Source organism: Amblyomma americanum, chromosome 2 (genome assembly GCF_052857255.1).
Source record: "Amblyomma americanum isolate KBUSLIRL-KWMA chromosome 2, ASM5285725v1, whole genome shotgun sequence".
NCBI classification, from domain to species: domain Eukaryota; kingdom Metazoa; phylum Arthropoda; class Arachnida; order Ixodida; family Ixodidae; genus Amblyomma; species Amblyomma americanum.
Genome location: NC_135498.1, coordinates 65,527,777 through 65,599,865, shown reverse-complemented (window position 1 = coordinate 65,599,865; position 72,089 = coordinate 65,527,777). Strand labels below are relative to the sequence as shown.

The following is a 72,089-nucleotide window of genomic DNA, read 5'->3' as shown; positions in this document are numbered from 1 at the left end:
GTCACTGCTCTATATAAGGGAGTAAGGATTGCATTTCTTGAGATTCCTCGACAATTGAGAGAGAGAGTTGCGACTTCTAAAAGGGTACATACGTTCACTTGTCGAGAAATTACAGAGATGTTTGTACAATACTTTTTGGGCTGCCATTTGTGTAGCTAACATAAAACAGTTCACAGCAGATTGTTCATTCGATGTGCCGGGACAGTGCTCGAGCAATGATATTCACACACGGGGCAAAGATACGCACTTGCATTAATGAGTAAGGCAAGCTGTTTGTAGAGATTGCTTCCCACGTCCAACATTCTAGGACAAAAATTTTGAAAATTTAAAAATTGTATGATACTCTTATGGAATTGAAGTTAATGGTCCATTTTTCTGACATACAGCAAAATATTTCTTTTAACGTGTTTCCATCAATCGCACATAACAGTTAAGAGTCCCATAGAAAAGCAATAGGGAACGCTTTTGACGATAGCAAAAATGTTAGTAGAAAAAAAATTCCAAGACTGCCATCAGGCGACATGCGGATATATTGATTGTTGTAGTGAAATCTTACATTATATGAAACAATTGATGTTTATAAACTCTTCCCTGTTCAAAAATGCTTTTGTCCAGAACTGTTGGGTATGGTTGCACCTAAAAAAAACGTCTACAGAAATATCGCGTCGATAGCACTGCCGTTGTATCGTTGACCGTTAAGGGGGGACGCAGCAATTAATCCTATTTTAGCAATTGTGCATGGAGTGTAGCCAAATTTGGCGCTAATATGGAACTGCTTATGTTGATTTCAGAACAGCAATTTATTTTAGCACATATTGTGCAGTTGTTGAGTAATTACACCTAACACTCCATAAAGTCATCCCCGGGGCGTTAAATATCTTATGTTCGAAAAGCTCCGTTGTGTGCAGTAGAGTTGCGCGTAGGTCTGCCATATTTCTACGAAGGATCCAAATTAACACGGAAAGCTGCAACTCTTGTATGCAGGAAGCAGACTTGATGCAGCGGTTAGAGCGAGTGAGCGCTCAATCCGTTTCGTTTTGTCCGCGGAACTTGCTTTATATTCGAGATACAATACTGTTTCAGATTGGCACAGCTTGCAAGTAATGCGTCAGCTGCACGAAGACCTACTTCAACGAGTTACGAACGAAATTCTCCGCATTTGGATGGGTAGCACCATCTGCTTTCAAGGCGACAAGTCCACAAGATGTGTAATCGGAGAAGTTCCCTCGCGTGCCGCGGGGCGGCGCTGTGCTCAAATTAAGAGAAGAGTAAAATTTCATGTCATGGCTAGGTGGCTTGAGCCACCGCCCGATTTAAAGGGTTCAGCCGTATCCATCCATCCATCCATGCCATCCATGTATGGCACATGCTTGGAGAAGCGCATACATCGGAGGGTGCACGTGTACAATCTGGCGTCAGCTTTGCTCTAAAATGTGTTGACAGCCAGAGGAAACCGCAAGGAAATCAAGGTACGTCTCTGTATATCCTGAAATCAGGTTTACACAGTGCACGTTGTTTTTTGTAGCATAATACGACCGAGACGCAGCTAAGGCTGCGGTGATGCATGGCTTGATGTGCCGCATTGCACGTGTCTTGAAATATCTATTCTGGCGAGTGAGCTGCCACTGTGCCTAAACGCTGCCCCTACAACGCTCGTCTTCCTTTCTTTTTATCTCTCTTTTCCCTTGACAAAAAACAAAACAAACAAACATTACTGTTTCCGAGCTTTCTTTTCAACGTGGCTCCTGACCGTCTTCTGGGTCTGCCTTTTAAAGCACATTTTCTCTAGCCTCGTGCTGAACAAATTGTATACGCGGGCCCTTCCACGCATGACTTTTTTTACATTGTGTAGCTTCAAGCGAACTTGACTGGTGTTGGGAGTAGGCTTCCTAGCCCTCAAGTGTTGCTGATGAAGGAGCTATGCTACTATCACCCGTGTGTTATCTATTATCGCGTTGTTCGAGTCATTTCGATTCAGACAAAACATTATTTTGATAATCAGGGACTTTGACCTCATGGATAATTTCCTGTATTTTCAGGAACATGCCACATTGCTGCGTGCCATGCTGCAAATCCAGCACAGAAAAAAGCTTGGCTTAAGCTTCCACGAATTCCCAGCTGATGAAACTCTCCGGCACGCATGGCTGAAAGCTACATCGAGGAAAGATTTTACTCCGAATGATAATTCCGCCAGCAGTGCCGTCTGCTCTTTGCACTTCTTGGTCAATGACTACCGTTCTGAATCTGCAAAGATCCGGCGTCTAAAGCGGAGTGCTGTACCCAGTATTTTTCCTGGATACCCGAGCTATATGCAGCCGCAGATAGCAAAAAAAAAAAAACGGCGAAAGTTGGAGCGGGAGCAACCACCTTGCGCAGTTCCTAAAACAAATGACGCTTTCAGTCCAATGAACTGCATTAGTGAGAAAAATTGGAAGACAACCGAGGGCCCTGAAGAAAGCAGCCATCTGCTCTTACCTGCTGTAAACAGCCAAACAGTGGATTGTGTTCTTCAGGCTAATCCTCAAGACGCTAATCCTGCTAATCCTGAAGGCAACCCAAAAGTGGTTTGCTATCCATAATGTGGCCAACAGACGAGCCCACGTGCACTTAAACAAGCCCGACCAGATGCATTTCTTCTGTGCGACAGATGGACGCTTGAAATGACTTGAGGACGAATTCCCACAGTACCTTGAGAGTCTCCACAGTGCTTGCAAATCAAGTAGAAAAAAATTCCTAAGCGCAGAAACTTACCAGACACTGCTGCTCACAAGCAGGTCTTCTGTTCTTTGTATTAAGTACTTGCTGGACAGTGGGTCCTTTTATGTCCTCACGAGAAATCTGTCAAGTGATCCGGTTGAGGTCCTCTTCAGTGCTTTGCGTCAAATGACTGGTTTTAATGACTGTGTAGACACTTGAGCTGTCCCCTTCGGCCTTGGAAAGTTACTGCGGACTGGCATCCTGTGTGCATCGCAGGCATCAAGTGTGGGAAATGGTCAGAGTGTTATGAGGTAAGCACACAAGTTTTGCTGCAAAATTAAGTGTATCTCGCTGTATGCCAAGTTCTTGTGGTTTAATTTAACTTGTTTACTAATGCTAGTCTGTGCTGACCATGCAATAAATTTTCTTGGCATTTTCTCCTTGTGATGTCATTTCTGTCGTATTCATTTTTTTGTTCTCCAGCATGTACAGTGCTTCTACATCAACCCAATTGAGCAGAGTTGATCCAGCTGTGCCGAGTGGGACATTTCAGGACTGAACACATCGAGCATTCCTCAGAACACCTTGGCTACGACCATTAATGCACTCACTACTCAGGTATGCACACCCGCTGCAGCACCATTTATTTGATGTCAGATTTTCAAAAAGGACGCGCACTTCCTTTGGTTCTTTTACCTCTCTACACCACATATAGTGGTAACCAACTTCTAGTTTTTGCACTGTTTTGTTGTTCAGCTTGTCTGAACCACCCGATATTGCGGATAATCAAAGCAGTGTGTCAGCAGCAACTATCAATGCCCTTCCTAGGTATGCATAAGCCCCAGCTCCGTTTAAAAAATGTGTTTTTCAACCTAGTGCTGTTACCCTGTGCTTTTTATTTATTCATTTCAGATACCCTCGTGGCCTACAGGGCATTGTTGAGGGGAGTGGTACACACATTTAAATAAATTTGTTACAAAAGGAGACAGCGCATACAGTGAAAAAAAAATATAAAAAATGCCGGAAAATATACATAATTCCTTTGTCATGCCGGTCACTAATATATAGTTTCTGTACCGTTTTGTTTTATAGCATTTGTGAACCACCGAGTTTCGTGGATGATGTCAACAGTTTGCTGGCGCCCTTGAAAGTGATGCCTTGTAAGTAGGCGGACTTAATGTATGGCGCCTGTAGTTGCAATAGTCTTTCGAGCTTATTACTTTTTCAAGCCGTGATTGGAGCTCCATATTCCTTAATTAGTCCTGATATGAGCACTTTGGGCTTACCTTTTCTTTTTCAGTGCAGCGGCCACCTTCAACAGTGGAAACAACTGCAGTGGCATACGTCAGCGGTTTTGTCGTGAAAGCGGTAGAAGAATAAAGGATGTGCAGCGCCTGCCCAAGACTGAATGATTCGGGACCATCAATATCACCAGTGATGGGACTTATTAACCACAAAACTAGGGGGGGGGGGGGTTGGTGTTCCCAAAGCCCGAGTTTGTGGCTGTTCTTGTAAAAGTAAAGAAGGCCATCGACATTGCAGTGCCACATATTAGCAGAAACGATGTGTGCAAGAAGATCACGGCAACGATTTTGCTGCATCTGGAGAGCTGCCCTCTTTTTATATGCGAGGCAAGAGAAGACCATGCCTCGGTCACATCCTCAATAGTGGCAATGAAATTCATAAAGCCCCTCCTATCAAACATTTCTGCTATTGTCACGGACAGAGTGGGTTATCGCAAAAAATTAATCACTAAGCCGCTCAGTCGAAAGGTGTTGCGCGTTTAAACAACTCGAGCGAGCACGAGCTGACAATTTTTTATTGTAAATAAATTCCTGCATACACTGACTTTGCGATGCTGGTAATTTTTACCACGAATATAGCCATTATATTCAGGTATACAGATTAATCAGAGCCACTGGACGTTGCTCTCCGCGGCTGTCGACTCGGGTGAGCAGATTCTCTCGTACAGGAGGAACCGTGATGAGCTCGTCCAATGAACGTAAAATAAAAATTGACAGCTCAGCGTGCAACATCGCCGGCCCATTTTCATCATAGTACAATTGCCATTTCCCTTCCAGGCCGTTTTTCTGACCGGTAAACGCGTTCTAACCGAGCTAGTACGTCATGAACTAAAGTTCATGAATTTACAGGAAAAAAATTATTACCGCGTTGCCTTGTCAGTCGTGGCACTTATTTTATAAAGAAGTAATGCCTTTACATACTTCCATGGGCCTGCTACGCCCAAACCCGCAGATATGATTGTTTTCGGGGAAGCACTCGTTTCGCATGGCATCATGACTGCCCGCTTCGGGCAACATGCGGCCGCAGCGTCTGGAGCTTTGTAAAAAAAAATAATACCTAGCCGCAGGAAGCATTGCTGTTCTTGTGTAGATTTTCTTCATCGTGGTTTTCCACCACTACATCACACAATACGTCCAAGGGCCCTCAAATCGCCTCGTGCGAAGCCATAGCAGGAAAATGGATTTCTCAGAAAAGAATCCCAAAAGCCGAAGTTTCCTCGCATGCAATGAGCAAGGGCAACATACACCGAGAATTGATGATCACGGTATAGGAGAAAAGGAGGCTGTATTCACCGCGGGTAACATATTGTAGTACCATTTGGCCCAGAAAGTTTTAGAGAAGCCATGTGGATTCGCAATTCTAAACACAGGAAGGTGTATGCGGAACACGAACGCCAAGAATCAGAAGATTAGGTTTGGTTTGCTTTATGGTTTTTAATGTTCCAAAACAACTTATGCTATGAAGGACGCAGTAGTGGAGGGCTGCGGATAATTTCGACCACCTGGCGTTCTCTAACGTGCTCTGACATCGCTGGGTACTCGGGCCTCTAGTATTTATCCTCCATCAAAATGCGACCGCCGCGGCCGGGATCGAACCCGCGTCTTTCAGGTCAGCTGCCGAGCGCCATTAGCCTAAGCCACGGCGGGAGCCGGTCAAAATGTCACTCTGTGCTTAATACAATGCGAAAGTTGGAAAGAAGTGCTTGAAAACATTCCAATCGGAGAGCCCAACTGTTATTTCAGGACGAGGGCCATTTGGCAGCCTACAAGAAAAAATTATCAATAAAATATTAGAAATTTCCCTCGTTACTTCACGTATTGCAAAGCTCTGTGCCTTTCTTTCAAGTGCTGCAAAATAATTTTGCCTGACAACTGCAAGAGTCGCACCAGTTTGATAATCAGTGTGGCTGCGCTCAGTATTCTCACTGGGTTAAGCATTTGCTTTCCCTATTTCGCGATGCTACGATGCCCCCAAACAGTGAAAGCTTTCTTGTTTACCATATAAGTACCTTAGAGATTTTATTTACACCAAACATTTCTACCTACTTCATGACAAACGTAGTGTTCACTATGGTGAGTCACAATGTAAGCAATATTAATCTTTATTGGCCTCCGTCCAGACTACGCTCTACCTGGAAATGGCTTGTGAATGTGGGAGTACTTTTTAAGACTGACTCGTACTGAGCCTGAGAGTTTTATTGGGGTAAGCAGCAGTTTTTCTTTTTTTTTACTCTACCAGCTGGCATAAGTTTTGCGGTGTGAAGTGTCCAAGTTGGACATGGAAAATAGAGACCTTTGTTTCAAATGAGCGAAAAAGGGGGTGAGAAACTTTTTACCCGGAACGCCAGTAGAACTTAACGTTTCGCGTCTCGTAAGCCATATTCCAAGCTCTTCCTGTAACGCCAACGTCTTAGCTTACAGGCTCTCAGTACGGGCGCAAAAGATGCCACATTTATCACAATAGCGAACGTGTAGATCTTCCTTGCTATGGATAAGGATCAGGTTATAGCTAATCTTAAGGTAGACAAAGACGTACTAAGGGCAGCCAATGCACGAACTTACCATAAGGTATACTAAATTATACTAAAACCAACGAGGCGGCCGTGCGTAACAGGTAAACCGGTGCTACCGGGCCGTGATTCCCCATTTCCGGAAAAGGACGCATGTAGTACACGCTTCGTTCGCACCGAATATACACATATTCAAGTGGCTTTGGATAGAGAAGCTAATGCAATTATGAATGCATTTGTTTCAAACAGGCAATGCTTTCTTTTGCGTATGGGTGGAATGTTCACTACAATTTTGCGTACATTTTCTGATACTTAAAATCGGCTCTATTTCACCTAAATATTTCAAGTGCTTAATTTTTTGCGCCTGTGCGCTCTCATATCTTTTGCTAACTTTACAATTGGGATCAATGTTGGCTTTCTGCGTGAGACTGCCTATACCAGCCGTGCAAAGCGTGATTTTTGATGAGCGTGATGAGGAACATTGCAGGTAAAAACCGGTCTGTGAGGGGCAGATGCCGTGCTTAACAAGGGTGCAAGACGGAAACATAAAGAGAAAGAAAAAAAGTGAAATACAATTCTTATTGCTCTTTGCCTTCGATCATGTGCAGGCAAGAGACAATTCTGTTGCCCTGCTCTTAAAGCAGGGTTTGATCGGTGCAGTCTTGCGTTAGCATGCAGATTGCGCTCATGTCCTGGATTCGCTTTGGAAATCTATTGACTTCGTGAAGGTTCTTTGGCGGCGCTAAAGAAAGCTATGCCCACCGGCGCATTTTATATTTTGGCCCATGTTTAAATATGAAATCCACAAAAGCAGTTGGGTGCATTATAGTTGACGTTGCCAGACGCAAACTGATCTCCCATCCTATTTGTGCTGAAGCACGTTATTCTTGTTTTGGTGTCCACGAAAGCAAGTATGCACAGATAGTTGGATGCGACTGACTGTGAGCAGAAGTGCGCTCGCACATGCATCATATTGAAAAGTAAAACGTGCTACTGGTATTGCGGCTGACTGCAGTTGATAGGTTTTCTGCAGTCAAGAGACCTAAGGCGAAAATTAAAAAAAAATCACCGGTTGGTTTTAGCGCTAAAGATCTAGTTTAGCTGGCATGTGATCGCGTATAAATGGGGAATTAACAGAGTTGACATATTAAGAGTGGATTGCTCTAACCGCTAGGCCAGCACAGTAGTGGCCTAGTGGTCTCCTAATCGGGGAAGTGTTGGAAGGTGAAGAGGCGCTGGGATTGTGCACCGGCGGTGCATCTTTGCAGGGGTTGCCCTAACGCTAATGCTGTAACCACTTTATCACAGCAGCGGGAACCTGCAGGTTAGAATATCTGCCTTGAATGTGGAAGTGGGTGGGAGATGTATTTGTTCCGGTGGGTTCACGGAGCTGCACGCACCGTAAGTTGCCAAAGCCACCTAGACTAGACAAGGCCTGTTCGCTTGCTCCGTGACGTCACGCTAGTTGTCCGTCCTCCGCTCGCGACTGCGGGGGTTCGCCGCCAGTTTTAAGCGCACTTTTTTACTATCCGAGGTACAATGGCTTTAGAAGTGAGTCAACAAATATGAATTAGCGACTAAACAACAGCTTTTTAACCGCGAGCATGATTTCGCTAAATATATTCCGTGTTAATTTATAATTTATGCTATGTTTCGTAGCCCTTGCAATATACTTCGCATTGCAGCTAAATGCTTCGTTTTTATAGCTGCATGATAATACTTGTGGCAGAGCATTGGACTGCTATAGTTCCTGCTCTTCAGTTCATCGCATTTAGTTCATATTAACTTCAAAATATTTTTTTCCTAGACAGAAAAGCAGTAGAATGAAGCAGAATGCATGAGATGCAGTACCTGCTGCATCTCATGCATTCTGTTGCTTTTTAAAGAAATGTACGTTTTTTTTTGTCATTTTCAAAAGCGGATGGCGTGTTAGACATCAAAATAAACAAAATGAACGAAGTCATGGAAAACAGTAACATGAATACTTTATGGACATTTTATTGGTCACAGTGCTCTGCAATAAAATATTTCAATTCTTTAATTTTTTTAGTTTCCTGGCAGCTGCCTTCTTCTGACTGCTGTCCTGAATGGCGTCATTCTTTAATTTACAAAAATTACTCAGCACTGTGTTGGCTGCGGCTTTTACCATGAGCTGCAGAAGTGATTTCCCTGTATGTCCGTTTTCACACTCGCTGACCGGAAAGTCTTCTTGAACCAGGGAAGACACTAAGGAAGCTACAATGGAGTGTTGATTGCGGCTCAACAAAAATCTCTCTTCATTTTCCCCTGTTGAAAGCTTTTCAACGACGAGCTTGCAGACAAAAACCATGTTAACAACACACGGCTGCGGAAACTTGAGTCCACCTCTGGAAAGGTGGAGGATCATGCTCATGTCGTCAGCTTCCAGGATCCTGTCCTCAACAACAACTGCGCTGGCACACGAGGAACAGGACAGTTTCTTAAGGGCAGCATGTGCGCAATGGCCAGCTATGTACGCTATCACGTCCATGTCACACTTTGACCGAGTAATGTCGTCCTCTGTAATAACAACAGAAAAGTTATCTGTGTCCACAATTGCTTGTTCATCCTCTTTGGCGCTTGTTGAAGCCGCTTCAGTTGGCAATGTCAGAAGCTTTTGTAGCCTCAGCTTTTTTTCCGACTCATACAACTGACGCACCGAAATATAATAGTTCCTGCCAGCCAACCTGCGATAACTACCGAAACGGTCTTCCAAAGCGTCTGTTTGGAATTTCCCAAGCAAAACGTACTTGAACTTCAGCTCCTCCAAACAGTATCGGCACACTTCCACAAGAGAATAGCAGGTCAGCCGAAGGGCAGTGTGGGTTTCCCTGGTGAGTGTCCCACTGGACATAGTTACTGACTTCCAGGCGTCAAGCCAGTCTATGATTCCACTGAGAAAGGTCAGCTGTTGCTCATTGACTGATTGTACCGGTTCTTGCAGGCTGTCCTTGACTCTTCGACCCTTGTGAGGAGTTTTCACGTTCACTATTCTCCACCACGCCAGCACAATGTCTATAAATAAGGCGGTTGAGTCGGCAAGCGGGATCTTCAGTACTGATCCACGAGTTCGGAGAGCATTCGAGACGAAAGAGTTGATAACATTTAGGACCAGTTTCACGTTCTGGCGCTCCATAACTGTTGGATTTACAGCTTTCGCGTTAAGCCCATAAGCAGCTTTCACGAGTGCTGTTTTTTCTGATGAATAAAGTTTCCTAACAGCTTCGAAGGATGCCGCTTTCATTCGGGGGGGGGGGGGGGGGGGGCCCGTCAGGCATAACACCAGACAAATCAATTTCTGGGAAATAGAAGCATGTTGCAGGTTTTTTTTGATTAATCCAATTATTTCTTATACATTTCAGTAAGTGTACCGGATCCACAATGTAAAATAGCGGACGTTGGTTGTCTACCGGGTGAGGGTACACAATGCTCAGTTCGGGCTCTTTTGAAAATAGGGACATCATTTTGCGGTTCAGAGAGTTGTTGTCCGTTATGACAGCTATTACTTTTAGCCCCATTTCTTCAATGCCGACTATTATCTTCCTCGTGTACTGGTGCAGGGTTTCAGCATTCATTCTACACACAGGCAGAATATGTATGACATCCTTGTTCGAGGAAAGCAGTAACTGTGTCATGACGACATGGGTGGTTGTTGCTGGCTCTGACGAATGGGCTGATGCTCCAACTATTGCTCCTGCCTTGAAGTCAAAGAATGGTTTAAGATGTACCTCGTCGATCATTAGTGTTACGGTTTTTTCGTGGGGCTTCAATAACTTCGCTCGTTCCCGTATGTACGAAAGGAAATTTACTTGTTGTTGTTCCTCGCTGGGGTCACCTTGGTATTTGGAACAGACACGGCGTAGAGTTGATGGATGCGGCAAAATTAAGCTAGATGCAGATCTTGCAAAGTGATAAGCATGGGGCGAAATGGAGTGAAGAATGCTGGCAAAAACTAACATTTCTGAACTGTAAACACGCTTATTCGTTAGGAAAAGGCTGATTTGTTCATTCACAAATTTTAACAGCGCAACATCTTCCGTTCCTTCTTCAGTGTCTTGAATAAATTCGGATATCAGGAATCTAAAAAATGTCAAAACATCACGTTTCTGGCCGCCTGATTTTTCGGCACTTTTACGCAGCTGATCTTCAAGATTTTCAAGCAGCGCAGACAAGGCTGTTGCGTTGCAAACTGTGTCTGGAACTGCACTGCCACATGCTAGTGAATGCAGCCTCACCATGCCTATAGTTACAGATATTGTCAGATCTGGAAGGACTCTGACAGCCCATTTCACGTATGGAGATGGCTCAGGTTCTACACGAAGAAACATGACGGACTCTTCGTTCGCAGTGACTGTCCAAAACTTGGTGTCGCAGATGTTGGCTAGCTTGCTTTGCAATTCTTCAAACGAAGACACTGAATTTTTGCGTTTTTCTTCCTCGCTTGCCTTTGAAGAATTCTTGATGGCTTCCTGTATGGCGTCATTTTCCCGACGTGCCCTCTTTCTTGCTGGGGACTCGCGACATGAAGGTGTAGAAGAAAGATATGATGGGCAATTGGGGAACACCGAAGGCACTGCGCCCTTTTGAAGTTGAACACGATCGCGCTTGAGCTCTATGGTTCTTCCTGTTTGTTTGTCATGATGTGAGAGCTTGGTGATGAAGTCTTGCTCATGGAAATGGAGCTCGCATACCTGCATGAGAAAGCTTAATTATAATTACATCCGGTTCTCTCGAAGCTATTCTTCAACAACTTTTAAAGTTACGGAAGGTTTTTGCTTTGTGTTGGGTTTTATGGTACATAAGCTAAGGCTACCAAAGAAGTTAAATTTCAGTTACTTACCTTGGAATGTATGGTTGGCGTAAAATCCTTGCGAGGAACTGCTCTCATCCAAGCTTTTCTGTGAGCTTCATCTTTGGGAAAACCAAACACTCTAACTTTTGGGCCACCGTCATAATTTCCGCGGCACCCCGGCACACAGCAACGGCCCATGTTGCAGCGATTACAAAATGTGCTTTTCTTTAGCACCACATCATGATTTCAACGTACACAAGCCAGGAGAATACGGTATGACGCACTGCAGCTCGAAAACCTAGAAGTCGGAAAAAAGAAATGTCAGCACATTCGCTGCACAGGCCTGCGTTTCTATGAGCCTGTGCTGCGTTCCACGTGCGCTCTCACCGTCGTTCGCGGCCGGACCGGTCGGGCGGGTCGGGCAACTAGTGTGACGTAGGCCCCTGTGGAGAGGAGGAGCGAACAGGCCTTGTCTAGTCTAGGTGGCTTTGAAGTTGCCCCCTCACCCCCCCCCCCCCCCCCCCCCTCCCCCGGGCCCGTAGGAGGCACGGATAACTTTGCGGACGGCGGCTGCGGTGCCACATTTTTGAGGAAAGAGCTAAGAACAGCTGAGGCCGTAAAACTTCATGCATTGCCTGCCCTTCACCCCTCATAATTTTCTTCAGTGGGATACGTCTTTAGTGACACAAAACATTTGGCGGCACCGGTGCTGCTTGATGCTTTCGAGAGCATTATCAATGTTTTCGTTTCCCCTACTGACAATCAGCGTTTTTCTCTTGTACATTCGGACTGTCTTATGGTGAGCTGAAACAAAGGCCGTGCTTCGGAAAAAGCAATAAAATCAGTATCTTTTCTTTAGACCCTCGAAAACGCCACGATGTCAAATTTCGCCCCGCATGTAGCCTGCTGCTAAAACATTTCCAGTAAGAGCACGAGAACCAAGCCCTCTGATACTTTCTATAATTTAATATGAATAAATTGCTGCAATTATTAATTTCTTAAGGCAGTCTAGGACGCTTCTTCGGTTGTGCTGTCGAGTTCCAAAGTGGCCTGCAGAAATGCACTTCTCTTTTAGTTAATTGCTGTTTTCTCAGGCTCTCATTAAAAGCTTTTTTCCGCATCATGAAAAAGACTGATCTCATCAGTCTTAAGGCGAAATGCAGCGAACGCATGACAAGTGATTTCAGCTGAATATCCAAATTATTTGGTTGTGTGCATGGAAGCTAGATGGCGCTAGTTAACAATGTCGCGTTCTGCCGCATGTTGTAGTTTGCTTGCGCGCTCTCCTTTGCAATGCACAAATTTCGATAAACAGGATCTTTAGGTACTACTCCATATTTTAAAAACAAAATATCGAGATAGGAAGTTGTTGCTAGTCATTAAAAGTGAAAATTACAGTGAGAACTTTCACAGTTGTTAATAGGGTGGCATAATTAACTGTTCGTACATAACTGTGCGAGCGCTTTTGAAGAGCCTTTGTCACCTTCGAATTTTATTATTTTGATGCAACTGCATAAGAGTACATTGTAATGAACATTTGCAGCCTCCTTCGATTCTGGAGCGCATCACGTTTCAAAAAATCCTCACTTTGGGTGATAGATTTCCACCTACTGTACAGTAGACTGCACAGACGTGGTAAATGGAGGGCACATGGGAATGGTTACATATTGCACTCTGCACACTACAGCCCGGACAGCACAACCTCGAAATTCTTGCTATTTCATCAAGATGAAGGACCTACTGAAGTGTACTATCGCCGATGGAAAGAAAAGTGAACAACGCGCCTGTACGCTCCGCTGTTCTAATTTATTTTCATCGCGCTTTTACTTCGACAATAGCATAAATACGCTAGGGTCGTGCATGATGCATTCTAGAACGACTCTAACGTCTTTTTCGTACCACCCAGGTAAAAGCGCGATGAAAAGAAAGAAAGAAAGAAAGAAAGGAAGAAAGAAAGGAGAAAAAACAGCGGAACATGCTGGCGCCGCGTTGTTCTCCTTTCTTTCCATCGTGATACTACATGCTTCGTGTAGGACGAAGAGGTGAGCAGTGGAGCACATCATTAGTGTCGTTTAGAGCCGCACTCATTCTTCTCAGATGGTACGCGGGATCCAGTGGACTAGTGGTGGAATCATTGCGTGTCCAAGCCACGTTCATTTCCTTTTCTTGATTTCTACTAGAATACAGTAAACAGGTGTTGGTACTCGGACACAGGGCGCTCTGTTAACGTCCGTTGCTTACAAGGTGTTGTTAATACAGTCGAACCCGGATATATAGAACTCTAGAGGGATCGCGAAATAGTTCGACATACCAATAATTTGATATATAACAGATGGCAATAAGCACATCAGTAATCTGCAAGGAAGCATACATTTCATCCGCGCTAGTGACGCGTTTCTTGCAGTTGCGTTTTGCCCGCCCGCGGGCTGGAAGCGCCCAGCTCGCCAGGCGTTAGTAAGCCTAACCTGATTCGCATCGAGGCTACAGGGCACATTTATAGGAGCTAGCCACTGCCTATCATACGGTGTCTTATTCTCAGGGAAGTACACTGTAAACAGAATATACGATAATTGAAATTAAGGTGCAGTTGGTCTCCGCAACGCTTTCGGCAGCGAAGCGAGCTAAACAAGGCAGGCAAAGGCCGTTGTTAGGCTTTAGTTAACTTGGCTTCCCCACATGACAGTGATGCGGCGTCGAAAATGAGCACCGGAGATCGGAGGCCACCCTCAAGCACACATCATGTTCTCCTCGTCACACGGTTTCACAGCGCTGGCGCTGCCAGGCGATACCCATGAGCGCACAGCCGACCCGTCTTTTCGTGCGAAAAGTGATCGAAGAACACCATAGGAGAAGAGCCACTAGCAGAAGCGCTCCGTGCTGTTCGATGTATCGAATGATCTGCGGAATCGTACTTCGATATATTGCGCGGCTGTCCTGAACTTTTAGACAGGATTTTTAACGGTATAATCTGTTACAGTCAATAATTCGGAATGTCCTGGTTCGACATATCCGATCGTGACTGTACCTTGCTGATAGAATGTGAGAAAAATCGGACTTCAGTCCACCAAGGAAGCTGGTTAGTCTTCTGAAGGGCTACTCAGTGATGATATTCAGAAATGTGCAGACTATTCCTGAATTTGTGAATGTTCCTTCTAGCGCTGCGAAAAAACAAAAGAATTGATTCAGCCTTAACGTCACCAATCATGCCTGAATGCATGACGAGGTCATGCGAGACGCAGACGTAAATATGCTAGAATATATTTACCGGGCCTGCATAGTGACCACAGATTTCAACAGGATTTCTGACAAAATTTTACCAACCAAGGTTACAGACTCTACTCTCTTCCTCTGTCGCTATATTCAACACACCGCTCACACTAAACAACACGACTCTTGCTGTCCTTCTTGTGTTGCAGCGCCCACAATTTACCACTCCATTTGGAAGTGCCCCAATCCTCTGGTACGTGCGCCTCCTCTATCCTTACCCCTCGGCCTCAAGCAGAAATAGCTGGCTCGGTGGCTAGTCCACGCAGTGCGTGCCAAAGGCGCTCTGGACTCAGCTAACGCCACTCAACTCACGTCAAACGTATTTTACCAGGACCCTCAACTAACGTCTCAACAAAAGTTTTTTTTTCTCCGTTCCACTCCTATTCACTGCATGTACAGAGCAGGTGCTCAGAGCGTTAATTGAGAACAGCTCGCTCTAAAATGCACCTAATAGCACGCCAGTAACATAAATAGAACCTAAGTAACATCGTCTTCTACATGAACTCCTGTGGTCGAGGGAAGATTAGGAGAAAACAAATGTATTGAAAAATTGCTGGCTGTTTAGCATTTCTAAGCACGGAATATTGAGCGAAAGCATGTTTTTGCAGGCGGACATCGACAACAAGTGCATGGAAGCGAAATTGAGGTGTCCACTGACCCAGGGAGCCAGTTGTGCGCCTTTTCTTTCGTCAAAGTCAAGAGACTATATAGAACGCTGTTAACGCCAACGCCAATAAACCCAATGAACGCCAGCGTCCAACTTGTTTCGTTTGGTCTTGTTTCATCGGAAACGTTCTTCGCTACTCGTTTAATTGAAACATCTGCAATTTATGCGCTCGTAATTAAATTACTTATCTATATAACTCGAAGATTCGTTTCTAAGACGCCATGCCTTCACTAGACGCGCGCCATCCATTGGACCATCGCCGTACATTTCGTGCTGGGGTTTCAGTGGGTGTCGCATGATGGCACTACTACTGTACGCCTTGCACGAAGGAAATTCGCCGGAAACGCACTTCGCTACCCGCTTAATTGGGATATCTGTAGTTTAAGTGCTCATATTTAAATTATTCATGCATGCCTCAGTACATATATCGAAGATAAGTTTCTTTGACATCTGCGCATTCACTAGACGCACCTTCATTCGCTTCTAAGAGTCGAAGGCCGCTTGAAGATTATATCGTCGCCGTAAAATAACCTTCAAGGTTTGTACGCCAGAAGAGGAGCTTTCGCTCTAAAAGGGCGAATAAAAAAGAAAATGAGTTTAGGGTTTACTGAGAGGGCTTCTCATGTCTAGGAGCCCTCTGCTGGCAGCTTCCTAGACTGCTCGGTCGTTAAGCGTAGTCGTGGCCAGCAGAGCGGCCTCCAAAGAGAATCGTGTAGCTGCCGGCATGGGGTGGAAGCGGATGCGTTGAAAATCGAAGTCATGAAATATGCGATTGGAGCTGGCCTTTCGCTAAGAAAATCTCGCGGCGCGGAGCAAAGAAGCGACGCACAGCTTTGTCTTCAAATTCGCCTCTCCTCTTTTCGAGCGAATAGATCGCTTTAAAGCAAGGATTCCTAATTTTCCCAACAGTGAAATTTCAAGTGGAGAGCGCAGAACTACATTAACGAACCATTTAACAGCGTCATTCCAAATACGCCGAGCCAATCTGCGTGGGACATTTAGGGCTTTCAAGCTTCTTCAGCGACCTTCATTCCGTTCTTAAGAAATAACATTCCCTAGGGGTTTCATGAAGCCGGCTTCTGGACGTCTGATGTGAACGCTGTCTCTTGAAGGAAAGAGCTCGTCGTCTTGTGTCGTTTAACTTCGGCGGACTGGTTGGCTCGGAAATATCATGAAGCGTACACAGTGAAGGAAGAAGGAACAAAAGAAAATACGTAGTGATGGCCGGCAAATAAAATTTTATTTGAGTGACGCATACACTGCTGACGCCCAACATAGCAAAAAAGAAGACGCAACCGATACAGGCGAGGAAACGAGAAAAGGATTTAGTTGCACTAGAGTTCACCGTTATTTTTGCCAAGTGCAATATAAGTGATCCACAAATTCCCCAGTCTCTCGATATTTTATGCTTGGGTATGTGTTTGCGTGTATCTATAACGTAACACAGTAACGTGTCATACAGTCGCGTTGGCAATCTACAGTAAGTGCAGTGGTGAGATATTGCTTTCAAATTGTTTAGAAATTGTATGCACTCGACCAAGGACCGCTCCCCTCAACATGAGAGCCAACAAGAAAAACCCAAGAAGAGCAAGAGCGTTTCCCGTGTATACAAAGTTCCTTACATGGCAGACTTCCCAAGGAGCTGCCAGATGGCGACAGTTATCTGCTGATGTCGACATTTTCATATTATAGCTTGCCGCGCTGTGCAGTTGTGTGTTAAGTGTTTAGAAATGTTATCCTTTGCTATGATACATGTAATGCCAACCTGCTAAGGTCTCAACCAGAGACAGGCAATATTCTACATAAATAAAAATGTTTTAGAGCGCAATTCGCCTGTATTCGAGGCGTACGGCTAAGAAGCACTTCCCTGGAGCTCGCCTGCTCATAGATTTCGAATTCGAGGAGTACGGTGGCCACGGGCACTGTTAAAAAAAGTTTTAAAGTTACAGGAATTTCGAACTGAATGGATGCAGTCAAAGATGGCTTCATTTACGAGGGTGGCGAGGAACCAGTCTCGAGCAGCGGGACCGCGGCTGCTGCGTTTTTATGGAGGAAAAACGCTAAGGCGCCCGTGTGCTGTGCGATGTCAGTGCACGTTAAAGATCTCCAGGTGGTCGAAATTATTCCGGAGCCCTCCAGTACGGCACCTCATCTTCCTTTCTCCTTTCACTCCTTCCCTTCCCTTACGGTGCGGTTAAGGTGTCCAACGATATATGAGACAGATACTGCGACATTTTCCTTTCCTCAAAAACCAATTATTATTATTATTATTATTATTATTATTATTATTATTATTATTATTATTATTATTATTATTATTATTATTATTATTATTATTATTATTATTATTATTATTATTATTATTATTATTATTATTATTAAGCTGCGGGAAAATCAGTAGCGGCGAAAAAGCTTGTAGGTATGGACGCTGGGTGCAGCGTCAGACCGTATGGCACAAGGAAGTAGTTTTAGCTGAACACAGGTGCAAAGCTGAGATTTGGGCGAATTGGTAAGCATTCATGCTGGGTGAACAGCGCAATAGATGCAAAATTTAATTGAAATAATGGTTTTTATGTAAGAGCTGCACCTCGCCGAAATCTTGAAAAAAAGTGCGGCCCCTAGTCGAGTGCATACGATGTATTCTCTTTAGCGGTCACTATGAAATCTAATGCTCTTCCCAATAATGGCTGTGAATAAAATAACGAACGCTCTGCGCCGTGACCATTAATGAAGTCATAAATTAGAACTTTACACCTTCTGTTCCTCTAATTCGAGAACATATATTCCCTTTAACCGAGGGCGGCATTAGTTTTCAAGCCATGCATGATAATTAACAAAGAATTTAGCAGAGCACGCAGTACAAGTGGGGCTAGGGTAACTAGGCAAAATACTGGCAGGCTACTTCGGGCGACGAAATATTTGATGAAAAAACACCAAACCAAGGACGCCCTTAACCTCAAAATTTGAACTGAACTGAAAAAGAACTTAAGCAAATATTGTAAGGAAGTGATAAAACATACCTTAAAGAAGAAAGGTAGCCTAAATACTATCTGGAGGAAATTAAACGGCACCGAAAATCAGATATACGCACTATGAGACAACGAAGAGGCAAGAAGGGCAATGTCATTACAAACACGCATTGGAATAAATTCTACACAAATCAATACAACAGCCGAAATAATCATGGTGCTATTGACTTAGGCGGTCATGTGAAAGGGGGAAAGCAGGACGTGAGGATGAAATAATTACATATTCAAATACGATGTGGACATTACTGTGGGAAAACTTCCTATCCTCTAAATTCAGTGCTTTGTGACCTCTAATGCATCGGAATCTTAGAAAAATTCTAACAATGTTAGGGAGAGTTAGGGATGAAAATATATGAAGAATACTTTTGTAATGGGGGGAGGGGGTGCATCCTAATATCGCGGCCAAACCTCTCGCGCGATCAAGGTAGAAGTGGACGACCCTTTACTTAGGGCAGGCAGTGACCACAGATTAGGGCCATGAGAGTGAAATAACTCGGACAAGACGAATGGTGTGGAGTAAATTTGTCATGAGTAGCAAGCAGCTTGCCAGTATCTCTCAAAAGAAATATGTAAATAAGTTTGATTTTGCAAGCAATGAGTGGTCAGATATATGGGGCAGAAACGTAGTCGCTAATGAAGAAGCTAGAACTTAAATTTGGGACAGCGCAGCGAGGTATGGAAAGGAAATTTATAGCTGCAACGTTAAAAGACAGGAAGTGGGCACAATGGTTCAGTGAAGAAACGCAAGGTAAATATATACAAGTTGAAACCAAGAAAAAGAAATGGCCATGGGCAGGGCATGCTATGCAAATGAATACAACCTAAGTTCCCTTAAAGTAATGGAATGAACTACAAGAGAAGGTAAGCGTAGGAGGCGGCGGCAGGAAGTCAAGTAAGGGGATGAGATCAGAAAGTTTCTAGAGATAAAGTGGCCTCAGCTGGCAGAAGAAAGGGTTAATTGGAGTGATATCAGAGATGCCTTTCTCTTGCAGTGGACGTAGTTAGAGTAATGATCCGGCTGATGAAGAGTCTACATTTGTATTTCAGGTCTTTTGAAGAAATATGCTTGAAAGGTGGCGAATCGAAAAACGTAAACGCATTCAATGAGAAATAAACCCGCCTTCTTTGAGCTGACAGGTAGAGAACAAAGAAAGCGTAGCTTTAGGCGAGCTGTTATTTTGTTTAGGGGAAGTAAGTAACGTTGAAGAACAGGTGCAAGGACGATGACGAAAGCGCCGCACCTTATTCGCGTCGACACTCGAAAGACAATTCCTTACCGTTTCATTGCCTATGCGCAGTAAAGAATGGCGCTGGAAAAACGCAGGATGAAATAACTGCGCGTAATCGAAAGCTAAACAAACCACTGCTTTTTGGGCGCAATTTTAAAAATTTCTTACCACCTACATGATCTGACTCACTTTGTATGTGACTCTTATTATTCTCTATCTTACTTGGCAGAATGCTGCTGTGCTGTGCAACATACAATTAATTTAATGAGCGGCAGGTGCGCTGAGCATAATGCCGTCTTTGCTAAGGAAGCTCTTCGTGGCAAAACTCACAGGAAAGTCAACCACCAGCGTGCTTATTTCTCGATAGTTCTTTGATGAACCACTGGGATCGGTGTGCGCCCGTCAAGAGGAACTGCGCTTTCAAGGGAGCAAGAATGTGCTATGTTAAAAACATGAAGATGTTGGGTGGAAATATGAATTCAACGACAACAAAAGGGCTGACTCCTCATATACTTCAATAGCCGTCTTACTGATACAACCACAAGATGTAGGGCGAGAAATAGGCTGACTAAGTTTGCATATGCGCCCTCATTCATAAAAAAAATATATTTCGTATTCACCTTACCTAGAGTATCATTCACCTGTACTCTCACGTAAGTACAGACACACCCCGTCAATTGATTTAGTACCGAGTAGCATGTTAAATATTTATTACCTGTCGCAAACTTTCACTATGTGCGACTGTTTACCACAAGTGGTTATTCGTAAGACAAATCATAATAAGGTCTTATGCTGTTGTATACTCTAGTGTCTAGCATGAGTTTCATGGGAAGATAATACCACACGTTTTACACCACAGAAACCAATATTTATTATCATAATAAGCACAGTTTGTTCCCACACCAAAAATTTTGAAGAAATGCTTTCTGAAGTGCATAAAGGCATCGGCGATAATATGACTTTTTATTACTAATTGAGACTACAGTTTCAAGACAGCTTTTCACAATAACTGAATGCCGTCACTATATCGCAAGCAAGCCTTTTGCGCGATGACTGCTTGACACCGTCGAGGCAAGGAGTGCAGCATGCTCTCATTGAACTTATATTCTGCTTTCCTCACTTTCGCAGCAGATGGTAGAATTTCACGTCGAAGAAGCTGGCTTTTCTACCCTTCGGACGGTGGGCTAAGACTATCCAAAGATGTTCAATTCAATTGATGTCCACAGACAGGCTTGGCCATTCTACTTGAAAAAAAAAACGAACAAAAAGCAAGCAGGTATGTTCCCAACTCCTACCGGAAGAAGAGGACATTATTGCATCAACATACACGCAGGAAAAGCAAATAGGTAATTTCTTTCCCGGAAATGTTGAATTTATACGAAAAAAACTGAAAATGTCTTTTTTTAACTGCCGCGGCGGCTCAGTGGTTAGGGGCTCGGCTACTAAGCAGGTGTACCCAGGTTCGAATCCAACCACGGCGACCGCGTTTCGATGGAGGAGAAACGCAAAGGCGCCCGTGCGCTGTGCGGTGTCAGTGCACGTTAAACATCCCCAAGTGGGCGAAATTAATCCGGAGACCTCTTCAATTGCACCTCTTTCTCTCTCACTTCTTTCACTCCCACCTTCCTTCCTTCTCTTGCGGCGCGGTTCGGGTGTCCACCGAGATATGTGAGACAGTTACTGCGTCATTTCTTTTACTCAAAAAACTTTTTTAAAATCTTTTTGTTCAAAGTTATAGTTGTCTCTGCATTTAATTACATTTTTCGCTTTGGAGAAACAGTGGCTACAAGGAAGCAGCACAGACAGCAACTACCACAGGCCTGCTATATCAGGTAAGCAGGAATGTTCTAATTTTTTTTCTTGTGTCTATTTCACCGCCTATACTAAAGCCGAAATGAGTTGAAAGTGCGTTCTCAAATTCATAGTGCACATTTCTTGGTCAAAGTACAGGGGGGGGGGGGGGGGGAATCCCGATGCTCTTTGCTACGTCGACAAACGGCACAGTACTCGACTTTCGCTAACGGCGTACCCGAAATGGAATTAGTGTTCCTGGCGCGTATCGCAGGTCGAAAGCTGGTTGTGTTTTTGTCTTTAGGATTTTGCACTGTGGGATCTTTGCCGAATGGCTACGCACGGGAATGGCCGAACGCTGAAGTAGGGGCGCAAAAAAGAAGTTAGCAATTCTGATACAAGATTGCTGGCTAATCTACGCCAAGATTACAAGAAAAAAAAATGTTTCGAATTGAATAAAATGAGGTACTACTGTAACTACTACTTTCAGGTAGCGTGCTCATCGCTTTAATTTTAGTGAGAAGGATCCCAGTCGTCGAAGAAAAAGTCTGCTTTCATTATTTTCTTGTAATCTGCAGGGTGTCGGCCTTTTCTTTGGGGCGGAAAGGGTGGACGAAAAAGACAGACGCCCAGCACAAAGTTTAAGAAACTAAAAGCCACTTTTGATAGTTGTTTTCACGTCCTATAGTTTTGAATTGTATTTAAATAGGACAAGAAACAAGCCTCCTGTTATTTGTGCATTCATTGCCCGAGCTGCAGACGTGCGAGGCACTACCTATAGGAGGGGTTGTTAACACCACGGGCAGTGGACTTTTTCGACGAAGAATCTAGCGAAGTCTTTACAAAGAGCAGATTGAATTCCTGCGAAATACCACGGAGCTCAAAATGTCGTAATTTTAGCTATTAAATATGTATCATAAAACAATATATAACGAAATCGGTGGCTGAACGAAAGACGTCGATATAGTAACGCGTGATCGTGAATAATACACGCGTGCCGACAGTTTTATTTGAGTAATTTTTAAAAATAATTTTATAGCATGAGTGCGTGCGCAGTTTTGCATAAATTTAATGACACAGGCGTCAACAAAGACGTCATAGGTTTTGGCACTGAGGCAGTAAAATATTTCTATTTTTATTTTGCCTTACTCTTTAGGCAGCTTTCACATCAAACTAAACATCGGCTTGATAGAAACTTTGGGATATGTATGAGCACTACTTCAAGCTATTGTAGCTTGTTAAAAACCTTAACGCAAAAAATATTTTGTAAATACGACCGAGCGCTTCAGAAAAAAAAAATAAGCAGGGAGGTTTCAGTAACCGAAACTGAAAAAATAGTAGCCATTTCCGGTCACTGCAAGTGACGAGAGGAAACAGAATTGGTCCGGCGTGGTGAGGCGCATTTGATAGCTGCGTGTCCGTGCGCCGGCGATATTTTCCGCACTTTAGTACTAATAAGTGCCCAGTCATATGACAAAATAAGATAGTTGTGTACGTTCACAAATTCCCTATTCATTCGAACAGAGGAGCCGCAGCTATTTATACATGTAAATATACCCCCCCCCCAAAAAAAAAAAAGAGCTGTACATGTTCCCGGTCAGGCTTGTGCAACTTTATAACTTTTCAGACATAGGGGTGCGCTTTTCTGCCAGTTGCAGCCTCGCATACTTACACCAGGCAGTCTGAAGCGTTGTGAATTTGGAATACTAATATATTAGGCTCTAATTTCAGCTTGCGCAATGTAATATTCTAGCCTGCGTAACTGTTTTTGCTTTTGTGCAATACTGCAAAGTAGGAGAGTGAAGTAAATGATCAACGTTGAACAATAAAAGAAATCAAAATCAGGGGAGACTCGGGGGTCTCTTGAGACACTGAAACAGAAAGAGAATGAAACAAAACTTTTCGATGACTTGGAAGATGTGACATGGGCCGATGGAACTGGCTGCCTTCGATGTGTGAACCGACCATCTTCCGCGAAGTAGCAGGGCGATTGAGCGCAAATATATATTTTTGGCAAAAACATAACGAGCCGTGAGAGGTTAGCGGCAAGACGATTAGGGCTGCAATGCTGCTCGAAGATAAGCAAACTCTGTAACTATTGCTTTAGCGCGTCCGTGGCCTAACGGTTCGAGCATCCATTTCGTGTGCGGAAGGTACGGAGTTCAACCCACAGTGCCACTGGTATCCATTCATTTTACAATGGGTTAAACCTTTTTCCTGACACGGTGGACGGCTTCTCTGAAGTGAAATTCTTGGGCGACGGGTCTTAATTCCTACTTCGGGCACACTGAACAGATCAGCCACGGAACTTTGTGATCGAGCTACCTTTGCGTCGTTGAAATAAAATCACCATCAATGTAATGGAGGCTTTTTTTGCGAAGTGAACCAAATACAGAAACCGAAACAAAGTGAAATTTTCCTGTAATTATTATATCCATAGACCTAACGCAAAAGCGGGAACGAAAGGTTGCCAGTATGGCTTAGCAAAACTGCGTGAAAATCCTATGTCAAATAAAAAATGAGCCAGATCCACTCGTGAGAGCGTTCTTTGTCAGGTTCAGTCTCATAGGTCAGACTGCTTCGAGCGTGGTTTCATCATTTCCTTCTCCAGCGATACTTTCTCATCATCGACTAAGAAGATGTGAGGAGATCGGCGGAAGATCTGAATCCTAGAAGACGACGATAATAGTGGGGCCTCTAGCTCCGTGGTCCACCACCATTCCTGGCGCAGTGGTGCAGCGTTTAAGCGATGCGCCACTGCCCTGCGATGGCAGGTGCTGACCCAGGTTGTTCAGCCCGGAGCAACCTCTCGCGATCTATCATTACTTAACTGGCACCTGCCACAATGGGCAGTGTTCTCACATTCTGGAGGGCAGGGCTTCACTCCTGTAGGGCTTCACTTTGTTTACCGCGACATGTCCTCTCTAATTTTCACGCATTAATGAATATGCAATCGATCTGTGTCAATGGTTCTCATGCGACTTGCATACTGAAATAAATATCTGGCTGCTTTGAGCATGGCACAAATGAGCAACCAGTCCGAAGGGTTCCTGAATTCAGGGGCATCAGCTGAATGGCGGGAAAGGCGCATGTTGGAAGATGTGCTGCATAGAGGACGGCCCGAGAGACAAATTGGACATCATATTTGTTGCTTTCTTCCATTAGAGGGCACTGCATCTCAGCAAACTTCGCACTCTCACCCACCCACCTGACTTTCTGGCGCCCGCTGCACTGTTTGTCATGTCTTGGATTTCACTCCATTACCTACTCTTCGCATTGCATAACCTGTTAACGTTCCTTTCCTGTACTTGATTTCAGCTAGAATGCCATTAAGTCGTGTTTCTTTCCTGGCCCACTGCTTTCTACATGTCTCCTGAAACTGCATGTGTCATTTCCCTCCGCATAGATCACTTTTCATATTTGACTAAACTCAGTGGTAAATTCTCCAAATAACAGACCACTATAACTGGCACTGCTCTCATTAACCATTAACCCCCCCCCCCCCCCCCCCCCCCCCCCCTAAGCGACCTGAGTAGCCCTTTCAATGGCCCGAGTTAAAACGTTTTTGTCTGAGCAAGTGTGTGATCGCACAGGGTGTTTGAATCACCCGCGCGAGTTCATGTGGTTATGTCGTCACGAACCAGTCGGTTAGGCTTAATTTTTCGGCCACGCCACCGGTCAAAGCAGAAATAGGTTTTTCTGCGACACGGGGCCTTTAACGCTAACGCGTTAAAATTGTTTGCACGCATAACCATCTTGCTGAAACCATTACGCTTGGCGATACCATGCCGCGAACTGCTCCCGCAGCACCGCAATGTTCGCGCGGTCATCGAAAGCGCAGGGGTGCTTTTGTTACTGGGCAACAATGCACGTTTTGCAAATCAGGGCCTTGTACAGTATCGAGGTGTTTGTACAGGAGCGAGGCTTGCGACACAGGTTCGTAATTAGTGCGTGGAACTGCTGCAAATGTTTGCATGCAAGTATTTTAGCATATATGTTCACCACCTGGAACGAAAATGCAATTTAAACTTGCTCGGAAACCTGCCCGTCCTTACTTACTGTCCCTTGTATGTGGAGCCTCTAGTCTTCTTCCTGACGACCGGATTCAAGGCGTTATCCACAGGTTAGGCAGCTAATGTGCCGACTGGAACCCCACGCTATTTTATTTCTTGAAATAAAATCTAACTTTGAAAAGTTTGTTGCTTACCTCATTTTGACGACACCGCAATGCTTTAGCTATAAAAAAGCTTTGATTTAAAAAACTGCGGCTGCTGTAGTCACATTGGAAACAAGACACCGAAAGAATCGGAGAATTCATATGCCTTTTATTATGCAGAAAAATACCGAAAAATACCACAAGCCAACCAAAGCCACGTCATAAGTTGCTTTTCATTTTTTCCCTCTGACTTAGCTCATGCCATGTTTTGATGAAGAGGAAAATGAAATTTTCTGAGTCAGCATTACTATGTTTATATCAAGACGTACTTTAACAGCATCTTGAACCTTTCGCACGTGTTGCAGCGGCGACGCGATGTAGCATTACCTGGAGCCTCAGAATTTTGCGTGCCCTATTATGAAACTGCCAACGGAGGTAAATGATTTGGCAGTAATGCATTCCCACAAACCCGCATGAGCTACTTTTGCCAGGAAACAACATGTAACAGATGTACTGCATTGCTAGTTTTCAACTACTTACACTTGCGTAACTGTACCGATTGTTCAAAAAAAAAAAGAACGCGAGGAAATCCAAAGCAAAGAAATTTTTTTTCGTCAGTTCTATTTAGCATAAGCATCCAGACGGTCGAAAAGCATTTCATGATAAACAATAAAATATCGCTAGCTCGGAGATTAAAGGAGCAATGGCATTTCCTACACCGTGCAGCTTGCACCGTGGAGGCATACATGAGGGAAAAAAACCATTGACCTTAGTTCAGATACCTACCGCGTTTTTTTACTGGCACTTTAGAGATCTGACAGTTAATGTTAATCTTTCGAAGTTAAACCAGTATTAAAAGATATGTTATCAACTACAGTGAGCCTGCCGACCTTCTGCAAAAAAAAAAAAAACAACAGCTTCACTATCGGCCCGAAAGAATGAACTGAAAAGGGTTTGTAGCCACCATATACACTGTCCAATGTGCGCCTCGATTATGTGTAACAATCCTGTTAAACGGCCATTTCGAACCCTTTTAAGCTAAGGGGGACTTTATCCTGAGGGAGTTATCCGCGGCGTCTTGCGGCAGCCCTTAATGCACCAAGACAGTCGAAAGGAGTTCTTAGCGAAGTAAGTCCGCCGGTCTTCTTTGAAGGCTGAATGGAGACCTCCCACTCACAGTAAACGTGCGCTGTTAGTGAATAGTTTGCGCTAATTTTAAAACGTGACCTTTGGTTACAGAAACAAATAAATTGATGACGGTTTAGCACTGCTAACCACGAAAAATTGTTCGAAAGCAGGTTTTTGCAGGTGGACACCATACGCCATCTGTTGTTGCTGCAAAGGCCCAGGCAAGCTGTCCATCTCGGAGCAGACTGAGTCGGCCCGGGCTTGCCACGCTCGTTTTGTTGTTGTTGTTGTTGCCTTAGTGACATGGCACATACCCACGACGGGGGATTGGCCAGGGTTCAGTGAGGAGAGCCCAAAGAAGTTAAACTGGTGGCAAGCTAATGATTGTGCCGTGGGTGATATATCAGAATAATTAAAGAGGAAGGAAAAAAACGAAATAACGGGAGAGAATATCTGGGAATTGAACGCATAAAAATTCCTAAAATATCTCTTAAGTGCGGAAATTTTGGATACAATTAGCAAGGGAATCTGCAGATAGCTGTTATGTAATTGTAGAGGGAGTCGCAAACTTGACGCAACGGTCGTTTTAAAATCTCAACCACGTTGCTCTTCTTTGAATAAACTGTATTCCTAACTTTTAAGGGCGTTAGCTCTTAATAATAATTGGTTTTTGGTGGAAAGGAAATGGCGCCGTATCTGTCTCATATATCGTTGGACACCTGAACCGCGCCGAAAGGGAAGGGATAAAGGAGGGAGTGAAAGAAGAGAGGAACAAATAGGTCCGTAGTGGAGGGCTCCGGAATAATTTCGACCACCTGGGGATCTTTTACGTGCACTGACATCGCACAGCACACGGGCGCCTTAGCGTTTTTCCTCCATAAAAACGCAGCCGCCGCGGTCGGGTTCGAACCCGGGAACTCCGGATCAGTAGTCGAGCGCCCTAACCACTGAGCCACCGCGGCGGGGCCTTGCTGATCGCGTTTCTCGATTTCTTGAGGTCTGCTACCGGTCCTTTCGGCATGAAATTTTCTACGTCCGAGAAATGTAAGACGGCGGCCCCCATAGTAAATAGATATAGCAACCCAATTTGTGATTTATCGGTGACGCCACTGGTATATCGAATTGGTGATTGATTGGTGACGTCACTTATAAATCCAAGACGTCAAGTTCGTATTCCTCTTGGTGTACCTCACATTAATCTCATTCATATCAATTCTAGTAAACCAAACAGCTAACGCTCGTTACTTCAACGTCTTCTAGACGGTGGCGGCATCTTTTTCATTTCTATTGCCTATTTACGTAAAGAACGCCGGCGGGCTATTGCTCAAGTGCCGCGTTTCTGCCAGCGGATGCAGCGCACATTTCTCTGTCACCACCGCCACGTAGCTCAATGCTCGAATGAACTGTCCACTGACCCAGGGAGCAATTTAGGCGCTTTTCCTTTCCTTTCGTGACTGTCTCAGAGGCTTCACGACCACCTGCGGATTTTGCGGGGTAATAGCCTAATAGGGCTTTTTGCGCACGTTTGGGAGTTGAAGAAGACGACGACGTGCAATGCCCAGAGAGAAAGTGTATGAGTTTTAACACAAGCCATGATCGGCTGGTATGATTGTGTATGACGGGTTGCAGAACGCGACCTGCTTTAATCGAGCTTGAAGCTTGTCAGGGTGGGTGCACTTCCATGTAAGGACGAGAAAAAGTTGCGCCGATAGCATAGCGCCCTCGTGTAGTGGCCAGTAAAGGTGATCTGTTCGCGCCTCCTCGGGTTCGACACCCTGTCGCGACTATATTTATTTTATCTGACAGGCTCCAAGGAAATAACGCGCTTTTCAGGGTTGCTAGCGAAAAAAATGCTAAGGCACTAAAAATTACTTCTTGCACTAATCGAAGTTCTCAGCAGTGAGCTCGTTTACGATTCATGCGCACGACAGCCATACACTGTCTGTTCTGTTCCGTGCTATTACATGCGTCTGCTTATTTTAGAAATTATCGGCTCGTTTCTTCTAGTTGTTTGCAACATCCTCGGTTGCATATTATCACGAATATTTGTACTGTTTCTTTGTTCACTCTAAAAGGCACCGGCACTGGGCTTTACCATTTTGTCCTGACAAGACAAGACAAGAGATGCGACCAGACTTATCTTGAATGACCGCAGCCAGGCGCGACTGCTTCCGCGTTGTTTCAGATTGTTGCAGTTACTATGGCACCTTATCTGGATCGTTCTTTACCAGCTTTGAATTCAGTGCGTCCGAGAGCGACCGGGATTTCCTTCGACGACCGCCAAACACTCCTGTTGCTGTCACGGCCGCCGAGTCAGCCCAATACAGTTTTTTTCAGAAGCCCCTTTCGCTGTCTTCCCGGCTGTTGGACTGTCGTCACCACTACGTGACATCTGGTGGAGATGCTGCGCCGTGAGCCTGCGCTGGTCCTGAAGATGGAAAGTGACACTGCGTCATGACTACAACAGGCACGCGACCCTACGGGGTTCAGTGGTCTACCCAACGAAGACGCGGAGGAATGGTTGGACCAATTTCAGCGTGTGGCGACATTAAACCGATGGCACGAAGAGCCCAACTACGGCATGCCTTTTTCGTACTGAAAGGCCCAGCTAAGACATGGTACGAGAGTTACGAGGTTTCGCTGTGAACGTGGAAATAAGCAAGAATTCATGCAAACATTCACAAAGGCGAATTGCTGGTCGATACACCCGTCCAACAGCCAAATGAGACCATCTTTGCGTACGTCGAAAAGATGCGCCGTGTATTCCGACGTACCCTAACATGTCTGACGAGAAAAAGATGCGGTTCTTGATGCAGGGAATCAGGGAACAGTTTTTCGCCACGTTGGTCTGAGACCCTCCTAAGATCTCTGCCGAGAACCCAATCGATGCGTCTACAATCGAGAAAACCCTCGACATTCGGGCTCAACAATACGACCGGGCACTGCCAGCCTTCACCATGAACCATGCGGACACTTCATAGATAACCGTTGACAGCTTACGGAACATCATCGGCGAGATCGTACGGGAGGAGCTTTGCCAACTATTGCCATCTTAATCGCCGCCTCATACTGCGGCGCTTGCGGACGTTTTTCGTGAAGAAGTTCGCAATGCTTTACATGTCGCCCAAACGACGAATCCAAATGAATCGCCTCCGGCCATGGCCTACGTCGCGCATTCGCACTCAAACGCGCCCCGTAAGTCCCGGCCAGCTCCGAGCCATACGAACCATTTTCACGACCACGGCCAACAGCCCGACAGGCCACGGTTCCGCACCCTCTGCTTCCACTGCGGCGAACCCAGGAACATCCTACGACACTGCCTATACCGACGAATGGGTCTCCGAGCCTTCCCATACGACGCACCGATCAAACTAGCTGGACGATTGAAGCCCATACCACCACAGACTAAGCCCTTTCAACAGATTGGAATCATAAGTCAATATCGGGCAAGTGGATCACTGTGGCGACCGCATGCTTGACCAGCTACGCCGAAGCAAAGGCTCTCCCGTGTGGTACTGCGCCAGAAGTCGCTATATGTTTCATCGAGATGATCATTTCGCGCCACGGCGCCCAGAAGTTCTCGTCATGAATAAGGGCAAAATATTTACGGCCGAGCTTACTCAAGCCATTCTTGCCTACAGCCGCACATGTCACCGGCGAACTACAGCTTTCCATGCGCGGACCAAAGGACTTACTGAGCGTCCGAAAAAAAAAACCATCACTGACATGCCATTCTCCCTTACATCATTCTTGCGTAAAACAGCGCTGTGCAGGAGACCACCCAGACGGCAGCGTTATAGTCGTGGACGCCAGGAAGCACTAGCACGCTCGACGCCATGCTCCCAAACATCACCGATGAAGACAATATCGACGTCGCCGCCTACCTTCGAACGGAGAAGAAGACCGAAGACTTTCCCGTATAAAGAACAAAAACAACAAGGCACCGACGCCTTGCGTTACAATCTACACTGATGCCACACTTAATACACTGAGCCCAGTGAGCGCATGTGGGAGGGGACGCCCATTTGCCGCCGCAGACTCAGCGAAAGCTTTAACGCCGCTCCTTCTTCTCATACAAGATTTTTCGTCGATTCGGAGAACTTGGCTACGAGGTCGTCCCCAATGGAGTTACAGCATCTAAGCGGCTCTGTTCACTCCTAGTTGTGCGTATCGTGCGCCTGAAGCCTTATTACGGACGCCAAGGAACGTACACTTTGTGTTCGCATTCTCAGTGTTTATTTTTGCCTTCCTTTCCATTTATTGTAAAGCATCTAGCAGATGCTTCTTTGAGAAGGAAGTAGTGACACGAATCGTTGTAGTTCCCGCTCAAAACCACCGGCACTAAGCTTTATCATTTAGTTTGTGACGCGAGATGCGACCAGGCTTATCTCGAATAATCGCAGCCTGGTGCACTGCTTCCATATTGTTCCAGATTGTTGTAGCTGCTTTGGCGCCTTGTCTACATGGTTCTCTTCCAAGTTTGAACTGAACGCCGCCGAGACAAGCAGGCATTCGTTCGACGACCGCCGAGCGCTCTTGAGGCTATCACCGCCGACGTGTCGTTATGTTTTTTGCAGGCGCGCGTCAGCCAAATAAACAGTTTCGTTTAGAAGCCCTATTAGCTGTCTTCATGACTGGCGGACTGCCGTAGCGACTACATGAAAATATGTCTTCTGTTAACATTAATATCCTGTATTTTGTGTTATCTGCATCGCTGCTTTTTGTCGAACAGAACGCGCATCACGTGTGTGCGGCGCGCCCTCTCCTATAGTGTTGTCTTTCAGACTATGCCACGCAAAGAAGGAGCCTCCCAACCAAGCATTCATTGCAGTGCAGAGTCGCGCAGGGGCACATTGCCTTGTAGAGATGGCAGATCGGGGAAGGATGGATAGTTCAAGTCCAATACTAAAAGCGACTCTGGATAACGGCTTAGGGAGGACACATGGCAGAAGCCAGAACCAAACGATTGCCGACTAATTTGGTGACATTTGTGGGGCAATAAATCACGTCCTCACCTCGCCCAACACTTTCCGCACATGTTCACCATCACAGACATCGACCACGAAAGAATGCGGTTCATAACCTGTGTATGCCATCGACCGGAGTATTCCAACGAAAAGGACAGCCAGCTTTATAAGAAAAAATTTGTAATGCAAATGTTTTTTTGGTCACCACTGAAGTCGCCATTTTTTCCGTTATTCAGGGACAGAATCTGGACGAAAATGTTTTCGTGCTATTTGAAGATATATATTTGTGTAAAGATCAAATAACCAGCGCCTAAGGCCTCTGGTTTCATCCGTGAAAAACTATTTTTTTTTCTTAGATCCCGTGAATATTCTCTTAGGTCTTGTGAATATCTTCTGAAATCTCGTGAATGACATCTGCATGTAAGCGCTGCAGTGGTAGATACAAGAGCAAATAAAAAGGATTGATTTGCACAGTTTCATCAATGTTTATTTCGCAAGAAGAAGGCATAGTCAACGGACGAAATTAACAAGGTTCAGTGCCCTTAAGCGGCCGGCAAACACGTAAAATCTTCTTAATGTTGTCCGCGAATGCATCTGCAATAATTCATATTAAGGTTTGCTCATTGGCTCTTTTTCATTTGAGGCGGTCATCTGAGAACTGGTGAGTGACAGCATGAAAACACGTAGTGTTATGCTCTGGCATCAAGCATGAGGTTTACCAAAAAGAAAGAGGCTAAAAAAATATTGAACGGGAAAATAGTTGTTAAAAATGCGGTCCCCCCATAGAGATTTCCAAATGGGAAATAGCATTTAGTGAAGGCTTGTTCCTTCCGCTAAAAATAAGGCGCACGATCCTATAGTTAATAGATCGCCGCTAATAATTCAGATGCGGAGATCCCGCAGTGCTGCCGTCCAGTTCCTTGTCCTTCTCACAGGCGCGTATTTAAGCGCCGCAATGCGAGTGAAAACTTCGGTGAGCATAAAGATCCCGACTTGCTCAAATATAATCCAAAGGGCCAACTACCTGACGTCACAAAGTGTAGCACTAGTAGGTGACGACCTTTTTATTAGGTCATGATAAAAAGCTCGGGGTAAATCACGCACAGCCTAATTAGAATGTAGCTTGCTAACCGTAATCGCAGAAAATTACCCAAAGTTGGAAAGCTGCAGTAAATGTTAGATAGAAAAAAATGTTTAAACAGGGCTAGCGGTAAAATCTGAAAGGCAAAACTGTTTTGGTGCTGACTTGAAATTCCTCACACTTTGCCCCTTACGTTGAGTAAATTCATCCTTTTACTTCAAAGAAAGCCAAATAAAAACAAAGGACATGCCAAAGGATGCACACGGCTATTCACATTTCCCTTGCACTCGACCAAAAATCACACGATAGCATTCTCTCTACGTTTAACCTTTATTTTTGCAGATAGCAAGGTCTGATTGAAGACAACCTGCGGATATTTAAAAGGACTCACTTATAAGCAAGGGGTGTGCTTCCTAGAGAACCACTGTTTCTCGAGCTAGTCGAGTGTTCTGCAAATATGAAAACCTTCAATTTGTTCTTGATCACCCTTGTTCTGTGTATCGCCGGATCTTGGTAAGTACCATGCATCACTTCCTCAGTCCATACCTTCCAATCTGGATGCATTTAGGTTAGTTATTTAATGCCGTAGAGTTTTTTTTTTACTTTTTGATGTGGTTACCTTGGTGTATTCGCCAGAGACTGCGACAGTAATTTTCAATTTTCCTAAATATTTCGCAGGACTGATCAGTTTTCGTAAGCAAACCGAATAAGCTAACCTGACGGCCAAACACTCTATAATAGAATTTTCCATACATGCGCTCTGAGCACTCTAGACGGATAAAAAAAAATTGAGTTGTAATACCGACACGGGCTATGGAGAGACCTTAGTGGAGATCTCCAGATGAATTTGGGCACCTGGGGTCCTTTACCGCACGCTGAAATTACACGGAATACACGCGTCTTTGCGTTCGCTACGGCGGAGATCGATCCTGTAACCTTTTGATCAGCAGCCGAACGCCAAACCCTCTGAGACACTGCGGCGGACCCCGCGTGCTTTATAACGCACGTTTGTATTTTAAGCAATTCTTAAAAGAAAAATGCATCACTCCTACAGCATACGAGCCATTGGAAGTCAGATACTACTCACTCGCCTCCCATGTAGTCACCTTCTCAACAAGTGTGAAACTACCGGACCTCTCTGAATAACCCGTCTAATTGGGTAATTTGTCTGAACCAAATTTCTATTCAAATTACCAAATTTCCGTATCAAAACGATGCTATGACTGACAGTGAAGTCGCAAATTTATTTAATGACCATTTCATTGCAGTCGGATCATGCGATGAGAAATCAGCTAATTTACCGTGTGAGCAGTTCATTGTATCAAACACCGCAAACACATTGTTTTTAGCACCCACCGACGAACGTGAAGTGCTGGATATTATTCTGGCACTAAAAAATAGCTGTGCTCCAGAAGCAGACGAAATTAAACCGAAACCTCTAAAGGCTGTAGGTGAAATAATCAGTTGCCCACTCTCTCACATTTGCAACATTATTTTATCTACGGGCGTTTTTCCGCAGAAAATGAAACTGGCCAAAGTGACTGTTGTGCACAAGGGTGGCCCCGCGAACGAACTAACAAATTATAGGCCCATATCAGTACTACCAGTATTTGCAAAGGTAGCCGAACAGGTTATAAACAAAAGATTCGTCCGATTTCTCACCGCGCAAAATATTATAGCCGATGAGCAATTTGGCTTTAGGAAAGATAGATCAGCCGAAACCGCACTCCTTGGGATAAAGGAAAAAAATTCTAAACAACATTGAAGAAAAGGCACACACCCTGGGAATTTTCCTCGACTTCAGAAAGGCATTTGACGGCGTTCAGCACGATGTTCTAATAAGAAAGCTTCCATTTTACGGATTCCGCGGCGTGTCGTTGACCTTAATTGAGAACTATTTAACGTCAAGAGAGCAATTTACTGTCATAAATGCTGCAGCCTCACATGTAAAAACAATAAAATATGGTGTGCCTCAGGGATCTATTCTCGGACCTGTACTCTTCATTTTATACCTGAATGATGTTGTGAATATACCAGGCAGCGAAAACCTAGTGTTGTACGCTGATGACACAAATGTCTTTTTCTCAGGTATTGACCCCTACGCGCTCGAAAGAAAGGCTAACTATTGGTTGACTGGTTTGAGTACATGGTTAAAACTAAACAGGATGCAATTAAATGCTAGTAAGACCAAATACATTCTCTTCAGGGCAAAAGGTGTAAAAGCTCCTGACAACCTAAACTTAAACTTTGAAAACACTCAGCTGCAACAGTGCTCACAAATTCGTTTTCTAGGTGTTCTGTTCCAAGAAAATCTCTCTTGGAACTTGCATGTTGATCAGCTTCGCAGTGATCTTTGTCGGGCGGTTGGCATTTTAAACAAGCTGAGATATTATCTCCCGGCGTCCGTAAAGCGGCAAATATACTATTCATTAATACATTCCCGTTTAAGCTACTGCTCCCTTGTGTGGTTAACGACGACGCAGACAAATCGAGATTCCCTCCTTGCAATTCAAAAGCGGGCATTACGAGCTGTTGGAAAATATTGCGCAGCTGCCGGCCTTTGTTTAGGTCTTATGGAGTATTAGAAATAAGTAAACTGCACATATACAAACTATGTCTCGAAATATTACGCCAGTACAAACTAGACAAAATTACCTTCGAAACCACCTATCACACTAAACTTAGCACATACGAACTTCGAAAACAATGTATGGAAACACCTCGTGTACGCACAAATTATGGTTTTCAGAGGTTAGGATGGCAAATTCCTGACTTAATTAACCAATACCCTATTATTCTGGATACTGCACGCACTACCCCCTCTATACGTAAATACAAAATGTTAATTAAAGCAATGCTCATAAATGAACCTTAAAGATAAAAACTTAACGTATACCTACCACTAGTGTATGTTTTGTAAATATTGCTATGGTCGAATTCTGGTTAATGTATGCTGTGTGTGTTTTGTAAAACCAGTGTTTTGTAAAGATGTCTTAATATATTGTGTAAAAATACTGAAAGTGTGTTCTTTTATGTAATGCTGTTCTTGATTTTGTGTAGCCGGTGGTGCCGCCTGTCATCCGGGTGGCGTGGCTTCGTCAGGCAATGTATGCCTTTTGCCACGTCACCCTGGACAACCTCTTCGTTGTCTGAAATAAATTCTGAATGAATGAATGAATGCTCCCGGTAGCCAAACAGCTCTCAAGTTTATTGTGTTTTTCCAACACATTTCTTTTTAATTGAAATCAAATTCTGTCATGCATGTACTAAACTAAGCATACGCAATAAAGCGCTGTCGCATGTTTATGTATACCCAGAAGCCCATAGCTGAGAGCATGGAGAAAACTCGTATGGAAAGAACTGTTGGACCTACGGCTGCCAGCTTTTGTGTGTAAATTCGCGGGACCGCCGAGACCTCAGATATAAGCGAAACTTTCCGTTGGGTTTGACGAGGATAGGAATATATATTGGCTATGCATCCATGCAAAGATGCCCACTTCAACATTGCGCTGGAAATAACGATAAAAACGCGTTATTTGATAATAATAACGATGAAAAAGCCTGTTAGGTTGAGTTGAGTTGAAGTGTTGAATGCTACAGGTGGGGTTAGCCTTGCTTTATCTGCCGGCAATTGCTCCATTGTAGCGTCCCTTCTATATTAACAATGACCGGAAGCCTCTCGCATGTACCCCGCTATGCGCACAATCTCTTATAATAGCACACATTCTCTCCCGCAGTCTATGCACACAATTCTCTCCCATATATGCACACAATCAATCCACACAGTCCACATCACAGTCCACTCCAGAAGTCACCATCTATATATATATGCACATGTTCAGTCACAGTAGAACATAAGCCATTGTAGTGCCACAATCCATACACACATTCACTCACAGTGTAACGTAGCCCACTCCGGGAGACACCATCTACGCACACATTCAATCACAGTAGGCCATAGTTTGTTCCTGCTGTCACCATTTAGAAACAAGATCCGTGTCCTGCAGAAATGTTAAAAGAAGGCATGCAGCCTCCCTTCTGCATGTCTGGTTTCCACTCGGGTAGACAATGTCCTGAACTGTACTGTGACGGGTTCCTGTCTTCTTGAAGGAAGCGAACATCACATACCTTTCGGCGTTGTGCTCTGGGCAGTACATAATATAATGTTTGATATCCCCGCACACACCACATAAAGAACAGAGAGGAGATGATGCTATGCCCGTCTTATGCATCCAGGTCGGAGTGCGAGCAGAAGCCTTGCGAATTCGATGTAGCAGGGTCGCCTGGTATCTTCTCAGTTTCTTGTTCACACATAGCTTGTGGGCGGCACTCCACAGGGTACTGAAATGATCGAGCACCGTTTTCCTGTAGAGATTTTTCCATCTTGAGGTGCTTTTTTTGATGGAATCCCTGAGAGAGCTTTATGGGCGAGATTGTCTGCTACCTCATTACCGTTGACGCCTATGTAAGAGGGCACCTATTGGAAATATAGAGTAAAGCCTCTGCTGTGCAGATTCTGCACCAAGCGCAGAGAACTTATAGACAAGGCGTCAGTAGGGAATCCGCGCTCTAACCTCTGAAGGGCAGATTTTGAATCAGTTAGGACGACAACAGGTTGAGCCGGACAAGACCCTAACTTCCGTAAAGCCGCCTCAATAGCAACACTTTCAGCCATTGTGGAGGATACGACAGCAGTAAAGCGTACGGACCACTTACAGTCCAAAGAAGGAATGTAAAAAGCCGCTGTGCTAGCTTGTTTGATCTTCTACACAGAACCATCCGTGAAAATTTGAAGATGGCGGGCATACTCTGTTTCGAAATCTTCAAATACAAGCGAACGCGTTGCTACAAAAGGAGAGCTGCGCTTTGCGCTCACATGGGGAATTGTGCCTTTGTTAGGTTCTCAAGGTCACCACAGAAGGACAGTGGAAAATCTAATGGGGGCAATAAAAAAACACTATCTTAATTTTGCTGAACGCCATACAAGTGACTAGACTCCAGGGGCCCGCAGTCGCACATAGTACGTGCCGCCTGTCTTATCTTCTCGAAGCTTTCCGCTGACAAGGCGCAGCCGACAAAGGTGCGATTTCCATAGCTGCGCTCGAGGATCGTATTTGCGCGGCTTACTTGCACCACCAAATTTATGAAGTACGTTGGGCTGCTACAGCTGTTTCGCACCTCTGAAAATCATCGTCGTGGCCAGCTGGTTTGGCTGTTTTCACATGCCGCTGCCATACTTCCGAGCTTGCTCGCACCGCTGTCCACGGAAAACAATGAGCTCGTGCCCAGCAGCTATGGTTTAAAGAGCTTGCCTCTGTGCGACTGCAAAGGGACGATAGCGCTCGCATGTAGATTACTGAGCCTTGAAGAGGCCTGGAGGTCCACAGGTCAGCAGTAGCGCAGAAGACAGCGCGGACAGAACACGCTTGCCGTCCGAAAACAACCCCAACGAAGTTTTCGATACCGACATCACCTTTCGCGTGCATAAACACTGATGAATGAAGCGCTTTCAGAAATTTAATCACGTGGGCATTGACATGAAAAAAGAAATGCAGTGGTCATTAAGCGGTTTTTGCAGACTGGTGTGGTTTAAATTTGAGAAAGCGCAGACAAGCATTGTGTGTTCTGCATGTGCAAATTAAGGTTGTACGCAGGAAATATTTCATGCCGGTACTAATTCACAAAACCATGCCAATATCATCAGTCGTGAAAAGATGTTTGATTGTTTTGTCTTCTAGGTCTATGCCTCAGAGCGGTACCCAGAACGGCACCGAGCCACAAGTTGCTGCCAGGTTTGGTGATTCCATTGATTGGTGCCCTCTAGGATCTGTAAGTTTTTTCTTCAGTGGCTCTAACACCAACAACATTGAGTAACAAAGCAATACGCTATTCATGAGAGCTGAATTTTGTGTAAGTTATGTGTAGCTTCACACACAACGCACGTCATAGGCAGCTAGAATACATATTTCGTAATTACGTTTTACTGCTGGACAAGAAGATTTTCGAAATGATGCGCCTTTTCAGATTGAGCTGGAAGAGGATTCAGCTAGAATTATTTTCCACCTGCGAAAAAAGGCATACCCTTGCTTATTTTAACCAGTACATACTTCGTGTTGATACTTGTTGTCGGGCTCAGCCAGTGCAGGTAACGTCAAGTAGCACGTATTCCATTTTATTTATTTACAGAATATTTTTTATTCTGGTTCGTTCACATGAAGATATCCTTGCAAGAAATTTAGCAGTGACAACAATGACTTAAGGATATTCACTTCTCCCTCACACCAATTTTGCAAACATATATTAACGTTGGCCTAGCACTTCAGACAAAACGTTTGACATCATGTGAAGTAAATTTTCACTGACCGTGCTACGAGAAGAGAATACAAGAGAAAATATCTTTAGCACTTGCGAAAAGGTAGTGGCGCAGGTGAAAATGTACGTTTGACGAGCTCTATCCATTTTACATTTACTCTAAATGTGCACGAAAGCACAAAAACGTGATTTGCTTGAACGCGAGAAAAGCTTTATGAATTTCTGCCTCAATACCAGATTAATTTGCAATGAGGCAACTTCGCTGTTGCCACAAAAATACCTTTATCGACTACCTGAAAGCCACAAAAGCCGCAGTTAAAATTTTTTTATGTGCGTTTACAAGTGCAGTAGCTGCCGTAAATGAGTTATGCCATTACTTTGCAAAGTCGTAATAGGCGCTTATAATCTGAAAATACTTATTTACAATAAGGATGGTACATTGATGGCCAACATAATAAAACTAAGGGCTTTTCCACTACGAAACTGTTATAATTGTTTACTGAGGAGAACCAAAGGAAAAATTTTTGCAGCCTTCCGCAACCAACTAGAGCGCGTTATGCTCGGCTGGCAGCAAGATGAAGAGATATATGTCATGGTTATGCGACTATTAGCAGAAATTGGCTCATTAGGTTTTTATTCACGTTATGCTGCCTGCAGCGGCCGAAAGCTTGAAGAGTGTTAATTCAAGACAAATCTAATTAACAGAAGTCAACAAAGCGAATGAGGTGACAGCGTGCTCCCTCTTCCAGCAAACAGTGAGGGCCTAATTTCCTAATCGGCAGCAAAAAAGTGGTGAATTCAGTTATGAAGCTTTCAAGACCTATTACATTTTGATAAGCTCTGTATACTAAACTTGTTTCTAATAACTACCGTCCTCAAGATTGTGATCTCAACCGGCAGCGTGAAGTGCGCAACTGGAATGATAATAAAAAAAAACATTTTGGTTTACTAGCCGTGCAACAGTGACCTCTGACTCGTTCTCTTGTGTCCACCGAGGCCGACACGCTGAATAGAGGCAGCATCGACATGACGATGAGCGCCTCTTTTTATGAAGCTTTAAATATTAAAGAATGCCGCTATATTTGCTGAAGTAATCGCTAATAGAATCAGAGGAACATAATATTTAAATCAGTCAAATGACCAGGTTGGCTTCCGTAAGGGCCACTCGACAATTGAGCATATTAGCACCATCAATCACGTGATAGAGAAATGCGCTGAATATAACCAACTCTCTCTCTATATATAGTCCATATAGATTTTGAGAAAGCATTTCACTCAGTCGAAACCTTAGCAGTTATCCAGGCGTTGTGTAACCAGGGCGTATAAGAGACACATAAACGAAAATGCTTAGTTATAAAATATCAATCAGGAAGGGTGTCAGGCAGGGAGAAAAAATATTTGCGAGAAAAAGTATTTGCCGCGTGTCTCCAAGATGTATTCAGATACTGGATTGGAAATAGTTATGGATGAAAGTTAACAGAGAAAACGACATTAGTATGCAATGCGTTGATGGCATTGTCTTTCTAAGTAACTCAGGGGGCGAACTGCGAAGCGCGACTAATGACATAGACAGGCAAAGCATAACGGTGTATCTAAAAAGTAATATGCATGAGACTAGAGTAATGTACCACAGTCGCGGAAGCAAACAGTAGTTTTCGATGCGCAGAGAAGCGTTGGAACTGGCAACGGAATCCATCTACATAGGGCAGGTAGTAATCGCAGAACCGGACTACGAGAGTGAAATAACTACAATCAAAGAATGGGGTGGAGTTCATTTGGCAGGTTCTCTCAGATCATGAACGGCAGTTACCAGAATCCCTCAAAAGTTTATAGCAGCTTTGTATTACCGGTACTCACCTATGGGACAGAAATCTGGCGGCTAGCGAAACGGTTCAGCTAAAATTGAGGACAACGTAGGGAGCTATGGAAAGAAAAATTATAAGTGTGACGTTAAGACACAGGAGCAGTGTATGTCAGGGACCGAAAGCTAATTAATGATATCCAAGTCGAAATCAAGAAGAAATGAGCTTGGGCAGTGCATGCAGTGCGAAGGCAAGAGATCCGCTGGTCGTTAACAGTAACGGAAGGGATTCCCAGAAAAGGCAAGCGTAGCAGGGGCGGTGAAAATTCAGGCGGCCAGATGAGATCAGAAGGTTTGAAGGGTTAAGGTGGCGGCAACTGGTCCAGGGCAGGGCTAATTGGAGAGATATGGAGGAGGCTTTTGCCCTGCAGTGGGCGTTGTTAGGCTGATGATGATACTGTACACAAGGCATACGCGCTCCTGCAACGTCTTGCAGTTGTTTACGTGCAGATCAATTTCCAGTATCAGCATTATGCTCAGCTTTTCTAATAGCAATAAGCACATATATTTTCTTAATATTCCGCTATCATAGCGTTGCATTTGAGATGATAACGATATTGTTAAGTGCGGGCCAGCCGAGGAATGAGGCGCTATGAACGATGCCAGAGATATGATTTTATGGTCTCTGGACTAGCGCAAGCGCTCCGTTGTTGTTGTTGTTGTTAGCCTTTAAAAAGATGGCACATACCCACACTGGGGGGATCGGCAAAAAAATCGGGAGACAGAGGTCGCTATTCACTTGCACTCAAAAAGGGAAAAGAAAAGCGCGCGGGAAAGCAACACCGGTAGATTGTAGCTCAAGAAGGGCATGGACTAATATAGGACAAGAGTTTCGATGAAAAAGAGAGAAAAAAGAGATGAATAAGAAAGAAAGAATTGTGTAAAATTGTAATAATGGATAGGAAAGAAAATATTGTAACACTAAGCAAGGCAGTCGATAAGATTATAGCAAGAAATTTTGTACAGCGGTACAAATAGATCTGTGGCTGAACCCAAATGAGGTGGCGCCAAATGATAGGCACCACGCCACTGCCAGCATTGTCGTCTTCGTAACAATATGCACAAGCGAAACCTTCCCCGAGAGCGCTTACATACTTAAATTTCCACGGTAGGATGTAGCACCCAGCCCTTGAGGATTAATATTTTAATGTTTGCTTTTATGTTTCCCAAATATCAGTGAGCGAAATGCTCGGCCAAGTCGGTAATAACGATGTGGACTAATTCTTTACTATACGTGGAATAATTTTGTGCTCTGCTGCTTTTGTCGTCTCTGGCACCCGTGTTAACATTGAACTGGAAGATAACGTAGAAATAGTCCACAATAATCTTGCCATATATCTGATTTAATAGCACTGGAGCGTTTCTTCTGCTGCAGTGCTTTAAGCTATCACAACAAATAATACAATGCATCGTTCTGAAGTACAATTTGCAGGATCCATCGGCATCGACATTGTAATCACCAGCATCCAGGCTGTTTTATTATTTCCTTTGGCTTAGCAGCGGGAAGGTGCAGAATGCCGTGTTAAATGTTTGCGATTACAGCTTAGTTCCTTTAGCTGCAGAGCTGCAAAGTTAGAAAATGAAGACAAGATTTTCCTGTTTGTAGAAACCTCATGCATTTTCTTTGAATACATTTTAATTTATTCACAAACAGATTGGTCAAGAAAAGCAGTGGACGCAAGCACGACAATCAACTTTATCGTGATGAATTTTTTGAGCTCAGGGATATTTTTTATTCACAAAAATAATCGCAGAACACTTCGGCCACCACAAATGACATTATTAGGCGGACTGAAGACGTGGATTGGCAACGTATTGCATGGTTTCATCTGAAATCGCCGTTTGCGTTATCGGGAATTTGACACAGCTGGTAACTAGCGAAGCTGAGATTTGAGGCCTATGCCGCTTCAATGGGGGAAGCGGCGTTTTGGGTAAACTCACCGTACAGATAACGGAATGGGTTCCTCCACAGGATTTAGGTTCTACATGATCTAGATGTAACTGCGTCTCGGTGCCGGGCCTAAAGTTATTTCCGATGTAATTCAAAGTTTTGACAAGGCGCGTCTTTGGAGTCGAATAAATTGAGAACCCTTTTGGGTGAGGAAAACACGATCGTTGAAGTATCTACAGCTCTAGCCGCTTTTTGAAAGAGACTTCAAATAAAACTAGACCTGTGCGTTTCATTTTTTAACAGAATGTTTGTTAGAGAAAAATACAGCCCTTAGTTTCTTGTCTTGTGCAAAACCGTGGCAAAACAACCAAACTGTACTGCTGTCCCGAATTCCTGGTAACCGACAGCCAAATTATCGTATTGTAAATATTTTAAAAATTGGTGGCACGAGTTGCTCTTCAGGTCACAGGAGGATATGTGACCAGCGTTCTGCGTGCTGGACACTTGCATCAATCTTTGATGACTTGACGAACGGTTTGAATTAAAGTAAACGCTTTTGGCGTGGCGATATGCAAGCCGAAACCTTGCGAACGCGAGGGTGAAGGTGCTCGCCAAGGGCATAGGCAGACAGATAACTGCCTCCACTACTCCGTCTTCTTTGAGAACGCTGGCGCTGCGGACCAGAGGTCAGATGCCATGAGAGAAATTTATAGAAAAGAGGGCCCGCTCCGCAAACTACCTGGAAATAACTTCAAATGTCTAGGAGATGAATGAGGTAGCTATACCTTGTGACGATGATGCACTAAGCTAGCAAAAGCTTCTGAGTGAGCTGCCACCTGTAAAAGCATGCGCGAAAGGTTCAGTGAAAAAAAAAACGGCGGCTCTGTGTAACTCGACGAGTAATATATATATATATATATATATATATATATATATATATATATATATATATATATATATATATATATATATATATATATATATATATATATATATATATATATATATATATATATACACATTTTTATCACGATCAATGTAATTAAACTCATTGAAGGGCAACGAGGTCCTGTGTCCATATGATAGTAGAGCCCCTTCTGCACAAGGCGCGGTCAAAGTTTTCGTGTCGAAATTGAATTTCATGTATTTGAATTTGACAAGCCGGTCGGCGTCTTCCCTCCACGAGCACCCACTGCTGGAGCAACGAAGCAAAGGTTATTTGTTCTGCAACTTGATTTGTTGATAATAGCACAAACTTAACTTAAAATCAACGGACGCACTATATTTTGTACAGGTGCGCTGGCTGCTTGCTGCAAAAAAAATTCGAGGAAACACTCAAGCCCCACATTAAGGGTATGACGCGAGAGCTTGAATCGGTTGATGGTCATAAATGCAGAATTGGTAATTCTCGACTTCACACTAAGAGACCCCTGGGAATCGTCATACCTCTCCTGGCGCAGTGGTAAAGCGATTAAGCCCACCGGTTTTCCGATTGGTATAAGATTTATCCCGGCCTGGTGCTGAGATTTTTGGGGTGAAATGCTTGGGAAAAGGGTCTTGTACCAAACCTTCGCTGCTATGTGACGGCAGGTGCTGTTACCGGTGGGGGATCGTATGAACCATGTTGCTCTTCCCGAGAAACCTCTGATGGCTGGCCAATCCTTAGTTTAACTGCCACCTTGAACGGTGGTCAGTTTGCTCACAATCCTGTGGCCAGGTTGTGATGACGCCACACGATCACGTGATCAAGAGGACCCACCTAGGTTGCCGGAGTGGCCGCTTACTCCGGCAGCTCCTGCTTCGAGGCTTCAAACGGTCGACACTGACGCCGCCGACGCCGGAAAATTTGTTCCGACAGGGGGGTACTAACGCTGTCGCGGTAAAAAGCTACGATCGACCCACTAGAAATGTTGGCGACAGGCGCTGTAGCAACACTGAAGAACAGAAACGTACAGATCATGTATAACCATGAGTATATATGCGCAAATATTAGAACACAAATTATAGATATCCGGCAAGGACTTTTTATTCATAAGTGATGTAAAGAGACCCATCTGCACAAGAAAATAAAAAATGAACATCGGGTTCTTAGGAAAAGGAAATGGCGCAGTATCTGTCTTACATATCGGCCGACACTTGAACCGCGCGGTAAGGGAAGGAGTAAAGGAGGGACTGAGAGAAGAAGGGAAGAAAGGGATGCCGTAGTGGAGGGCTCTGGAATAATTTCGACCACCTGTGCATCTTTAACGTGCACTGACATCGCACAGCACACGGGTGCCTTTGTGTTTCGCCTCCATCGAAAGACGGCCCCCGCGGTCGGGTTCGAACCCGGGTACTCCGGATCAGTAGCCGAGCGGTGGTGGTGGAAACTTTTATTGCCAACGATGTAAATGGTGGGAGCGAAGCCCCCTATATCGCACTTGGATGCTTCCTCACTGTGAGGAGGCACCCCTACTAAGCGAAGGATAGCCCTTGGAAAGCAATCCTTCTGAGAGCGCTGGAAATGAGCCGGCGCTGGTCTTAAGAAGAAGTTGCTGTCATAAGAGTCTCCCCGTAAGACTCCGTCATGGCCGGCGATTGGGTATGAGGGAAGGTGGGGCATATGAGCATGGTGTGTAGAATGTCTCCTGGTTTGCCGAAAAGTTCGCATGAGGGGGGGGGGGGATTGGTCTGGGTATCGGGCATGTAGTAGTATGGGGTATGGAGCAGTCCGAGTGTGTAGTCGTCGCCAGTGTGCGGCCTGCGCTATGGTGAGCGATGGGGCTGGGGGTGTGTACTCCCTTCGTTGTTCCCGGTAGTACGCGAGAATATCACTGAAGGAGAGCAGGCGCTCCTCGGCCCGTAGAGAGGGCTCGACTCCCGCTGGGAATGTGAGACCTCGGGCTAAGGTCTCGGGCTAAGGCTAAGGTAAAGTAGCCGAGCGCCCTAACCAATGAGTCACCGCGGCGGGTACGCAAGAAAAGGCAAAACGATTAAAAACAAAAAATGAATGAATCCGGCGTCTGCGTGAAACCACTATCACGTGGCCGTTTTTTTTTGTTAATTTTACTTCAAGCTATGCATGTGCCAGCTCTCTGCAAGCAACTATTCACGCAGTGCTCCGTTCTTTACCTTGCGGAGAAGATAGTTAATATGAGAATAAAACAAAACAAAAACAAGGAAGGAGGAATGTTACTTGTTCGTAATGAAAAAGTGGACCATTCCAGCTACAAAAGTGAGAATTACAAGCATCCGGTTTGTCTTACGTGCTGATTTAAAGGTCTGCCAATCGCGTATATAAAAAACGCACAATTCACATTTTTTTAAAGGGCCATGTATCTCTGTCCGGGTTTTTATAAATGCGCCGGAAAGTAACGCTGCCTTCAGAATACGAGTATTATTGGTACAACTTTGTTTCTTAATAAAACATATAGAAATATTTGTAGCTTACAACATGGTGTACTATAATAATAATCGCACAAATATGGCTACGCAGTGTGGCGGCACTAATACTTATTATATTAAAGTCACAGATGGCATAGAAATGAAATGTTTTTGCCCAGGATTGCCAAAAAGATGAATAAATATGGATAAAAATACACTAGATAAAGGCGACCGAAATCTTCTTAGGCTCCAAGATGTGAAATTATGTTTCAAGCTCTGGGGCTTCAAAGATCAAAATATTCATCGTTATAGGGTGCTTGAACTAATTGCCACTTTTCTTCAAAAACAGATCAGCCACCATTAGGTGATTTTTATTACCTGTATATAAATTCTGAAGTTGCTTGATAACGACTGCAACAGCCACTTTATTTCCACCTCTCTTTGTGCACCGACTTTTGTTTAGTCCTTATGATTAACACTATTTTCTTTCTTTTGCAGTGCGCCAACAGAGCAAATTACTGTGGCAGGCATTGCGAGTGCAGAGGACCTTCTGGGTGGAGAAGGTGCTACGAACGTGAATGAAAGAGATGCAAAAAGCATAATGTTAAATAAAATGCTTCAACTGGAAACGAGAAGGAAATTTAACACAAACACAAAACACCACCTACAGTGTGCATGCCAGTTGCTCATTTTATCTGAGAAACTTGCTCGCATTGCAGGAAGAGTCAAGCTAAGATCTTGAGAACCCTTGTGAGGGGAGGGAGCTGGCTAGCAACAGCCGAGCTGACATTGGCAATCACGCGCATTCCACTGAATCTTTCTCATAGCCAACGAACTGTATAAATCAAAACAACCAGCTACACCTCAGAGGTAGCAGCCCTCACTTTGGCCTTCGACATGCGCTGCTATTCGCCTGAATTTTTTTGTCATTCATGCGGGGGGGATCCTGCGGCAGCGAACACGGCTGTGACGCCGCAGTTACCTAGGGAAACGGAAATGACACCCGGTTCCACACCCTGACGGCACAAGCTTAGGGCCTGTATTATTCCTTCTACGTTGCTCGCGATACTCGTGAAAGTCGGGTGCAAGTTCGGGCTTCAACCTCACTTATACCGGCCGAGCTCAGCTCCCTGTCGCATTCGGTGACTAAAGGTATCTGTAATATGTGTGTTCCAGACAGTAAATACTGTATTTTGGACCCACACTGACACACCCTCTGCTAATACATGCAAGATGGCGATCTTCTTGCTGGCTCCTTATCCCCTTTCCTTTTATCCTGTTATGTGGTCAGCCATGAGAGCGGACTGTATTAGAAACGCATTCACTGGCCTTTGTTCGGAGACCAGTGGCGGGATAATGCAACGTAGTTGCATTACTGATCATTGGATGTTCAGATCCGGAGTATCCGGGTTCGAAACCGACCGCGGCGGCTGCGTTTTTATGGAGGAAAAACGCCAAGGCGCCCGTGTGCTGTGAAATGTCAGTGCACGTTTAAGATCCCCAGGTGGTCGAAATTATTCTGGAGCCCTCCACTACGGCACCTCTATCTTCCTTTCTTCTTTCACTCCCTCCTTTATCCCTTCCCTTACGGCGCGGTTCAGGTGTCCAACGATATATGAGACAGACACTGCGCCATTTCCTTTCTCCCCAAAAATCCAATTATTTATGGATGTTCAGCATCAGGATGTTCGGCAGATGTTCAGCCGAAGATTTGAAACAGTAGCAGGAAGTTCGTTCAAAAAGGACTCGACGGTAATGTTTGTGCCACATATACGGATCGTTTTAGAAAATCAAATGAAGAAAGCATGAAAAGGCAGGTGAGACGTAATGTGAGGAAGTGGGTTTCGTGCGCACTGGCCACAGTTCAGTATAAGCTCTGCGTGCGATGCATTATCATATACGGAACTCTATCTATTCTAAATATCTCGAGAAGGTGTGTTTTGTGCCTTTATTTTGCCACATTTCGAGGGGTAGAGGGGTCGCAGTTGCAGACGAGAGCTAGGAGGAGAACACAGAGAGGGCGATATTTGGTTGCGCTCATAGCAACAAGATACGCCTGTCCTACGCGACAACGTTTTTTTGGGCAATGAAGCCAAAAATACACATCCGGAACAACCGTTTTTGTTCTGTGCAGCGGAATATACCCTCCGGTTGCAGTTAAACGGAACATGAACTGATATTTACTGAGGTTATGCAATGTATACGAGCTATAGATATTAGATCACTTGTAAACCTCCCACCTAAATTTTCGAGCTAGATTCCTTAACAACGAAGATATTGGCGAATAAAATGACGTTCCTTCTCTTCCTCCTCAGCTCATACAGTTCGGCAAACCTGAAAAACTTCGGAAAGCAGGCCGGGGCCAAGCCTCGCCAGAGAATACGTCATGCCTTGACACCCGGTTTGCTTAGTTTCGGTAAGCGCTTCCGCTTACTCGTCCGTTAACACGATAACATTATCATTCGTGTAATAAGGAATGTCTTGCAAAGCACAGCGTAGCGAACAACCAGCGGTACAGTCCAGGCACAGACCAGAGGCAGCGGCCAGTCCAGAGCACGCACGAGGGACGGAGTGTTCGGCGCTTCTTGTCGTCTTCTTCGTTAAGCGCCAGCCTCTGAAGACTACAAAGCCGAAGGCCAGTCTTACATTTGCATTGTGCTTTGAGGCAGCTGTATCGCTATCGCCTGCAAAAACGCTAATATTTACGTATTTTTAAGCATATAGTGATTGTAGCTCCCATTATCTTCTAAATGAGGCGAATATCACGCCAAAACGTGGACAAAGGTGTCACCGAAGCCAAAGCATATGCTTCTAGAACTTAATCGTCCGAATGGTAACCAGAGCATAACATTTTAATCCCAGAGCCTCGAGCCGGATTCCAGCAGACGCCGGCTCAAATATAGCAGCTTCATTTCCCGGAGCCTTAGAGAATTCGGTCATCACCATAGACCCTTTTAGGTCTTGTATTCTGTAAACACAACTTGCTTTTGACAATCGCGCTGTCATCGTTGTGTGGTTGCAAACGCTCGACAGTAGTAGTGCTGTCGCGGTTGCCGTACAATTCAACCGGATCAGTGAATAGAGATAAAGGCCCACCTGTCCACCCAAAGCAATTGTATTTTGTCGTGCTAGAACTTGGGAAGGTGGCCTATGCGGAGGAAGGTGTTGCAAAGGCCGAAGATTAACGGGTGAGCACTACGGCGTGTCAGGCATGGAAAGGAGACGTTAACCGCGCGAAGCTGCTGAACGCGGTGGCATGGTTACCACGAAACGTAGAAGGGGACGCTAAGCATGCTGTTCATATGAACGTCGGATCCTTAGGGCGCGAAAGCAGTCAGTGATACCGGCGCGCTACTACGCTTCATGAGTAGAAGCGATGAGTAGAAGGCGGTTACACGTCCATCAGCCAATAGCTACCCGATTCCCGAGTGCCGGTACTCGTGTGCCGCTACCAGGATCTATCGGTCTATGAGCCGTCTTAGAATATACCTCGCATTTCTTGCAATAAATTTTAAGCTTACACCTCCTCTAGACAGAGAACGTTTGTCCTTGTTTTATTGTGCGTTGATGGTCGCTCTCTAGAGCTTGCTACCTGTTGTCAAGTGTTTTTAGTGAGACCAGGAGTCTGCAATAAATGACGAGTATTGCGGTGCGGTACAGGTATTAACCGCCTGAGCCCCCCCCCCCCGCCATCTCCGGACTGTTTTAATATATTCGTCTTCAGCTTCTAAGTTTTGTTGTTGTTATGTTGTTAGTGGCTATTAATTAATGAAAATAACAATGGAAGGAAAAGACGTTGCTAGCCGCGGCATCTGAGATCGAAACCTGAAGCACCTGAGCTGCGGCTAGCGGGAATAAAAGGACAGGGAGAGGGAAAGAAAGGGGGAGCAATAGTATGAGTGGATAGAGAGGTAGGACGGCGATATTCACTATATACAAAAATTTTTCGAAATGTAGTCAGGCGCTATATTATTTGGGAATATTTTAATAACCAGATTTTTCTCGTACCTTTCCTAAAACGTGAATTCATTGAGTATTATAGCACTCGTCGCGGTGGCTCAGTAGTTAAGACGTTCGTCTACTGATCAGGAGTTCCCGGGTTCGAACCCGACCGCGGCGGCCGTGTTTCGATGGAGGCGAAAGGCGCCCGTGTGCTGCGTGATGTCAGTGCAGGTTAAAGATCCCCAGGTGGCCGAAATTATTCAGGAGACATTCCCTGCAACGCTTCTCTCTTCCTTTCTTCTTTCCCTCCCTCCTTTGTCCCTTCCCTTACGGTGCGGTTCGGGTGTCCACTGAGACATGTGAGGCAGTTACTGTGTCATTTCCTGTCTTCAAATACCAATTTACCAATTACTAATTCTATTATAGCATTAGCAGAATTATCCAAGTGCCGCCCAACGGATTTATGCCGTCCACGGTGTGCAACGGCGTGCACTAGTGCATGCACCATTCACACCTATGCGAATAGAGGGCGTCATGCAATATTCAGCAACGCATACAGGCAGCTTTAGCAAACCTGCACGGCTCGTATGGTTAAAACCTCACGTTAAGCAGGCATCGTAACAAGTGGTCAGTTCTTTAGTTTCCCCTAAGGCTTTCAGCATTCTTATTCTTCCGTAGTTGCTGAAATTTTCGACCATTGAAGCCATGCGGGGCTGAATGAGGGTACATAAATTTGCAAACCTGTTATGATCTAGTAGTTGGCAATTATTGCGCGTAACATGTCATTTCAGTTGCATTGGTAAGAGAGGTCTAGGTTTTGGAAGATGACTCCACCTGTCGGGGCTGCTGAGCGGCTATACCATTCATCTGCTGAGCTCCAGATTGCTGGACCAAATTTCGGTCACGGTGGCCGAGTTTTGAAACAGGCGAGATGCAAAAATCCCGAGATGTAAAGTAGATACCGTTGGCGATTATAACTCTGGTGGTGCAGAGAGCTGTCGGCTGGAGATCCTGTGCGTTGGCGTCCCCCAGCGACAGGCCAGGCCGGAGAGAGGTGTCGTCACCTTGTGAAGAGGGCGACAGAGGTTTTGACTAATAACAGATACGGGTGCACAGTGCATACGAGGGCAAGCGTCGAAGCACCTGCAACTATAACGGCAATAACGTTAGCGGAAAAAAGAGGGCTTTGACGTTCAGGCGAGTACGCAGTTCGTGCTTCGGGATCTGCGACAGTTATTTTTTACTTAGAAGAGCAAAAATTTGGGGTAGTTGGTTGATATGGATATGATATGCGGTTGATATGCGCCAACTTCTTCAGTAGACGGCTATTTTCCCAGCTCGGCAAATGGAGGTCGGGGGCGCAAGGGTGAAATGGAGCGGGGACGAGGGGAGGGTGAGCGACGAGACTAGAAGACCTGATGAGCAGAAGACTCTGGCGGCGGCCCCGGCAGAACTCAGAACTGTGGTGCCGAATAGGACGTCGCAGGTGGTTCAGGGACGGACAGCGGCATGCGACGTCGGCAAAGACGTGCGACGTGTCCGGGTATGCCGCAAGCAAAGCATATAGGGCGGTTGTCCAATGTGCGCCACGGAGCTGCAGGCTTCGGCGCAGGTCTAGTAAAAGTGCGTGCCAAGCTTACCAGGGGCGAATGATGCGCGTATGCCGGGAAGGGGCATGAGCAAGCCACGGTTTCGGCATAGGTACGAGGCGCCACCAGAAGGGGTGCGGCGCGAAGGTGTCGGGGTAACTCAGCGGCGCAGCGGTGGGGTCAGGCGGAGTGAGGGCGGCCTTAGCAAACGGCAGCGGGGCAGCGACAGAAGCTGGAGGATAGCCGGAACGTAGAGCTTCCGAGACCTGGCGCTGTATTTCGTGACTGATTTGCGGCGCAAGGAATGATGGTTTGGTTTATGGTTTATGGGGGTTTAACGCCCCAAAGCGACTCAGGCTATGAGAGACGCCGTAGTGAAGGACACCGGGAATTTCAACCACCTGGGGTTCTTTAACGTGTACTGACATCCCACAGTACACGGGCTTCTAGAATTTCGCCTCCATCGAAATTCGACCGCCGTGGCCGGTATCAAACCCGCGCCTTTCGGGCCAGCAGCCGAGTGCCATAACCACTCAGCCACCGCGGCGGCTGCAAGGAATGATGGTGGGTCCAGTGGGCAGGGCAGCAGAGAGCTGACGGACTACCTCCTCGCATACAAACTGCTTGATTTCTGCGGAGAGGCAAGATGGCTCTGTGTCCGGGTCCAGTCCAGCGAGGCAGGCGTTAGCCGCGTGGCGAACCAAAACACATTGCTTACGTAGCTCGTCGTGATGGTAGTTGAATTCTTACCGATGAGCATGCTGATGGCGCCGTCACTGACGCCGTCATGCGTCGGGTTCAGTCGGGTTCATGCGTTTGCGTAAGTCCACGGCATCCTCGATATAAGTTGTGACGCTGTCTCCAGCCTGCTGCGCTTGCGAGCGTAGACGCTGCTCAGCACAAAGTTTGTGAACGGCAGGACAGCCGAATACTTCAGCTAAGGTGGTCTTGAATGCAGGCCAGGTGGTGAGGTCCGACTCGTGGTTTCGATATCGCAGATTGGCAACGTCAGTTAAGTAGAATATCCCGTTGTCAAGCTTGAGAGCATCATCCCACTTCTAGAAATAAACATACACTCGCCAAAAGTTTCGACGAAAAGGAAATAAGACGTTTCGGGGCCCGTACGGGTCCCTTGATCACATAGAGCGCCGCATGAAAGGACGGTCGCTTAAGTACGGTTAAAATTGCGTACTGCCCGATTGTAGATCTCTGGAAGATTTCCACGTGTCCTGTTAAGAGCATGCTTCGTGTCATGTATATGAAACGATTCTAAAAGAAGGCGCGATGATAAGCTTTTCTCTGTGGCAATGACTGATTCTTCGTCCCAATCGATGGTGCGTCTCGTTGACACGCGGTGTTCCGCCAAAGCATTAGATGTGGAGCGGCAGTTCGTGACGTCATTCTGATGCTCTCTGAGCCTGTTTCGCCAATGTAAGCGGCGCTACAGACTTGACACGGTATCTTCTGCACCACGCCCGGGTACCTTGAGAGATCAAGACGATCTTTTACCCGGATCAGGTGTTGTTTTAACTTGCTGGTAGGCACATGAGAAATGTGCACGTCGTAGCCTTTGGCAACGCGTGCAAGTGCTTTGCTTACCCCGGAAGCATAAGGAATGCTCGCTCGCTTGGCATCTGCGTTTTTTTCTGCTCTTGGCCAGGACGGGAGGCGTGAGCGGAGTGCTCTTGGCTTTTCATTAGCTGCTGAGGATATCCATTGTTTTCCAGTGTATGTTTATTATCCAGTGTATGTTTATTTCTACAATGTTCGCCCCTCGCCAGACGGTATTCTTTCAAACTCTGGACTATATCATCCCAGTTGCATCAGCTCACCCGTTCGCAGGCTGACAACCAGTCCTCTACATCTTGGCCGACGCTGCCACTGATGATAGCGGAGTCTGGTTGACGGAAGGCACCAGACGAGGTGACAGGCGGAAACGGGGCAGGTGGCTTCTGGCTTGTCTCCGCCATGGGAATGGAGGCCGTGCGACTGCGCAGTTCCAGGGCGACGTCGGAGGTGAGGATCATGGCACCTCCACCAAATGAAGAGTGGATTTATTGATGGTCATGGCGACCAGCATAGGCAGCAGTCAGTTCGCAGCCCAATGATTTACAAGCATTCCTGCATTCCCTGACGTTATTATTTGAACCCTAAAAGCCATAAGTCCCATTCCACTGCCAACTGTGCTTTCTGTTCGACAAATGTTTGGCACCGTGCCGGCTACAACACGGGCTCCCAACCAGTCACTTACAGTGTGTTGTTGCACTGAGAATAAATGCGCGGGTGCAGTTTGCATGTCTTCACAAGCATAGAAGACAATTTTTAGCGCACCAGCTCCTCGTTTTTAAGCTTTCAGAAAGTACGACGAGTTTACGTTTTTTCAACTGGTGGTTTTGGAAAGCGCACTTCCGTATTGTCACTATGCGGGTGCAATGCGCGTTTTCATTGGAGCACACGACGGAGTCTTCGACGAACAAGTTCCCAGTTTTTGAGGTTTTCACGCTTTACTCTCTTTCCCAGCGGTCTTGAAACTTACGCGCCCGTACCAACAACGCGAGAACGCTTGTGTTCGACACGATTACCTATTTCTTTAAATTGACCACATAGTTTACCCGACCGTACAAACATCACTCCAAAGAGGTTGTGTATTGTTGGGAGGCGTCCCCGTAAAACTCAACGCGCAACCATGCGAAACTAACCGCTAGGCAAAACGCACACTACATAGGCGCGCCCTTCGCTTACTGCGCACTGACAGGCGTGCTCGCTTTTAACAACTGAGCCATATTACGTAGGTCGGCGTTCTCAGCGAAGCTGCTTGAAATGCAGCGTAGTTTGGCAAAAACTAAACTTTTCTCACTTTGCCATTGTCGGAAACAGCATGAGTGACACAAACCGCGCCAGAGCAGCCGGCGGGCCACGAAGCCTGAGTGCCTTTTCACGAACTGCGTGATTCAAGGTACCGGCCGGCGTGGTCAGCGTAAAGTGCTTGAAATGCAGACTAGTTGGGAAAAAAAAATTCTCACCTTGGCGTCGTCAGAAACCGCACGAGTTCCGCGTTGGAGACCAAAACAGACTCAAAAACACGGAGTCTGCGCGCTAACAAAGACGCCGAAAGCTCACAGGCGCCGCCGCGCAGATGACCGTTTCCTGGGTTCGTTTTGCCTCGTCTGCCCGTCTGCTCCGTCGCCGGTCGCCCGCACGCGCGCGCGCGCTGACGCTGGTGCAGCCACTAAAGATTTATAAAGAGCAGCCACTCGGCGAAATATGCCCCCAAGAACTGCGCAGAGAATTAGTTAATATCCTCTCTTTTTAGTGGTCCTACCAACGTAAGCGCGCTTCCCCTCTTCTTAGTGGCCTTACTAGCGTTAGCGCGCATGTGCATGCGCTAGCGCGCTAACGTTGGTAGTGGCACTAAAAAGATGGGATACCAACTAATCCTTTACGCAGTTCCCGGGGACAGATTTCGCCGAGTGGCCGCTCTTCATAAATTTCTTTCTCTGTGGCTCTACATAGCGTCAGTTCTAGGATGGCATGATAAGCGAGCCGCGAACAGTAGCAAACGAGCGAGCCGGCGATACAACCGGGCGCTTCCAGGAACGTTATGCATAGTCACTAGGAAAGCTTCCAGCGACTACAACATTCAGCATCCGTGAGCGGCCGCCATGTTTTTAAACAAGCTTATGTTTTATATGTCTTTTGTCTGGGAATCTAGAAGAAACCACTGAGGTCGCTGCAACAATTCCCGCGCATGTCACCCCTATAGATTCGTTTTTCTTGTCCCCTCATTCAGTCGTCAGGGCGCTGGCGTACTGCTGCCTATAACATGTGTGAGGCCTAAATAAGCTCCCAAAGGTAAGGACCTGTTATGAAGCTCTAAATACGCACTAAAGCAGTTGTTCAATTCAAACACAGCGCAGGGCGCGTGTAGCCTGCCGCTATCTGCCCGCACAAGCTAGCGATGTTCATTGTAAAACAGTGGAAAAGACAAGGCACTAGAGAAAGAAAGACACAGGACAAGCTCTTGTCCAGGCATTGCAGGTTGTGGATGTCCTGTGTATTTCTTTCTCTGGTTCCTGGTCTTTTGCGCTGTTTTATAATGAACTACACCAACTAGCCCAACTCCACGTTTTGCTAAAGCTAGCGAGAACAATATAAGTTATGTTACGAAGGTTATGATTAAAGGTAAGCCGTGGTAACTGTCCCACTCCGGGTGGACACCCGGACTGGGCAGTGAGGTAAGGAATGAAGAAGGACGAAAACGATGGACACAAAGATATGTAGGTCCATACCAAACTTGTTCTAGGGCGTGGGAGATTGGTGGAACCGGTTCGCTTGCCTGAAATTTAAGATGCCAATGGTTAGCACTATTTATATGGATATGAGGTTCACGGCGCCGTAGCCCATGCCATATATATCCATCAGAACAGGAATTAACATTGGTTGCAGCAAAGCCTACCGCTCTAGAAGCAATAAATGCGAAATGTTAGGAAATACAAGCATACTGAGGACAAATTGTTTTAGACGACTTTATCAGTGCTTCCGATGCAAAACATGGGCAGACACTTGTACTTCTTGACATTCCGAGACCAGTGCGAGCAGGGCCCGAGCGAAAAACCTTATGTTTGCTTTACAGCAAGTGCAAATTTATTGTGCGCCGGAACTTTCTCCAGCTGCGGCGGAGGGCGCTGCGAGACGTCAAGGAGAGTGGACGCGCTTCACGCCGGCTCTCTAATATGGTCATATTTATGACGAAGTGTACATAGAGATAGACACTTTCTTCGGTACAAAAAAAAATACCACTTTTGGATACCTCAACACCCCCGTCTATTAATCAAATGAACACGCAGGTTAGAGGGTCCAGTACGATGTCCACGCGACGCATCGATCGTCAGTCAAAGAAAACAGGATGTCGGAAATGGCAAACAAGGTATTATGCAATATTGAAAGAACATGCCCACCTCCGTCCCTTCTACCTTGGCATACACCAAGCAAAAATGGGCTCAAGATGTCATTCCCGTTGATACCTCAGTTGGTAGAGCGTTCGACTGTAGAGGTTTTGTACTATGGACATCCGTAGGTCGCTGGTTCGAAACCGGCTCGACGGAGTGTTCTTTTTCAAATATCATCTGGCAGCTGCGAATTCTGCTGAAAACATATTTCAGCTATTTTTCTATCCTTCCTATTGTGGCCCTTTTTTAAAAATGCGACAGAGAGGAATGTGTGCTTTATTTTCTGAGATCTATGACTCTGACGATCAATGCCGACGCGTCTTCCTGCCGTTGGCTATTGTTTTAAAATTTTCATCCTAAATATATACTTATTTTGCACTCCACTCAGCATTGTTTGTAAGAAAAGAATTGAGGTGCGAAATCCCAATAGTCCCTCCAAACGTTGGTCCCTCCCATGGAGGAAGGTCCAAACGTGCTCCAAACAGATTTGTAGCGTGGTAGCGCCATCTTCTTTATAAAAATGACAATACGACGCAGAAAAGCCTGCGCCGAGGTCCGACAGGTGAAGACACGATCACCGTCTGGTCCCATATCGTAGTGCAATGAGTGCAAAGGGAGGTGGTAGTCCACGAGCTGCAGGAGAGCGTTGGCCCCAAGGTTGGCCCTGAACTCATTTGCTTTCCGTACTAGTGCGCTCCTTTGCTTCCGAACTGCTGCCGTTGTTTTGTTCATGCCGAAAACACTGAAGAGCCCTCCCGATCAAGACGCTATTGTGGCCGCAGTGCAGTGCGCGCACCCGTGAGCGAACCTTGGTGAGCCTCTGTGCATTTCTCGAACAGACGGGCTTGACGTCCCGTCTGTTCTCCGCCAGGTAGTTACACGCAGTGACCGAACGCTCCGCGTGCACTACCTAGGACTATTAACAGCTGGGCGCCCCACCCCAGCTGTTGTGTGCAAAGTGTTGCGCGCGTGTGTTTTTATTTTTTATATTTTCTTTCTTGACTGCACATGCGCACAACCTGGACAACTTTATTGTTACCCTCGTAAATAGTGTATATATGACCCCTCCATATGTCCTTTATTGCTCTCCCCTCACGTCTTTCATTTCACTTCATAATGCCTGCTATCCTTTATTTCCGCTGCCCCAGCTCAGGTGCCGCCGCCACAGTGATGGCAGATGCCGGGGTTAGCAAAAATCTTTAAATTCCATTTTTATCATTATTTTCTAAATAAACACTTACTACTACTACTACTACTTTCCTCTGAATTGGGTGCTAAACCCTACTCGCGACAGCCCAAAAACTACATTCCCCAGTGATTAATGGAAGACGCAAGCACAGGTGTTTCCTTCACTGGACGTCGCTTTTTCAGAACAAAGAAAAAAAAATTGCGTATTCACTCAATTGTGATTTTATTTTATGATTAATACCAGCGAAAAGTAAGCGCGCCGTTGTGCTTACTACATAAAACGTTTTTTTTAGTTTACAAGCATAACAGTACCTTAAAATTTTCCAATTCCCAAAATTTTTGTCCAAAAAAGTTGGGCGTGTTTCCTTCTCCACCTGTGCTCGAATCACTATAGAGACGCCCTTCGATGGAGTCAGCACTGCCATTATAGCTCACTCCTAAATCACAGAATTTTTAGCGCGACCATGATTGTTGTTACGTTTCGCCTACGACGCGCGGTATAGCCGGCGCGGATGCAACGGACGCCGGCGCTTTGTTCAAAGTGGCGGTCATTTTGACCCGTTCATCGCTGCCGCAACGCCTCCCGCCAAGCGCGTCCAGGCAGGTTTCAATGCCACGTGTCTTCGTGTGTGTGTGTGCATGTTGGTGCCCACGCTTGTCAAAGCGCGGCAGCCGGGGAGAGGAGCTCCCCAACTGGGAGGCGAGGAGGTCTGACCGGCGCCGGCCCGGCGGACGCGCACGTCACGTCTGAACATGTCCGAGCGTCGCCGTATCGGGCGTCTCATCCCGAGCCGTTCCTTCTTGCCCTCGACTCCGTGGGTATAAAGGCAGCTGCCCCGGACGCCAAAGAGAGACTTCGATTCTTCCGTCGAGTAACGTGGTCGCCCTGACCGGCTGCTCATTTGCGATGCTAAAATAAACAAGTTGTTCTGTTGGCAGTCGACTCATCCTTTGCCAGGACCTTCGGATGTTTCCAGCTGTGCCCCAGGCCGCCAGGCCAACGCTATACCTTGGGGCTTGCAACCCATTTGCAACATTGTATGAACCTCCTGCATGTTTGTAAACAAACGAGGTGGCGCTGCAGTCGCTAGCGAGCTCGTGGTAGGCAAAAGGTCCGGGAGTGGCGTCGCGGATAGGTGTTGAGCGCGAGTTTTCAAGGCTTGTAGGCGCGTTTCCAGTTTCTGCGAATCATAGCAATGGTCGATGCTTCCAACTTAGTAATTTGTCGAAGTACACGAGCTGGCGTTGGCCACGTGCGGCCTTAAAGAGAAATAGTTTGCCACTGTGTATTGTATATATGGTTAGTAGTAAACATGTAGAAAGCGTTCCTGCCGTTTATTTATGCGCTAGGCATTGAATAAAACAAGTTTTGACACTCTGCACTAGCCGGAATGATTTTACTTCGGGACAGTAGTGAGGGGAAGTGCTGGCGTTGTTTCGTCGGAGCAGACATGCGCTCATCGTCTGCTGACATACGTACGTGTCGCGCTGCCCGAAAAGTGGGGACAGCGTCGTGTCCCCGATCTCCTGTCTCGCTTAGCGCTGTTTTTAGCCGCATGACCACGCACCAGCCAGGCCGACTTGTCCTGTTGTTAAGCTGGTCGATTTGGTGAAAATTTTTGATTTCTAGAATTATTTTCTTTCCTAGCCCTGAAGTCTAGTTTCGTGACGAAAAATTATAGCAAAATATTGAGTACAAATTTATAAATTACGCTTTTTAGAAGTGTGGTCGTCAAAAATTGTGAGGTAATTTCTTTGATTTCAGTGCCGCATTTCTTTGACCAAAGCGAAAGCGAAGATGCCATAAACGAGGGAATAAACTTTAAGGTTCGTTTTCTGACCTCTCACATTTTCTGTGACTGGATCACTCACCTTCGTAATTCGCATGAAAATCAAATGATTCAATTTCTCGCAATCTATTCCTGAGACGTTGAGGAGCGTAATAAATCTCTCGATTTTTTTCCCTACAGGTGCAGTATTGTGTTAGTTATTTTTTGTAAGAAACGTTTTCATGTAACTATGCATGCATAAGTACTGATCATATAGAAAAAGAACTAATCGCGTCATCATACAGAACAGGGCTTTATGTACAGGCTGGCATAAAAAACTGCGCACTATCTACTCAATTATTTGAGACCTTGGGGGGACTTGACGACGGTGTTATATTGCCCAGAACTGCACCAGGTATAGCTATAAATAAAAGGAATGACTGAAACTAGCGTAGGAATTTTATATTTGCACCAAGTTTAGTTACATATCGCATGCATGAATAACGAAAACACTTTTCATGCCGCGTCCCCTCTCAATCTCGCCACGTGTCTGTTAGTAGCACGCCTGCGGCTGCTTCTTTCCAAACAAGCTTCGCGATCATGTATTATCTCATGAAACATGACACATGCATGATACAATGAAAAAGCATATGGCGTTTAGCACACTTAAGGTACGTGCTATCCTAAGCACACCAACGCGACCGCGCAAGATTGACACAACTTACCAGACTTCTTTCTACTCGAATGAAATAATTACGTCGTCATATCAAGAAACAGTTTCAAGTAAATATTAAATGTCACAAAACGCGCCATTAAAACATGGTGTGCTATTAACAAAAAAACGCATTCCTTGGGGGCGAGTGAACCTGTCGGCGCCCCGTGCACCCCGGCTCAAGGTGATAAGTATGTGTGCAGCTACATATGTCTTTTTTTCCTTGAGCAATTATCAGCCTATACTATCCTGAAGTTCAGGTGAATGAACGCAGTAACTTGCATGCTATTAAGTGCATTGAGTGGCAGTGCCTATCGACTCCCAGACTTCGCGTTTTACTACCGTGGCCCAATGCCTGTTAGCCAGTTTCCGAATGCGGCATTTATGCGCGAGAAACCTATCGAGGCTAATTTAATATTTTTTATGCTACTACGCGGATCCAGCAGTGACGCAGCTGGTCAATATATGCTGCTTCTGCAGTGCACAGGCTTGAAGCAGCCGCCGGTAGCTGCGGCAGCTGCGGTAGGCACGGGCAAGCGGAACCTGTTTTGCCTACCATGCGAGAGTCGCTGCTAACATCAGCGCCACCGCATCTTCGTGACGTCGCGGGGTGAAGGAGGTCCATAGTACGCGTCAGTGGTCCTTTGCCAGCGCGGAGTAGAAAATATGAAAAGCTAAAGTAACGCGAGCGTGACACCCTACAGCCGTTACCTATATATATATATATATATATATATATATATATATATATATATATATATATATATATATATATATATATATATATATATATATATATATATATATATATATACTTATGAAGGGAGCCAACAGTCACCGAAACCAAGGTGCATAGGGGAACGTTTTTTTTTATATATGTTGTGCTTATCAGTGGGATATTACAGTACTTAGATTAATAAATCGCTTAAAGAAAATTACTTATAAAGCAGCAGAAAAAACAACCTTGCCGCCGGTGGGATCCGAACCCACGACCTCCGAATATCGCGTCCGGTGCTCTTACCAATTGAGCTACGGCGACGGCTGTCCAATCTGCTGCTCTCGTGGGTATTTATGTTCATTGGGTGTAAGCGAACCTTGAGAGTGTTCACCAGCGCCACCCTCGACCATAGCGGCGGACGTAGCACGTCCTGTAATACCGCGGGCGTGACGTGGAACGTCATCTAACGGCGAGGGCGGAAACTGTGCGAGAGCCTTCTTAAGCTACCTATGGCATCAAGACTGCCAGAACCGAGACCCTCGTTAAGCTATTAGCAGATAATTTTAAAGGAAATGAGGGGCCCGTTTGACAAACTTATGAAGGGAGCCAACAGTCACCGAAACCAAGGTGCATAGGGGAATGTTTTTTTTTTTATATATGTTGTGCTTATCAGTGGGATATTACAGTACTTAGATTAATAAATCGCTTAAAGAAAATTACTTATAAAGCAGCAGAAAAAACAACACTCTCAAGGTTCGCTTACACCCAATGAACATAAATACCCACGAGAGCAGCAGATTGGACAGCCGTCGCCGTAGCTCAATTGGTAAGAGCACCGGACGCGATATTCGGAGGTCGTGGGTTCGGATCCCACCGGCGGCAAGGTTGTTTTTTCTGCTGCTTTATAAGTAATTTTCTTTAAGCGATTTATTAATCTAAGTACTGTAATATCCCACTGATAAGCACAACATATATATAAAAAAAAAAAACGTTCCCCTATGCACCTTGGTTTCGGTGACTGTTGGCTCCCTTCATAAGTTTGTCAAACGGGCCCCTCATTTCCTTTAAAATTATCTGCTAATATATATATATATATATATATATATATATAGCCAGGAAAAACTGTCCGCCGAGATGTGCGAAAGATACTGTATATATATATATATATATATATATATATATATATATATATATATATATATATATATATATATATATATATATATATATATATATATATATATATATAGCCAGGAAAAACTGTCCGCCGAGATGTGCGAAAGATACTGCGCCATTTCCTTTCCCCAAGAACCAGTTGATTCCAGTTTGTTCCCAGCTAATTAATTACAGTTGCAGTCAACTGGGAGCCAACTGGGAATCAACTGGAATCAACTATCAAGGACTGCCAGCCAGTCTCTAACCGCGGACGCGCAACTCCCCGTCTTCAGGGCCTACGTGCCAGGAGCGGGGAACAAACGTCTTTTCTGAATGCAATGAAAGTTGTTCAATGAATAAAAAAACTGAAAATTAAGTCACTTAATGTAATAAAATAATATATTGTAATTTCTAACACCGTATAAAGCTTTTCAAACGAGGTGCTCTCTCAGGAAAGGCGTGTAATGCGCACGTGTTAGCGCGAGCTGCCTGGGACCTACCTAAACCCTGGAATTTTGCTTTGGTTTTGGGGGAAAGGAAATGGTGCAGAATCTGTCTGATATATCCTTGGACACCTGAACCGCGCCTTAAGGGAAGTGATAAAGGAGGGAGTGAAAAAGAAAGGAAGAAAGGGGTGCCGTAGTGGAGGGGTCCGGAATAATTTCGACCACCTGGGGATCTTTAACGACCGTGCGCGGTGGCTCAGTGGCTGGGGCGCTCGACTACTGATGCGGAGTTCCCGGGTTCGAACCCGACCGCGGCGGCTGCGTTTTTATGCAGGAAAAACGCTAAGGCGCCCGTGTGCTGTGGGATGTCAGTGCACATTAAATATCCCCTGCTGCTTTCAGCATGGCGCAATTGAGCAACCAGTCCGAAGGGTTCCTGAATTGAGGGGCATCAGCTGACTGGCGGGAATTGCGCCTGTTGGAAGAAGACGACGAGAAGCTCCGAACACTGCGAAGCTCGAGCGCCGAACACTCCGAAGCTCGAGCGCCGAACGCTCGGTCGCTCGTGCGTGCTCTGGACTGAACGCGGTCTGTGATCTGTGCCTGGACGGTTCCGCTGGTTGTTCGTGACGCTGTGCTTATTACTGTGCTGTGCTCTTATTACTGTGGTGTGTTGTGGTGTGCTGTGTGTGCTGTATTAGTAGTGCGCTGTGTTCTTATTACAAGTGGTGGAGGTGCCAACGATCCCTCGCACTGGAGCTTCGCGCCCGCGCATTGACTACCACCTCTGCAATGCCTGAGACCGTCACCCAATCCGCTTCACAGCTTCCGTCGGCTGTCTTCTGTTCGCGCGCCGCGCAGCAGCGTGACCCGACCATCTTCAGCGGCACAGATGACACGGATGTGGAGGATTGGTTGGCCTCCTATGAACGCGTAAGCGCCTACAACAAGTGGGACGATAGCGTCAAGCTCACCAACGTTATCTTTTATCTGAGCGACATAGCCAATCTCTGGTATCGAAACCACGAGGCTGACATCTCAAGCTGGGCAGCTCTAAAAACCCGTCTGACAGAAGTCTTTGGCCGTCCCGCAGTGCGAAAGCTTCGCGCCGAGCAACGCTTGCGAAGTCGGCCCCAGCAAACCGGTGAAAACTTCACCAGTTATATTGAAGATGCCGTCGACCTATGCAAGCGTGTCAACCCTTCTATGAGCGAGGCCGACAAGATCAGACACATTATGAAAGGCATTGAGGATGATGCCTTCCAGATGCTCGTCGCCAAAGATCCCCATACTGTCTCCGGTGTCATCGGCTACTGCCAAAGCTTCGATGAGCTGCGCAAAAAGCGCCTTTCTACCCGGCATGCAGGCTTTCAGGAGGCCGCACTTTGCAGCTTGGCTCTCCCAGGGGACGGTGCTCTGGACCAACAGTCGCTCCTCCAGAGCATCCAGCAGTTTGTACGTGAGGAAGTCGCACGCCAGCTATCTTTGTCTACCTGCCCGCCTACGCCTGCGCCGTCGCTCACTCCCAACCTACAGCGTGTTGTCGAGGAGCAGGTCGCTGAAGTCCTGCCACCTCCTTCTCAGCCACCCCTGATCGCGGCTTCTCTGACGTACGCCGATGGCCGGTGCGGTCGCGGCTCTCACCTGCTGCCCCTGTCTACAGGCCACCTATCCGGCAGTTAGAACCCCAGCGACCTGCAACCCCACCTTACCGTCCGGTTGCCCGCCCCCGATCACAGCCGCAGCCACTCAACCCCTGGCGCACACAAGACAACCGCCCTATTTGCTACGCCTGTGGCGTCGCTGGTCACGTGGCTCGTTTGTGTCGCAGTCGTGACCACCGTTCCTACGATTATAGGCGTGAGCCGACGTACGACCTTCCGCCGTCGTCCTCGCCTGCGTCACACTTGCCGCCTCCGGATTCTTCTTCTCCTATTTACCATCCCCGCCCCCACCCCTCGCCGTCTCCTGGCCGTCGTTCCCGTTCTCCAATGCTCTGTCGCCAACCCGCCGTCCATGCGGAAAACTAACCACCGCAGTTCCGGAGGCAAGAACTGCGTCACCAGCGGCTCACTCAAGACCTGTTTCTGCGCCTGCCAATATTATTACCGTTTTCATTGAAGGAGTCGCCGTCGAAGCCGTTTCGCTTCTCAGTCACCCCCTCTGTCGCAGACTAAAAAAAGTGACGACGCCCCTTCCTCCCGTTTCTCTCCGGACGGCCAGCGCTCAGGACATTCGACCGTTAGCCGCCTGCACCGCCCGCCTGCTCATCGGGAACGTTCCCTACACGATCGAGTTCATCGTCCTCGCCCGCTCCTCTCACGACGTTATCATTGGCTGGGACTTCCTCTCCTCACATCACGCCGTTATTGACTGCGCCCGTGCTCAGCTTGACTTGTCGCCCTACAGTGACGCCCCCTGGGACGTAACCGGTGCTGCTGCCGCTACTGTGGTCGTCTCAGAGGACACAGACGTGTCACCTTTCTCTTCAGTGCTGGTGCCTCTTGTGCTGCGCTCTCAGATGCAACAGTGACTTATACCCCCTTTTTACGATGCGCTGACCAAAAGTCTGTTTTGCTAACTCATGCTGGGCTGAAAATTGTTCGTGGCTCCAGCGCTATTTATGTGGCTAATCCGTTCTCCTGCCCTACCACTTTACTCCACGGCCAATCGCTTCGTAGCGTTGCCGTTCTCGATCCCGCCTCCGCATATCCCCTCGTCGATAGCGCGGCCGGCCTTCACGTCAGCGCCATTACGCCTGTTCCTATCACGAATCAGTCGCCTGTAGATATTTTTCACCGTACCGTCGACGCCGCCCTGACGTCTACCCAACGAGACCAGCTTGTAGCCGTTCTGCAGCGTTTTCAATCTTCGTTTGACTACCAGCAACCTTCCTTGGGCCGCACCACCACCGTTACCCACTGTACTGACACCGGAACCCATGCCCCTTTGCGCCAACGTCCGTACCGCTTGTCAACCGCTGAGCGCAGCATCATTGACGCCCAGGTAATCGACATGCTCCAGCGTGACGTGATACAAACGTCGCACAGCCCGTGGGCATCGCCAGTGGTTCGGGTCGAGAAAAAAAGACGGTTCCATCCGTTTCTGCGTGGACTACCGTCGTCTGAATAAGAATAAACGCAAGGACGTTTACCCTATCCCCCGTATCGACGATGCCCTTGACTGCCTGCAGGGCTCTCAGTTTTTCTTCATTGTTCTTGCGCTCCGGTTACTGGCAGGTGCCGATGGCGGAGGCCGATCGCCCAAAAACGGCATTCGTCACACCCGACGGGCTCTATGAATTTAATGTCATGCCCTTCGGCCTCTGTAATGCACCCGCCACATTCGAGCGCATGATGGAACATACTCCGAGGGCTCAAATGGCACACATGCCTTTGTTATCTAGACGACGTTGTAATCTTTTCCCCGGACTTTCCGTCTCACCTCCAGCGCCTCGAGACTGTTCTTCGCTGCCTGGCCGACGCTGACGTCCAACTTAATTTGAAAAAGTGCCGCTTCGGAGCTCGGCAGCTCACCATTCTCGGCCATGTCGTATAGAAGGATGGCGTTCTCCCAGACCCGGCCAAGTTGCGAGCTGTGGCCGAATTTCCAAAGCCCACTTCTGTAAAAGACCTCCGCAGCTTCGTCTGCCTCTGCTCCTACTTCCGCCGCTTGGTCCGCAATTTTGCCACTATCGTCGACCCCCTGAACAAGCTCCTTTCCACCTACGACCTTTCGGCCAGGTCGCCAGCCTGTGATGAAGCGTTTACGACACTCCGTCGCCTCCTGACCACTCCACCAATTCTGCGTCACTTCGACCCTCGTTCTCCTATGGAACTCCATACCGATGACAGCGGCGTCGGCCTCGGTGCAGTACTAGCTCAACGCAAGCAAGGCTTTGACGAATACGTTGTCGCTTACGCTAGCCGGACCCTCACAAAAGCTGAAGCCAACTATTCTGTCACCGAGAAGGAGTGTTTAGCCATCCTTTGGGCGATCATCAAATTTCGCCCCTACCTGTACGGGCGCCCTTTTGACGTTGTCACCGATCACCACGCCCTCTGCTGGCTGTCCTCTTTGAAAGATCCCTCTGGTCGACTGGCGCGATTGGCTCTGCGACTCCAAGAGTACGACATTCGCGTTATCTATCGTTCCGGCCGCAAACATGCCGATGCTGATGCCCTATCACGTTCCCCTGTACCACCTGAGGCAGCGCCTTGTATATCCGCCTTGCCTTTTTTGAAGTTTGAGTTCACTGATATTGCTTCCGAGCAACGAAAAGACCAGTGGATCACTTGCCTTTTTGATCTCCTATCTGGCCAATCGTCTCGTCCTCCTTCCCGTGCTCTCCGTCGTCAGTCCCACCATTTCGCCATCCGAGACGAGCTCCTTTACCGCCGCAACTATCTCCCGGATGGTCGCAAGTGGTTTCTCGTCATTCCGACACATCTGCGCTCCTTCATTTGCTCTTTTTACCACAATGATCCCCAGTGTTCCCATGCCGGATTCTTGAAGACCTCCACCCGTCTACGACAGCGGTACTACTGGCGTGGGATGGCCCGTTACGTCCGCCAGTTCGTTCAGTCCTGCACCGCATGCCAGCGACGAAAACATAAACCTCTCCGATTCGCCGCTCCTATGCAGCCGCTGCCTTGCCCAGTATAGCCCTTCGAGCGTGTTGGCATCGACCTCTACGGCCCTCTTCCCAGCACATCAACCGGGAACCGCTGGATCATCGTTGCCATCGACCACCTTACACGTTACGCTGAAACATCGCCTTTACCATCCGCTACAGCCCACGACATTGCATCCTTCATTCTCCATCGCATCATTCTTCGCCATGGTGCGCCAAACTAGCTGCTCAGTGATAGAGGTCCGGCCTTCTCCTCAGAAGTTGTAGAAGCTCTCCTTCAGGAATGCAACCTTGTTCACCGCACCAGCTCCGCCTACTATCCCCAGACAAATGACATGGTTGAGCGTTTAATCGCACCCTCGTCGACATGCTGGCCATGTATGTTGCTTCCGACCATTGTAACTGGGACCGCGTTCTTCCTTTTGTCACATACGCTTATAACTCCACTGCTCAAGCCACCACCGGATTCTCTCCGTAGTTTCTACTGTACGGCCGTGAGCCTTCTTGCACAATGGACACCATTCTACCTTACCGCCCTGATGCTTCCGAATTTACAACTCTTTCTCAGGCCGCAACTTATGCCGAAGAATGCCGACAGCTTGCCCGGTCCTTCACTTCTCACGCCCAGCAGCAGCAGAAAAGCACATCCTCCTGCACTTCCTCCCGCTTAACTTCCTGACTCTTTGGTCTGGCTCTGGGTACCCTCATCAGGTCCCGGCCTTTCCTCCAAACTTGTTAACAAGTACCAGGGACCCTACCGTATTCTTCAGCAGACATCCCCCGTCAATTACCTCATCGAACCCCTTACGCCATCCCCTGATCATTGCCGCCGGGGCCGCGAAATTGTCCACACGACCCGCCTCAAACCTTACTACGACCCCGCCGTCGTCACATCACCCTAGGCCGCCAGGATGGCGCCCTTTCGCCCGGGGGGAATTGTAAGACTGGCCTTCGGCTTTAGAATCTTCAGAGGCTGGCGCTCAACGAAGAAGACGACGAGAAGCGCCGAGCACAGCGAAGCTCGAGCGCCGAACACTCCGAAGCTCGAGCGCCGAACACTCCGAAGCTCGAGCGCCGAACACTCGGTTGCTCGTGCGTGCTCTGGAATGAACGCGGTCTCTGATCTGTGCCTGGACGGTTCCGCTGGTTGTTCGTGACGCTGTGCTTATTACTGTGCTATGCTCTTATTACTGTGGTGTGCTGTGCGTGCTGTATTAGTAGTGCGCTGTGTTCTTATTACACCCAGTGCTTTCTATATGTCTCCTGAAACTGCATGTATCATTTCCCTCTGCATAGCTCACTTTCTATACTTGACTAAACTAAGTGGTTAACTTTCACACTAACATATAACACACTACACTTATAACATATACAAACTCTCGAACTAAGCGACATATACACATCGGGTATGGAAGACATAGCAGCAGAATGTTCCGGTATAATTTAGACCACCTAATACATATAACACACTACACATATAACATATACAAACTCTCGCACTAACACTAACACACTAAGCGTCATATACACATCGAGCATGGAAGACATAGCAGCAGAGGGTTCCGGTATAATTTTGACTACCTAATGGTTTTTGGTTCTTTAACGTACGTAGACATCGCACTGCATAAAGCGTTTCTGCGTTGCGCTTCCATCGAAAAACGCTCGTCGCGGCCGCGATTCGATCTAACGACTTTGGGACCAATTTCCCATCGCCAAGGCCACTGAACCACCGTGGCGGGGCCACTAAAAGAATAAAATAAAGCATGAATTTCGTGTTTAACTTCATGGCAAATAGCTTTTCAGCGCTGTTGGAGCTTATGAAAAAAAAATGCAGAGAGAAATAAACAAGAATACACCAGGGGTCGAACTCACACTTTTCTTAATTGGGAACCGAGCGTCTATATAGGCCACCACAACTTTCTTTTTTTCAGCGTGGTAATTATTTCAATAAATGGCATATCTGCTGGAATAGTTTGCAAACTAGGATAGATTATGAAACAACCTAACACCGCATGAAATGATAATGTCGCACATGCACACGCACACACTAAAAGGGAGGCAAGGCAGAGGAGGAGACCAGAGAGAGGTACCACTCTAGTCCTCAATCGTTGTAGTCGTAGACACCTCAGGAGGCGCTTCTTTCTTTCAAAGGAAGCGCTTGTAATAAGAACGACAGGAGTTCCTAAATTAATAATAATAATAATATAAAATAAATTATTTTTGGGGAAAGGAAATGGCGCAGTATCTGTCTCATATATCGTTGGACACCTGAACCACGACGTAAGGGAAGGGATAAAGGAGGGAGTGAAAGAAGAAAGGAATCAAGAGGTGCCGTAGTGGAGGGCTCCGGAATAATTTCGACCACCTGGGTATCTTTAACGTGCACTGACATCGCACAGTACACGGGCGCCTTGCGCCTTAGCGTTTTTTCTCCATGGAAACGCAGCCGACGCGGTCGAGTTCCCGGGTTTGAACCCGACCGCGGCGGCTGCGTTTTTATGGAGGAAAAACGCTAAGGCGCCCGTGTGCTGTGCGATGTCAGTGAACGTTACAGATACCCAGGTGGACGAAATTATTCCGGAGCCCTCCACTACGGCACCTCTTGATTCCTTTCTTCTTTCACTCCCTCCTTTATCCCTTCTCTCACGGCGTGGTTCAGGTGTTTAACGATATATGAGACAGATACGTTCACATTTTTATAAAAGGTTTTGTTGTCAACAGCAACGCATGACATTCCTGCAAAGAGATGGGTGTTGAAAGCGACACTGAGTAGGAACAGAAATTGGCCTATATCGACAGGCTACTGTATTCTAATCACAAAGGGACCTCTCTCACTGAAAGCAGCTTTTATAAGCAAAAAAAGATCAAGAAACGAAATATAGGTGTTGCTACACCAGTCGATATCGCAAGTAAAATGGATGCGTCGACGCTGATTTTCGGGCCTGGGTCCCAGACGCTACGCTACACTGCCATACAATCCAAAATGTGGCACCCGTCTATTTCGTTAAGGGCACCATGAAATTTAATTGACTGGTGGGAAGATTCTTAATTCCAACTTTATAGGCGATTAATGCGTCGTTTTGTGCCGCACAGAAGTCAACATAGCCAGAAAGAAACAGAGATTCAAGATTCGATAAGTTTTATTCAATGACAGATATTTGGACCGATAGCCAATGAGGCTAGTCAGCGGTCCAATACTATAATACCATGTAGGTCAGCCATTACATACACAAAGAAGAAAACTAACGTTGTAACCTAGCTTCGATTAAGAGAAAACGTCGCTTGCGCGTAAGTTTAAAATTCACAGATTGTTTTATTTCAATTGGCAATGAGTTGGAAATTTTCGCTCCTGTAAATTCTATTCGTCATTTTCCGTACACACTGCAGCTGACGAATAGGATTACATTTTCCATTACTGGCTTGCCTAATGTTGCGGACGGGTAAGCTGAATGTACAGCGAGGTAGGAAGTAGTTGGTATTTATAATGTGGTTAACAGTTACAGATATTTTGTAGTCGCGTAAGTTGTAAACGACTAGATCTGCAGTGCCTTAAAAATGATGTTGTGAGAGCTACCCGGAGGACGTAATCCGATTGATTTCAAAGCGCGTTTTTTTAGTCTCAACAATGGTTATAAATATGTTTTATACGTTCTTCTCCATAAAATAAATTTTTACCTACAACAATATTTGTGTAGTGTTGTCACAGTGTCTCTCTAAAGCAAAAGCACAAGTTTTGAACTGGCACTTTTTTTTAAAGTGCCGAATATTGTGTACTGGAAACCCTCATTCTATCTCGCAACCGGGAATTGATGATGTTTTCCCTTTGTTTTTTTTTCTTTTAGTAAAAGTTCATGATAGTTTGAGTAAATGCCAGCTTCATGTTACGTCGCGTTGAAAACAGAACTGCGAGCGTTTAAATTAGCTCTTTTAGTGGCATGCAGCAATGACGGGAAAAAGCTGTTTTCTACCAGCACAGTTCCACTACGTGTCGCCGATGCTTACACAGAATAAAAAAAACCTCAGCTTACGACACCTATAGAGGATTGCGCACTTCCTTAATGCAGATTTTACAATTGCGCAGTCAACACAAGAGAAGCATGTTGTAGATATTCCGCTAAACCCCTTTTAGATCACAATTCTGCTTAGTCCCTTCTGCGCAGGCACTAAAACCCCCAATCTAAGATTTCGCCGATGTTTGTGCCATGCCTCTGGCAGGTGGTCCACCTTCTACGGCGGGCGGGTGGCAACTTGCCCCTTGGGTTGTGGCCAGCCTGCCAGGAGACTTTATGGCCAGCCATGAAAAACACTGTATGGCAAATATAATAATAATAATAATAATAATAATAATAATAATAATAATAATAATAATAATAATAATAATAATAATAATAATAATAATAATAATAATTGGTTTTTTGGGGAAAGGAAATGGCGCAGTATCTGTCTCATATATCGTTGGACACCTGAACCGCGCCTTTAGGGAAGGGATAAAGGAGGGAGTGAAATATGGCCGTGAGTGGGTTTCCAACCCGCGGCGGCGTGTACAGACGAGCTTCGCTGGCCACTGAATTAGACCGCTATTCCATCGCCACAGCCGAGCATCTCGCACCAGCCTTTTGCGTTGTGCTCTGGATTCTTTGAGTTACATTCATGCGCAATAGATCCAGAACAAACTGCTATTGCAGTTCCCTTTAAACCGGCCCTTTAACCGAAACCAAAGTGAAAACCTAAGTGAGAACGCACTTCATTCGCATTTATCCATACCATGCTAAGACGTCCAGCTTTTTTTTTTGTGCAGGAGAGTCTATCCGTGTCCGCGCGGATAGCGGTGGTGCTTAATTATTGCATAATATCGTGCACTTTGATAAAACTAGTCTTATTGCAGTGCAGACCTTTTCGCACATATCCCATGTGCGCTGTACTGC

General features: G+C 46.0%; 1 long non-coding RNA gene across 1 annotated transcript; it reads left to right on the top strand.

Annotated features, from left to right (window-relative positions):
* The first annotated feature begins 33,013 nt into the window (after positions 1-33,013).
* LOC144118644 (uncharacterized) lies at positions 33,014-46,692 on the top strand. The gene is made up of 3 exons (XR_013312087.1): positions 33,014-33,149; positions 38,375-38,465; positions 46,562-46,692. It is a non-coding gene; the product is annotated as an uncharacterized LOC144118644 (long non-coding RNA).
* Positions 46,693-72,089: the final 25,397 nt, after the last annotated feature.